The 71,103-nt window shown below is 43.5% G+C and overlaps 2 protein-coding genes and 2 long non-coding RNA genes across 5 annotated transcripts in view; 1 reads left to right on the top strand and 3 right to left on the bottom strand.

The window, feature by feature from the left end:
• The window catches only part of LOC115029265 (uncharacterized), an 11,743-nt gene extending 792 nt beyond the window's left edge, over positions 1-10,951 (bottom strand). Inside the window, exons 1-3 of the long non-coding RNA XR_003834848.2 lie at positions 10,838-10,951; positions 10,203-10,292; positions 1-718 (exon numbers count right to left, since the gene is read on the bottom strand). The exon at positions 1-718 is cut by the window's left edge and continues 792 nt beyond it. This is a non-coding gene — a long non-coding RNA (uncharacterized LOC115029265). The remainder of the gene's footprint in view (positions 719-10,202; positions 10,293-10,837) is intronic.
• A 283-nt stretch (positions 10,952-11,234) lies between these two features.
• Hnrnpa3 (heterogeneous nuclear ribonucleoprotein A3) lies at positions 11,235-19,228 on the top strand. 2 transcript variants are annotated; one of them, XM_085834781.1, is made up of 10 exons: positions 11,235-11,373; positions 13,476-13,598; positions 13,685-13,831; positions 13,910-14,120; positions 14,501-14,590; positions 14,675-14,770; positions 14,859-14,939; positions 15,451-17,066; positions 17,151-17,218; positions 17,316-19,228. In XM_085834781.1, exons 1-8 carry the CDS (start codon positions 11,302-11,304, stop codon positions 15,618-15,620), a joined length of 990 nt encoding a protein of 329 aa, XP_085690907.1. In that variant the 5' UTR covers positions 11,235-11,301; the 3' UTR covers positions 15,621-17,066; positions 17,151-17,218; positions 17,316-19,228. The 2 variants fall into 2 exon arrangements, with proteins under 2 accessions (XP_085690907.1, XP_085690908.1); XM_085834782.1 differs by having other exon boundaries at positions 11,287-11,307.
• Positions 19,229-28,219: 8,991 nt separating this feature from the next.
• Positions 28,220-57,198, bottom strand: Nfe2l2 (NFE2 like bZIP transcription factor 2). Its single transcript, XM_085834780.1, has 5 exons — positions 56,806-57,198; positions 31,756-32,022; positions 30,995-31,084; positions 30,246-30,413; positions 28,220-29,885 (listed from the first exon to the last, which is right to left on the bottom strand). Exons 1-5 carry the CDS (start codon positions 57,136-57,138, stop codon positions 28,662-28,664), a joined length of 2,082 nt encoding a protein of 693 aa, XP_085690906.1. The 5' UTR covers positions 57,139-57,198; the 3' UTR covers positions 28,220-28,661.
• Positions 35,620-58,573, bottom strand: LOC147005894 (uncharacterized). The gene is made up of 2 exons (XR_015046519.1): positions 57,508-58,573; positions 35,620-44,833 (listed from the first exon to the last, which is right to left on the bottom strand). It is a non-coding gene; the product is annotated as an uncharacterized LOC147005894 (long non-coding RNA).
• Positions 58,574-71,103: the final 12,530 nt, after the last annotated feature.

The following is a 71,103-nucleotide window of genomic DNA, read 5'->3' as shown; positions in this document are numbered from 1 at the left end:
ATAGAAATGTTAATAGAAAAGTAAAATTGGGATTATCACCTCCTCATCTCTTGTGACCTCTTGATGAAGCAGTGATGGGTGTGGTGGCCCATGTCTATAATCTCAGCATTTAGGAGGTTTAAGCAGGAGGATCAAGACTCCAAGGTCACCCTCTGTTACAAGTTCAAAACCAGGCTGCCCTATGAGGCTCTGTCAAAACGGAAACCAAAGAAACCACCCCTAGAAGAAAGTAACTCATTCCAATTTCTCTGCTCACTGACTCCTTCCCACTGCAGGCTCATCCCTTTGGGGACAGGGTCAAGAGAGAGGTGACATTAGTAGGACATGAGTCATGGGTATAAACGAAGACTACTCACAGGCTTTTCTTACCCCTATTTTCCTCCTGCTTGAGTCCTTACCAGGAGGGTCCCTTTCGAGCATTTAAGGGGTTAAGTACACAGGCGTAGCACAATTCAGGAAAGACAAACACGGAGAAGGGACATTGCAGGCTTTGTGGGGTGTTCCAGGCTATTTTGTTGAATTTAGGAGTGCCAGAAAGCCAGGAAATTATTTAGAAGAAACAGAAAAATTGTGCATCTTGCTGTAGACAGTTGAGAGCAATGGGTTTGACTCTGTTATTCTGTTCCTTTCCATGAGATTCTAGGGTGGTGTGAGGATGGATGGCTTGCTGTCTCTAGGTGACACACTGGCACGTGGAGTGATAGTGTACATATTATTTCTGAAAAAAAAATTAAAGATTTTATGTTTGCCATACAGCATTTTTGGTTTATCATCTTACGAAATTTAGCCAAGAAATTGGTATTCAACAGCTGATACTGAAGAACAATAAAAAGCCACAGAAAAACAGGAACTGTATGTGACTTAAAAAAAAAAAAAAGAGCCGGGCGTGGTGGCACATGCCTTTAATCCCAGCACTCGGGAGGCAGAGGCAGGTGGATTTCTGAGTTCGAGGCCAGCCTGGTCTACAAAGTGAGTTCCAGGACAGCGAGGGCTACATAGAGAATCCTTGATTTGAAAAACAAAAATACCTCGAAAAAACAAAAAGAAAAAAAAAAACCAAACCAAACCAACCAACCAACCAACCAACCAAACAAACAAACAAAAAACCCTGAGCTTCCAGACCCATAATGGCTGACAGATCTCTCTGAGTTTGAGGCCAATATAGGCTTAGATTTTTCAAAACCTACTTTATAAGGGTAATTAAACATTTCAACCTCCATTCTAGTCCACCTTCCAGAGGTAGAAGGAAAGAAAGGTTAATGGGAAATGGGGGGTGTGGACCTGTTTAGAAGCACTTCTTTGGGGCAGTTCCGCCCTTCGTTGTCAGGGTACCAGCAGTGCAGCTCAATAGTGTCACCAAGCAGGAATCAGCAGTATAAACCCAATCCAGCAGAAACAGCCAGGCCCCGGCAAATCAGCTCGAGGCTGGGGATACCATGAGGCCAGTTTCCCTGAAGTCAGGACAAGCAAAGGTCAGTGGAAGCCAGCAGTGTTGCAAGGTGAACCCAGGCAAGCACATGCTCTGTCTGTGGAGTCACATTTACATTCTTTCTAAATATGCGCCCTCGCAAGCATATGCTCCAGCAAAACATGCCATGCCTTTTTACAAGACAGCTTCCAGAAAACCACCACATGTCTCTCTGTTCCAGCTAAACATATTCTCACATGTCTGCGTCAGCATAACATCCTCTCACAAGCCAGCTTCCAGGAAAACATCACAGGACAACTCAGTCTCCAAAGAAAACAGAAATTTCCTCTTCAGGCCACTGACCTGCATCGTGAGTTCCAGGCCAGCCAGGGCTATATAGTGATGCCCTTTAAAAGAAATATTTTTCGGTCGGGCAATGGTGGCCCATGCCTTTAAATCCCAGCACTCGGGAGGCAGAGGCAGGCAAATTTCTAAGTTCGAGGTCTACACAGTGAGTTCCAGAACAGCATAGGGCTACACAGAGAAACCCTGTCTCGGGAAAAAACAAACAAACAAAAAAAAAGATTTTTTTTTCTTCTCAACAGAACCCTATGGAAAGAGATGACTAGGAGACAATCCCAACTTCATTTTAAACTGTACAATACCTGCTTTGTTTACACGGAGGCTGGAGTAGAGAATCTGGGAAGATTTAACTCATCTTTCAACCTCATTTCTTAGGGAGAAGCCTCAGAAAGAATTCATTCCTCCAGCACAGATGATATCATATATTGCTTTCATTACAAAAGGATGCTATTTTGCTCATCCCTGAGAAATGGTCTCTAGTGAGGAAATAGCTAGTGGCTTATTTTATACTCAACTCACACATCTAATTAGATGAGTAAAACACAATTAACATTTACATTTCACACGACTTGGGAAGAAAAACGTCTTGGTAAAATCTAGTTTGAGGTCTACAGGAGAAAAAAATAGTGCCTCCTGTCTGACTTTGAGCCTGCCATCCCCTGTTTCCTGCATCAGGATAGAATGTAGGTGCCTGAGGAACTGGCGTTCCTTTTATAATATGTAGGAGAGGTCAATTCGTTCTTTTGCTTTTATGATATTTGGTGTTAATTTCTCCCAAATAGTTGCTACAAGCTCTTTGCCAATCCTCACTGATTAACCATAATGACAAACTACTATTAGTATAAGGTACTACAATTTCTGCCAGGTCTGTTCCCGACAATTGATGTAATCTTATTCTATCTTTTTTTTTTATGATTAAGTCAGAAACTTTTTCTATGTAAGTCTGTAATTTTTTACTTTGTGTGCTAAGAAAATCCAGTCCATAAAACTATCTTCGTTTCGCATCATGAGCACAGTAGGAGAATGAGTTGAAGACAAAATAACCAAAATACAATCAAGTTTTGGGATCTATTCAATGCACATATACATCTCACAGTCTCTGTACTACCAGAGTTAACTCTCTCTGCTTCAGCTGTTGACCAACTTGGACTGTTTAAGTCCCAATCTCCTTGTAATGTTTGAAACAAATTATTTAACTCTTAAGAGGTTAATTGAATGGTAGGACATAGTCAATTAATACCTCCCATTAATCTTTGAAAATCATTAAGAGTCTGCAACTGATCTGATCTGTACCTTTTGTGGTTGAATTTTTTTCTTGACTTATTTTATAACCCAAGGAGTTAATAAAATCTCCTTTCTGTAGTTTTTCAATAGCAATATAACCCCCCAGAATGGCTAATTTCTTTGTGTTTCCTTAAACATTTTCTCTCTAAAGTATCTGCATCAGAACCAGCCAACAAAATACCACCAGTGTAACAATAGTGGATTGAGGATATTGCCTACGAATTATTTCTAGCAGTTATTGCATAAAATATTGACATGAAGTTAGACTAGTTAACATTCCCTGTGGAAGAACTTTTCACTGATATCCTTTTACAGGTCAACCATTATTTCAAGTAGATACTATGAAAGCAAACCTTTCCCTATCTTGCTCATGAACAAGAATAGTTTTTTAAAAAGCAGTTTGATGGTTTTTGTTTGTTTGTTTGGTTGGTTGGTTTTTCGAGACAGGGTTTCTCTGTGTAGCCCTGGCTGTCCTGGCACTCACTCTGTAGACCAGGCTGGCCTCGAACTCAGAAATCCGCCTGCCTCTGCCTCCTGAGTGCTGGGTGGGATTAAAGGCGTGTGCCACCACGCCCGGCTCTAAAAAGCAGTTTTTTTTACATCAATTCTTATCATAGACCATGCTTTAGGTAATAAACAAGATAAAGGAACCCCAGGCTGTAATGGACCCATTGGTCAAATTACTCTTTTTTGTTGTTATTGTTTTGTTTTTTCGAGACAGGGTTTGTTTCTCTGTATAGCCCTGGCTGTCCTGGAACTCACTTTGTAGACCAGGCTGGCCTCAGAAATCCGCCTGCCTCTGCCTCCCGAGTGCTGGGATTAAAGGCGTGCGCCACCACACCCAGATGGTCAAATTACTCTTTTCGCTGATCTTAAATCTATTAACATCCTTCATTTTCCCAATTTATTTTTTTTATAACAAATACAGGGAAATTCCATGGGCTAGTAGACTCTTTTATATGTTGAAGTTACTCAAGTGCCTGTAATTTTCTCCTTAGTCAAAGGCCACTGATGTACCTGCATAGGGTTATCAGTCAACCATTTTAAGGGTAGGGCTAGCCGGGCATGGTGGCGCACGCCTTTAATCCCAGCACTTGGGAGGCAGAGGCAGGCGGGTTTCTGAGTTCATGGCCAGCCTGGTCTACAGAGTGAGTTCCAGGACAGTCAGGGCTATACAGAGAAACACTGTCTCGAAAAACAAAAACAAAAAAAACAAAACAAAAAACAAAAAAAAAAGGGTAGGGCTGTTGATACTTTGTCAATAGCCCCCCCTTATAAATTTGGAAACTCCATCCCTGTTCTTTCCTGTGTTTGGACAATTGGCACAGGCTAGGGTTGGTTTTCATGACATACAGCAATACCTTCTCCCGGAACATCTACCATTTCACCCCTTATTTCACCATGGGCTGTGCCTGGATTACAGGGATGGTAATCTGAGAACCCACTCAGAAAGATCCCTTTCCCCTAAATTTATGGGTATGACGGCCACATAGGCTTTAACAAATATGTTTGGCCTTTCAGTCTCACATTTAAGCCATTGTACATTTTGTTTTGTCTGAGATGAATCTCTAATACCTAGAAACTGTGAATTTACTTTTGAAGTGGCCGTTTTGAATCCCAGGATTTTTGTGAAATGTGTTATGTCAGTTCCTGTACCCACCAAACCTTCTATTTCTATACCATTTACTTGCAATTTTAACTTTGGCCTCTGATGATTAACTACTGTTTGTCAAAACACACATTTTCCAGTACTTGCAAACCCTCCTGTTCTTTCTCCTGGAGTAGCTTTGCCTTTGATGTAGGGAAACAGCAGCAGCTGAGCAACGCTATCACCTGGCTTGTTTGCTTGCCTCTATAAATGCTTGTTTGAAACTGGGCTCCGGGCTTCACCCTCCCATCCTGCTGTTTCAGTGATGACAATAAGGCCCAAGCTCGAGCTTGAATAAAGACCCTAGTGCAATTGCATTAGGTGATCTTTTGGGGCTCAAGGAATGAGCACAACAAAACAAACAAAAAACCCAAGATCCCTAGGGAGTAAGTAACATGCTCAATTTCATAGACATTTATTAAAATAATCAAATGTCAAAAATGAGAAAAAATTTAATAACCACATTAGATTTTTGTCTCTGGTTTAGGTGTTTTGTTTTGGGGGAGTTGAGGGGGTTTCAAGACAGGATTTCTCTGTGTAGCTATGGCTGTCCTGGAATTCACTTTGTAGACCAGGCTGGCATCAAACTCAGAAATCTGCCTGCCTCTGCCTCCCAAGTCCTGGGATTAAAGGTATGTGCTACCACTGTCCAGCCTGGTTTAGTTTTGTAGGACAGGGGTCTCCTACATCCCAGGTTGGCCCAGAACTAGCCATATAGGGAGAATAACTTTGAACTTCTGACCCTCCTGTATCTACCTCTTCCGGTGGTATCACAAGCACCACACCTGGTTTTATATAGTCCTGGAGATGACTCAGGGCTTCGAGCCTGGGAGGCAAGTGTCCTATCAACTGAGAGCCAGGCCCTGTTTCTTCCATTCATGTGACCTATCTGCTAGAATTTTAACGGCTGTATGAATTTGGAAGCCCCATGACAAGATGCAAAGCCCACCTCCATGCCCAGGGAATGATGACTCTGAGCACACACTTCCCTTGCTAGCTTCTATTTTCTCTTCTTCAAAACTAGGAGACCCCATTCCAGTCACAAAATATTCTCATTGCTTTTTAAAAGGTTTGATTCTTCTGAAAATTTTAAATATTTCAAAAGGTTTTCATTTTATTTATTATTTGAGACAAAGTCTTAATACACAGTCTGGGCAAGCCTAGGTCCTGCTTATGTAGGCTAGGCTGGCCACAGACTCCCCAGAGATCTACCTGTCTCTGTTTTGTAAACCAGGTTCCTAGGATTTATGTACTCAGGGCTGGGGCTGTCTGTCAGGCAGCACAGCTGGATGGATAACGCTTCTGATGAGCTCAACTCCATGAAATGCTGAGTGTTTGTCAGACTACATAATGGCAGTTTCTATTCCTTTGTAGTAGCCAATGCCTTTTAACCATTTTTTATTTATTTATTTATTTATTTATTTTGGTGCTTGCAGATAGTAGACAAGCACTCTACCACTGACCTACAGTCACACTGACAGTGCCCTTCTAATGGCATTTAAATTGTTTATTGTCGATGCAAATAAATTCTGAAAGCTAGATTTTTGATACAAATTTAGGTTAAAATTTTGGGGCAGGGTCTCAGGTAGCCCAGGCTGGCCTTGATATTGACTGTGTAGCCAGGAGTGATTTCCCTATCTTTGCCTCACAAGCACTAGGATTACAGATGTGCTGATACTGTGTATAAATATTAATATAAAATTCCTACATGGTCTAAAATCCATTTGCAATATCATATGAAATGACATTACATTTGTCAATAAAAGGAAGAGTTGTTTGATTCTCTCGATAGAATTATAATTGTAAATTTGAATGGCTATGTAAAACGGTTTTAAATATTTTATTCCCCACTTATGTGATCATAGTCCCTCAATGATAATGAGTATTCAGAATATGAGGGATTCATCATTAAAAAGTCTGAATCAAAAACTGCATAAAGCCATTTCAACCATAAAACTCAATACTAAAATATAGTCACAGGATCAAGTTCAAAGTGATCATTAAAAGAAAAATGGGAATTTTTATTTGAAAGTTTTATGCAAATTCCACGGGTAATAGCTTCCCTAATAATTTGCATCTTATTTTTTAATCACAATTATATAAAGAAAATGTTATGGAAAATTTAAATCAGCCATCATTTAGATGGCTCCAAGTCTCTTGCTGCTTACTTTAGTTTGCTTTAAAAAAAAAAAGATTTTGTAACGTTCAGGGTCACCCTCAGTTACACAGTGAGTTCAAGACAGCCTGGGCTGCATACAATCCTATCTTAAACTTCTTTTGTTGTTAATTATTTTCTAGGTTAGGCTTGGTGGCACATACCCGTAATCTCAGCACTCTAGAAGCACTGGGAGATAGATCTTTCTGAGCTCTAGGCCTATTTGATCTACATAATGAATTTCAACAAGTCAGTGCTGCATAATGAGAGCCTGACTCAAAAAAAAAATTTTTTTTTCTGTACCTTGTGAAATGAAAGAAGTTGAAAGAACCTTATATAAAGTCTATAGGCCATGCATCCCACCCTGGCACCCCTATCTCCTGGCTCTACACTCTATCCTACATACCCTCATTTCAAAGTTAGGGCTACAAGGATTGACAGAAGACAAAGTTTGACAAGGCTTGAGTGTGTGTTTTATAGAATCAAGAGCTGGAGCAGGGCTATTTATGTCTAGGATATATTGGTCCCTAGAACTGAAGGTACTTTTAGGAAAAAAAGAAGAAAAGGCAGAAAAATAGCTGGGCATGGTAGCTCACCCAGAGCAGAGCTGTTTTGTTGGGCCTCAGTGGGAGAAGATGTGCCTAGTCCAGCAGAGACTTGATGTGCCAGGGTGAGTTGGTACCCAGTGAGGGAGTCCCCCTTCTCAGAGAAGGGGAGAAGTGGGGTGGAGGACTATGTGGGAGAGACTGGGAGATGAGGAGGAGCTTTGATCAGAATGTAAAGTGAATAAATAAACGGGAAAATACTGTCCTTCCTGTTAACTCAGAATGTTATTATGTCCATCAAAGTCACCTGGTAAGGAGGAACCCAAGTGTAACACACAAAAACACAAGTTCTGCCTTTTCTATCAGGCAGAAATGAGAAACAACCAGACAGTGGCACTCATAAAAAACAAACAAATGAACAAACAAGCAAAACAAAACAAAAAATGAAAAGCTCATCCCTTAACAAAAAAACACAAATCTGACCTTTGCTATCAGGCAGAAACGAGAAACAACTGGAAGGTGTTTGTCACACACAAGAAAAGAAACTTATCCTTTCCTCCTTGTCGGGAAGAGACAAAAGTAATACAATTGGTGTGGCGCCCTTGGCTCTCCGAGCCTACGCCCACCCCATGGCCCTGCTTGGCCATGACCCCCTGATAAATCTACCTTTACTGCATCTTGGCCACAGATACAAATTCAAGGCCTCTTTTCCGGAACAAATTTACAGATGTGGTACCACTCAGAATTTACGAACAAAGAACAGCATAGACCACACTGTGTGAGACCAAACCATGCAGACTATGTGGACAGATTTAACGTACAGACAGAAAAGAAACAGGAAGTTTATCGTCGTAGCACTACAAACACATTTATAGACAGACCTAGACTGGATTTGCCAACATCACTCTCTAGATCCATAGTCTTAAAAGCCACGAGGAACCTCTAGGCCTGTGCACCAAAATGTAGCACCAAGGAAGTATTCAAGAACCCCGAAAGACCAATCAGGTGCAGAGCCAATGCAATCCCACCAGAGTCTTTATTCACAAACTCAAGCTTGGGGCTTAACACACTGCAGACCCACAGGACAGTTCTGGTGAAGAAAAGCCCCCAACACTCATTAGGGGAACATTTTATAGAAAATGGCAAGCGAGCAGTGACTGTTTCTAGCCTGGCAAGCATCTAATTGGGCTGGTACTGTGGCCTTTAGCATAGCTGGCTGGTGCTAGGAGCCTAACCATAAACTTAACTTCTGTTTTCTTTTTAATTGGTGGTTATTAGGCAGGGGAGGGCTTGTAACCTGGAGGTGTAGACTTATTGGGGAATAACCTGGAGAGGCAGGTCTTGTTGGGGGGTAGCCTGGAAACTGGAACTAGGTACTGGCCTATTAGTTTACTTGAGTTTAAACTTAGGTCAGGTTTTGTTTGTGTTTGTTTGTTTGTTTGTTTGAGACAGGGTTTCTCTGTATAACCCTGGCTGTCCTGGAACTCACTCTGTAGACCAGGCTGGCCTTGAACTCAGAAATCCACCTGCCTCTGCCTCCCAAGTGCTGGGATTAAAGGCGTGCGCCACCAGTGCCCAGCTAGGTCAGGTTTTCTAAGATGAAATCTAAACCCCAAAATTTGGTCTCTCAAAAACCATCTTGAAAAACCAAGGATCAAAAAAAAGAGAGGTGCCTGAGCATGGGCCAGAGAGCAAGCCAGCCAAAGATTGGTTATCGTTTCTGCTTCACTTCCTGCCCTGATTTCCTTCAATGATGACCATGACCTGGAAGTATAACATTTTCCCCTTCTGAGTTGATTTTGGTCATGGCGTTTATTACCCAGCAACAGAAAGCAAACTAGAATCAGGGTATCATGTAGCCCGGGGAGGCCTCATACCCCACTTTGTAGCTGTGGATGTCCTTGAGCCTTTTTGAGACAGGGTCTCTGTATCCTAGAGCTAGCTGTAGGTCAGCCTGGGCTGGTACTCCCAGAGATCCTTCTGCATCTGCCTCCTAATTGCTGTGATTAAAGTCCTGAGACACCACACTTGGCTGCTCTGATTTTTTTCAATCTCCCACCTCCAATCCCTAAATGCTGTGGGTTTGAGGGATTAGGAGCTGTGTCACCTGCCCAGTTTGCAGAGATGAGGATCCAGGCCTAGGTCTCATGACTGACTGCTGGGATTAAAGGTGTGTGCCACCATCTGAATCCATTTCTCATCTTTCACTGGGAGAGACAGATAAATTGCAAAGGAGTTTGTTATGAAGAATGTTAAAATATGCAATTTGTTGCAGGAAAAGACTTGTCAATTGTGCTTTCTTCTTAACCCCAATAACTTTATTTAAAAGAGATCTGCAGATTTTTTTTTTTCTTTTGAGACAGGGTCTCACTCTATAGCACTGGCTCCCTAAAACTCCACATAGCCAGCTAGAGAGGCATGGGCCTCTGCCTTCAGAGTAGGCTAGAGGTGACACATACCACGACTAGCAAATCTGTAGACTTTTAATTTACAGTTGTTATTGTGAGAAGGCTAGGCTAAGTCCACGACAGGCTTCAAATTAGCAGCTAAGGAGACTAGGTCTAAAAACCCACGCTTCAGGCAGCTAATTAGAAACTGCCCCACCACCTGGCCTGAAACAAGGACAATGGGTCAGCAGTTCCCAGCCAGCCCCCACGCCCCAGTAATGGAATGTCCTTCGAGATAGCATAAGACACAGCTTACCACCCCCCACCCCGGATTCCTCAGCCAGTTTCCAGGCACCATACCCCAGTATGGTTCTGGAATACCTAGAGATAGAGTAAGATAAAGCCCACCTACCCCAGGATTCCACTAAGGTGCTTTAAATTGGGCCTGCGAGCTCACATCAGGCTCTATCTTGGTAATGGGAGACCCCAGCATGCTGGACTTCTGCAAAATAAAACAGTTTTTGCGTTTACATACTATTTGAATCGTCGTAATGATGGACCCTTACAGTGGGTGTCTCGAGACTACCTAATCCTATGTTCGCTTTTATTTGATTAAAAGCCCAAATCGTTACGAATCCCTTTGCTAAGCAAATAAACGATTCGACTTATTTCGTTCATATACTGCACACTAAAACTCGAAACAGATGACCACTTTAAATAAGAAACAAATCTCTAGCCAACAGGTAGAGGGCCTATATGGCCAGAAGCCTTTTGGAAACTTTGGAAATCGTTCCATTCTCTCAATTCTGTACCCAAGTGGCTTTGCTTCTTCCTCCCAGACTGTCTTAATTTGTAAATGTGCAAGCTGCCTAAGGTGAAAACCGCATTAACTCAGCCGCATTTTGCGGTCCGTGAGACGTGCCCCGACTGCGACTTGCAGTGTGGGTCTCCCAGGAAGGCGGCGCAGCCACATTTTCCCAAACCTGGGCTCTCAACATTTAGGAAGCCGCGAGAGAGGCGAAGGGTGTCAATTGGCTTTCTTACAACCTTAAGTCTCAAGTCAGAAAAGCGTGACTCTCCATTTGGCTCTGGAATGGGGGTGAACTCGGAAATGGAGACCCGCGGACGCGCGGGGGAGGGGCGAGAGGCGCCAGAAGAAAGGGAAAGGCCTTTCTCTGAGCTGACGCGCGGTCACGCGGCTTTCTCCCGACGTGGGCTCTCGCCATTGGTCGAGCTGCCGCTGACGTAAGCGTCGCTGCCGGGCGCGAACCGCGGCGAGGGCGGCGCTGCGTTGGAAGTTGGCGAGGCGCGCGCGCTCCCGCCGGCGGCCCAATCCCCGCTCTCCACCCTCGGCCCGCCAACGCGGTGGACCAGTCGCGCTCCGCTTTCGAGTGACTCCGCCCCCGGTGGGCGGGCAGCGCGCGGATAGCACATCACGTGGTGACTGGCCCCGCCTCTTCCTCTCGGTCCCATATTGAACTCGAGTTGGAAGAGGCGAGTCCGGTCTCAAAATGGAGGTAAAACCGCCGCCCGGTCGCCCCCAGCCTGACTCCGGCCGTCGCCGCCGCCGCCGGGGGGAGGAGGTATTAGGGGGAGAGCGGGGGGTTGCTGGGTAGTTGCCGGCATGGGGGGGCTTTGGCTCGATGGGAGTGGGGAGGCCAGGGGAGACCGGGACGATCGTCCCGCGCTTTGCGCTGAGGGCGGTGGGAGGGGGAGGGGAGCGGGCCGGGTGGCCTCCTCCGGGCCCTCCGTCGGCCTGGTCCTCTCGGTCGGCCGCACCAGCAGCCCTCGAAGACGCGGCGCGGCCGGGGAGTGGCTCGGCAGCCGGGCGAGGATGCCCTCGGGCTGCGCGGCCTGACTTAGCGAGGCCGCGGGCGGCATGGCGGGCCTCCGCGGGAGCGGTTGGGAGGAGGCGGTGGGGGAGGGGAGGAGCACATCCGGGCGAGCGAGCAGGCGGGCGGCGGCCACATTGACATTGATCCGCCGCCGCCGCGTTACGAAATGGCGCAGTGGCCCGCAATGGCCGCCGCCTGGCTACGCCGCCAAGAAGGAGTGCGCGGGGATTGGAGGGGACGGCAGGAGGCGGCCCGGCGTTTCTGCCGCAGATGGCCTCCAGGCTCTGGGCGCCGTGCTTTCGCTGGGGTGCTGCCGACGCGGATCTAGGCCTTGGTGGGCCTTCTGGGTGATGACAATCCGCGCAATACTCGGGCCGGATTCTCTCAGCGCTCATTTGGGGGATACATTACTGAAAAGCTTGCTGCTTTAAGGTGCTTCCTAACCCGCTGCTTGTGTTCAAGTATTTGGATTGAGAGTGTTTACAGCGTCCTGTGGTTGAAGTCTTAACCATTTCGGGGGTTTGAGTGTAGATGTGTTTACTTGGAGCTTAATATTTTTATTGATCTAATTTCTCATACTTCGGATTGGCCCGGATTTTGGTTTTAAAGAACTGCGACCACACTAGAAAATACCACGATTACGAGAATATTGTGTATATAGAGATTCTTTTTGTGTATTGTCAAGTTCATTTATGCGAGGCTTGAATGAATGGGGTTCAGTGAATTTGGGTAGTTGGGTTTCTGGTATATGGCTGTCTGCATATTGAATGTTCTAACACTAATATTTCTAGAAGATGGAAGACGTTTTAAATGTAAAAGTGAGCCCCCTTTAAGGGCTTGTGTTGAATTGTCTTAATGCATTCATTAAAAGCGGTTCACTCGAAAGTAAAATCTTAAAAGAAAACCACAGGCTAGATATTTTCTAAGTCTCTCAGTTACGGTTTTGTTCCTAATTCCTCTGGTCAGGCGGTATATCCTATACCTTGTAAATCCAAATTACACGCTTGTGAATGTAAGGATCGCATTCGAAATAACTTGAAACTATATGATGTAAGTGGGTATAACCAAGGTAAATTGATTACAGAAAGCTAAGTAGTGGAACCAGGTGTGAATGGTGCGTGCACACCTGTTACCCTAGTATTTAAAAGGCTAAGGTAGGACTGCCTCAAGTTCAAGGCTAGCTTAGTCTGCCTTTCCTTGAGAGCCAGCCTCAAAACCCTCACCCACCCTCTTGGCCCCCACAAGGTATCACGGGGTTAATTTTTGGCTGTGTTTTGTTTGTGGGATATGCCTAATTTGCTTGGGAATGTCTTTTAATAACTGAAATGTTAATAGCTGGAAATGTTAATTTCTCTTAATTTGCCGTTGTAAGCTGCTTCTCAGTTGCATTTCATAGATGATGTTTTAAAATTACAGGTTTGTTGGTGTTGCAGAGTGAGGACAGTGGAAATGGCACGGGTTTAATAATGCAGTCTTTGGGGTTTATTCTAGTGAATGATTTGTTAGAAACATCTGAAAAACTCTATAGACTTTTTAGTTGTAGCTTAAAGTTTAAAGAATCTGGGACTGTTTGGGGGTTCAGTTTAAAGTGACCACAGATACCATTTTAGTGGGATTTTTTGTTTGTTTGTTTTTAAGACAACCTACTCCCTATGTACCTCATTCTGGCCTTGAAGAACTGACATGATCCAGGCCAGCCTCTGTCTCCCAAACGCTGAGATTAACTGGTGTGCACTATCACGCCCAGCTCGGAGCAGGGTTTTATATGGGTGGAATATCGATGTTACAGATTTGGGACACAGAACTTCATTTTATCCAAAAAATAACTAGATTGATCGTTTTTTCCTCAGGGCCATGATCCAAAAGAACCAGAGCAGCTGAGGAAGCTGTTTATTGGTGGTCTGAGCTTTGAAACCACAGATGATAGCTTAAGAGAACATTTTGAGAAATGGGGCACACTTACAGACTGTGTGGTGAGTTCTTGGGGTAAAAATGGTCTAAGAAAGGGATGGGGACCTATAGCACTATTTATTCAATACTTTGAACTATTTATTTGTAGGTAATGAGAGATCCCCAAACAAAACGTTCCAGAGGCTTTGGTTTTGTGACCTACTCTTGTGTTGAAGAGGTGGATGCTGCAATGTGTGCTCGGCCACACAAGGTTGATGGGCGTGTGGTGGAACCAAAGAGAGCTGTTTCTAGAGAGGTATTTTAATAACATGTTGTATAATACTTGGGTATGTTTCAGTTTGTTTTTTTTGACTTATAATACTTTTATTTGTAGGATTCTGTAAAGCCTGGCGCCCATTTAACGGTGAAGAAAATTTTTGTTGGTGGTATTAAAGAGGATACGGAAGAATATAACCTGAGAGACTACTTTGAAAAGTATGGCAAGATTGAAACCATAGAGGTTATGGAAGACAGGCAGAGTGGCAAAAAGAGAGGATTTGCTTTTGTAACTTTTGATGATCATGACACAGTTGATAAGATTGTTGGTAAGTAACAATTTATTTGAGTTTAGTTTTCATAAATCATCTAAGTCAGTGGTTCTCAACCTTCCAAATGCTGTGACTCTTATACAGATACTCATCTTGTGAACCCCAACCATTAAATTTTCATTGCTACTTCATAACTTATTTTGCTACTGTTATAAATCCATGTATATCTGATATGCAGGATGTCTGTGACTCAACCTATAGGCTGAGAACTATTGATCTAGATCAGGAAACATTTCTAAAATATCCCCTCATTCTCTTCTCAGTCTACCATCTTAACAGTATTTTAATTAATTGCATGGTGATAAAGGGTTCGCTTTAACATGGTTTTCCAAACAAAAAATAACTTTTCTTTTGTTTTTGACTTAAAAAAACTGTAGTTCAGAAATACCACACTATTAATGGGCATAATTGTGAAGTGAAAAAGGCCCTTTCTAAACAAGAGATGCAGTCTGCTGGATCACAGAGAGGTGAGTAGGCTCAGATACACATAAACAGTGGGCATGAACAGTTGTGGAAAGATTGTGAAATTTTCACTCCAACTCTTGTTACAGGTCGTGGAGGTGGATCTGGCAACTTTATGGGTCGTGGAGGAAACTTTGGAGGTGGTGGTGGAAACTTTGGTCGTGGAGGAAACTTTGGTGGAAGAGGTAAGGAGTACTCATTATATGTGTTGATCTATCAAATTTACTAGTAAGTTGAAAGTGAAATTTTAATTCAAATCTTGCATTTCCTTAGGTGGCTATGGTGGTGGAGGTGGTGGCAGCAGAGGTAGTTATGGAGGTGGTGATGGTGGATATAATGGATTTGGAGGTGATGGTGAGTCTTAAAATGTTGAACTTGGTTCTTAATTTCTGCACTGCCGGGAATCACACACAAGGCCTCAAATGCTAGGTGGTAGGACTTACAACACATGGTAGGCGTCATATTTTGGTTTTAACAACCACATTAAAAATGTCACAACTTCTAATTCCAAAACTTTGAATAGGTGAAATACTGTTATAACTAGTACCACAGACTAGGAAGCCTCTTTCCAAGGATGGATGCCAAACATTAATTAGTCGTCCTTGGCTTAGGAGGAGTTATTATACCCAAGGTAGAACGAAAATTTGCTTTGTGTGAGGCTATATTTTCCAAAGTAAAATTGAAAACTGACTTTAAAAGAAAGAGGACGATGCCGATATTAAGATTTTTAACAGTCAAGATTACTTTGTGCTCTGTGACTAGATTCTAGAGTGTGAAACTAGGTCTATTGCCACTTACAGTATATAATAAAAAGTTAGAATTATTTGGTCCCCCTGAACAACTTTCTATGTGGCTTTCTTTGCAGGTGGCAACTATGGTGGTGGTCCTGGTTACAGCAGTAGAGGAGGTTATGGAGGTGGTGGACCAGGCTATGGAAACCAGGGTGGTGGATATGGTGGTGGAGGAGGAGGCTATGATGGTTACAATGAAGGAGGAAATTTTGGTGGAGGTAAGTTACATAGGTATCTGGATTAAATGCAAACCAGTATTTAAATTAAAAATCTTTGCAGTACTTGGAACTGCTTTAAAAGATTAACTGAAATAAAATTAACTGTTACAGCTCTACTGTAACACAGCTTATCCATGTAGAATTTACAACTTAACCCTGACTAGCCATAGCCATTATTTTTAAATAGTGGGAATATAGCACTACATAAATTTCACATTTGAAGGTGAATGTGCAGGGGGAGGGAGGGTCTTTGAATTCCAGGTTAGTCTGCATATTAGAGAAGAAAAGTGGAGGTTTCTATTGTACAACTCAATGGGGTTTGTTTGTTTGTTTTTTAAAAGATTATGAGTAAAAGATTTAAAAGGTTATTTATGACTGCAGCTGTCTTCAGACACACCAGAAGAGGGCATCAGATCCATTATACATGATTGTGAGCCACCATGTGGTTGCTGGGAATTGAAGTCAGGACCTCTGGAAGAGCAGTCAGTACCCTTAACCACTGAGCCCATCTCTCCATCTCCCAATTCAATACTTTTAAGACTATTCAGTATTTTATAATCCTCATCACTAGTCCACCCAAATATAGGACCTTATTTTATTATTTAATAAGGCACTATCTCATTAGCCCCACAAGCCTCAGGCTATATTGGCCTCTGGCTTTGTGCTTTCCTGGACCCACCTCCCAAGTGTTGGACTGAATGTTAGATTTAGCATGCTAGGCATTTGATTTTTAAAAATGGTTTTGCAGTGTCTGTAGATACTGCAAATTGGCAAGCTTTACTATTTAGCATAGTGAAATGTACATTTACTAGTTTAGTAAATTAAAAGGGAAGTTTTAAAACTTGGCTTATTGCTGAGATTTTCCCTAATTCTTGGTAAATGCAATGCCAAATTAGCATTTGGAATACATTGGATATTACTGTATTATCTATTGATAAATACTGCTTATAACTGTACCAATGGGCTGTACACAATTATTGCATGTAATTTACAGGAGAAACTTGAACCTAATTGATGTGAGTGACTGATATTAACAACATACCTTCTGTTACTGCTTTAAAAGTTGCATCAAAATCACAGCAAATACTGGTCTAAATGATGTGGAGGGAATGGAAAAGTGGGTGTTCTTTATATATGCTAAAATTTGATAAGCATCTTAGAGGTAGACAGATTCCACTTATTGGTCCCTCTTTACCTGTTTATTAGATCAGTTAGGCTTCTGATAAATGGAGTTTAGTAGCTAAAATTGAATTGATGCTTGTATACGTATAATACTTGCTGCCATAATAGTCCGAATAGTTAAAGGGGTATTATTTTGGAAACTACAAATAAAATCTTTATCATTTCAGGTAACTATGGTGGTGGTGGAAACTATAATGACTTTGGAAATTATAGTGGACAGCAACAGTCAAATTATGGACCCATGAAGGGGGGCAGTTTTGGTGGAAGAAGCTCAGGCAGTCCCTATGGTGGTAAGTCTTTTTTAATCAAAAATTTTCATAGCCATCTTGGTTAACATATTCCGTATATTCAGAACTGTTGTGTGTTATTTCCAGGTGGCTATGGATCTGGAGGTGGAAGTGGTGGATATGGTAGCAGAAGGTTTTAAAATAAAACAGAAACGGTAGGTATCTTTATATTTTTAAAAATCATGATAAAAAAAGAATATATGGAACTGTTCACTGAGTGTAATAATTTTTTTATCCTATATTATTCAACAGGCTACAGTTCTTAGCAGGAGAGAGAGCGAGGAGTTGTCAGGAAAGCTGCAGGTTACTTTGAGACAGTCGTCCCAAATGCATTAGAGGAACTGTAAAAATCTGCCACAGAAGGAACGATGATCCATAGTCAGAAAAGTTACTGCAGCTTAAACAGGAAACCCTTCTTGTTCAGGACTGTCATAGCCACAGTTTGCAAAAAGTGCAGCTATTGATTAATGCAATTGTAGTGTCAATTAGATGTACATTCCTGAGGTCTTTTATCTGTTGTAGCTTTGTCTTTTTCTTTTTCTTTTCATTACATCAGGTATATTGCCCTGTAAATTGTGGTAGTGGTACCAGGAATAAAAAATTAAGGAATTTTTAACTTTTCAATATTTGTGTAGTTCAGTTTTTCTACATTTTAGTACAGAAACTTTAACAAAATGCAGTTTCGAAGGTGTTTCCTTGTGAGTTAACACGTGAAGAAGATCATTGTTAATTACTATTTTGTATGAATTTTGCTAAAGTTAACTGTAAAGAAACACCTACTGACTTGCAATTTAAGGGGAATCTATTCTCCCCATTTCCAAAACAATGATGAATGGGCGCTGACATGTGGAGAGAATAGATATTTGTATGTTTGCAATGTGTGTTTTAGATAATTAGAATTGGGAAATAAAAAAATAGCATATTTGTGAATTTAATAGCATTAAGATTACCTTCAAATGAAAAAGATCTCAAAAGTTGCTGTTTGGTTTTTGTGCATTTTCTTTCAAAATGTAATCATGATTTTAGTGTATTAGATTTATTGAGTCCTAGCCCTGTTAAGAACATCTCCATTCCACACTTACCTTGATCCCATTGAAACTGCTGCCAATAGTTGGGATACAAAGTGTTTATACTGCTCTTTACTCACCAAGGCTGGTAGATGTATGTCATCTCCCAGTTTAACAGTCTTTACTTTCCCACACAGAACCACCAAGTCTGCTGGGTCTGAGCAAACTGGTGGGTACCTGGTTTGCTTTTGCTTTTAAAGGTCTCAAGGCCCGTTGGTCTAGTCATTTTCCTTGGTTAAGTGTCCCCCACACACACAGCTTTTCAGAGCAAAGGAATAAAAGTCACTCATTGAAACCCCTGACTGGCTGGCATGCTTTCCTGTTTATATCCTATCCATTTTGCTAGATGATGAAACAAAAGGATAGTAAGGTGTCGTCCAAACAAAGCAGCAGAAGATGTAGCACACACGGTTGCTGAGTGCAGCAAGCACCTCACTCCCCAAATATCTGAATTCAAATTCGGAACGTCTTGATTCCCCAAAGAAGAACACATGGTTATTCTTTGTATATATATATCTCATTCTAAAACTTGTTGGGTGTGACAATTTGTTTGGAGACTATGTTTGAGAGGAGTTTCAGATACTAAGGTCATACATAATATATAAAAATTGTCTACTGTTGTGCCAGCTAGTGCTGAACAATTTCATTCAAATCCTGAGTATGTGCCCTGCTGTTATTTTCTTTGGCAGTTGACCGTTGAAATCAGATTTTTACTTGGTTTTTAAAGTATAAGCTAAACAAGCAATAAAAAGGGGAATGGGGCGTGCTAGTATTTCAATTTGCTCTCTTGTTGCTCTACTTCTGTGCCTCTGTGCATTATTAATATTGGATGCATGCAGTGATAGCATGGAACTTTGGTCTTCACAATTACTGCAGTTTTTCCAGAAAACACTCACACCAATAAATGTAACAGAACATTCCATTTGTTAATGGGCATATGTGCATAAGCAGTGTAGAAAATAGGCTCATGTTAGAAACTGGCTACATCCTTCATAACTAAAAGTGTGGTTATATGAATGGACACTGTCAATGTTCATAGCTTAAACCTGGGTACCTGGTCAAAATGCTTAGGAAACATTAAAATTGAGCTAAATTGTCTCAAGTCCTTTTATTCATATAATAAAGATTGAAGGGATGGGGGAGGCTGACATTTTCTGGTTTTGTTTGTGAAATTGCTGGACACAACCTTGACAGTATCCTTTAATGTAATGGGGTCAATTTATTTATTGTTAACCATCTTTTTATGTATAATAGTGAAACATTTTTCAGTAAGTTGGTGTTTACAACCTATAATCAGGTGAAATCTGTATGTGACCTGTTTATAAGTTGTACTAAGTTAGTTTTTGTGAACTGTGGAAGAGTTAAGCTATGAGAGCGATTTAACCAGCTTTAAAGGACATAAGTTGTGCTTTTTAAGCACGGTGGATCAAAGGAAAACCCACTAAGACAGGACTTCAGCAGCCATTTGAGTATGGACAAGTCAGCATAAATAAAGAATGAGAAGGCAGCAGCAGCAGCAAGAGCTTCAACAACAGAGAAGTGGAGGCATAAGATGATACTATGGTGCTAGTGAGCAACTTCCCAAAAGCTAGTTAAAGCTGCTTATTGCAACTGAAATGTCGAAGAAAGTAGCAGGAAGGAGCTTCGCCTTTTGGAACATCAATGAGCTAGTTGCCACAGGCACTAGGTCTAGCATTTAGACCTGCAAGGAAGGGCAATAAGCATTAGGTAAGGCTTGAATTTGAATTTTTTCACTAATTAAAAGAGTACTTTTTTGTAAAGCAAGGTAAGAGTAATCTTTTTGATTTGCAGGTGAATGAGAACCCTACCTGCCTAACGAGGAATGTCTTTCCCACACCTTAAATACGAAGGTTTCTGGCTGGGTAAGGTTTGTAGCTCACAGTAAAAACCGATGACACCGTTGGTTTCCCACAAGTCAATGTCACAGTTGAGAGCTCAGTTTTGTTTTGGTTCCCATTGAACAAATTCTAAGACATAGGCAGTTACATTCTGCAGTGCCATGGGTGTTTGTCATAAGCTAGATGTGCCTCTTCATGTGTACAACTCAATGTTCTAAGGTTCAATAAGGGAAAGTCATGTTGGCTTTTCAAAAATAGTTTTTGATGTTTGACTTTAATAAGCTGTTCCCACCCTAGGAAGAACTAGGAACTTTGGCAGTTATCAGAACAGTTGTCTTCCTTAAAGCTCTATAGCGTGTACGTTTACTCTTGTGTGGACCAGTCAAGTGTTTAGTCTCCCTAACCCATCACAAACAGGCTCTCACTGTTGTCCCAGCCTGGAACGCAGTCCACCAGCCTTCTGTCTCCCAAGTGCTGGAGTTAAAGGGTGGTGCCTGTATAACTCCAGTTCCTTTTCAAAACATCCAAAGAGTTGGGTTACGATTCACATAATGTTGCTGGTTGTTCATAAGGGCTATTTCTGCTGCCCTGAAAGGGCTTATTTGAAAATTGCTTAATTCAGGTTACTTAATAGAACATTTTCAGGGGACAAATCTGCAAAATGTTTCCCACACAGGGAACATCCCTGCATCAACAAGTTAGCTTGGCATTTAAGTCAGGACTAAATTCACAGAAATCATAGTTACCAATAAGGTAGCAATTGTTCAGTGGTGGTTATTAACAGATTGGAGAAAGTACATTTGCTTAGGAGGCATTTACAGTCCATTTCCTTTCTGAAATAAAGTTATTTTACTAATATGGTTCCACTGTCATTTCTGCAAAAACACTTTACAATGGTAGAAGGGTAAGCATAAAACAAAAGAGGCTGCCTCTGGTTTTGTTGGACCTGAGGGATACTGCTCCCTGTTTACATGTCTGACAGGTGTGTTCACATTCGTGTATAAATTAGGGGACACATGGTAAGAAAGTTCATCTAGTAGGGGACTACAGAGAAATGGGCTCGGTTTTTTAAGGGTTCTGTTAATGTCACAATTTGAAATGCTCCTGACAGTAGTATCAGTAATTGGCATGGTAGCAAGCATGCGGATGTGCAAGGTGCTGTGAGGATTGGTAGCCTGAGTATTCAGTTTTAAACTTAACATGTCTTCTAATCTTTATGACAGCAGAGGTGGTCTGTAATTCAATTGTTTTCATTTGTAGCATAAAATGTTACAGAAAGATGACCTTTTCATTAAAATATTTTTAGAAATGTGTGTGTGGTTTTATCATTTTGCAATATTTGATTTGGTCCTATGAGTGGTTATAGACATTTTAATAAAGTGAAGTCTTAAATAGGAAGTAGAAACTACTGTACTGCCACATTATACGAAAACATGGGGTAATTGGCTTATGTTACAGACTATTTTCTTGGTGAGGAGAGAATTAGGCAAATGAAAAGGCTAGGGGTAAAATGAGTGACACCTATAAGGTAGTTCGAAGGTAAAAAAGGAAGGTTTTTCTTTTTTTCAAGACAGGGTTTCTCTGTGTAGCCCTGGCTGTCCTGGAACTCAGGTTGTAGACCAGGCTGGCCTCTAACTCAGAAATCTGCCTGCCTCTGCCTCCCGAGTGCTGGGACTAAAGGAGTGCACCACCACACCCGGCTGGGAGTTTTTGAATTTTGTCCTAGTCTTTACTGAGGTTTACCCAAAAGATGATGTAGTCACTTGGTAATGCTGAGATTGAGGCTGCTTTCTCATACCTGAGATTTCCTTTTTTTTTTTTTTTAAGATTTATTTACTTATTATATGTAAGTACACTGTAGCTGTCTTCAGACACTCCAGAAGAGGGCGCCGGATCTCGTTAGGGATGGTTCTGAGCCACCATGTGGTTGCTGGGAGTTGAACTCTGGACCTTCGGAAGAGCAGTCGGGTGCTCTTACCCACTGAGCCATCTCACCAGCCCTGAGATTTCCTTTCTTGGTTTAAGTGCTAAGTCTATGAAAGTGCCTGGCCACATGTGAGCCCAAGTAATTTGGTAAATTGGATCCAGGTGAGGAGTCCTGGTAGGATTTTAACGCATGCTTAACGAATATTGGTATGAAATGAGCAGTCACATTTTGCCTTTTAAATAAGTCCTAATCTGAAATGAGCATTTTTACCAAAATATCTTCAACGCTCGAGCCCTGGGCGCTGAGGGTATATCCCAGTGGCATTTGCCTAGTGTGCACAAGATTCTGGGGTCAGTCCCTCCCCTGTAAACAAAGTTGCCTAACTTGAAGTTAAAACCCTTGATGTACTTAATTTTCCTTAGCAAAATCAGTAAGTCATTGCAGGTTTAGGTTTACTAGAGTGACAGCTGTTGGCTTTCATGTTGAAAACAATGGTAGGGATATGCTGGCTGCATGTCTACGAAGCCTCAACGGACAGTTCCGCGACCTAGAAGCTAAGTGTCTTATTTAGACCTAGAGATTGTCACTAAACAGATACCAAGTTACATCTAGGGCAGTTTTGATCTTTAAAATATTAAAGGGTAGAAATGAATATAATTTATATTATGTCCATTTGGTATGACCATGATATTTTTCTAAGGGTTGTGTTTTGCCTAGGTGCACATAATGTGCTTATCTGGTGTCCTTAGAACATAGAAGAGGACTTCATTCTCTGGAGCCAGAGATTGTGAGTTACTGGGTGCTGAGAATCAAACCTTTGTCCTTTCAAAGTAGCAGGTGCTATTAACAGGCGAACCATCTCTTCTGTCCCTTTGCAACTTTAATGGCTTCAAATAGAGATGGAGAGCTTATAGGTAATTTTTTTAAAAATAGGCATTGTCTTTCGCTGCGTAATTAATGGGAACATCCTTTAAGCTTCAGATAAGTTGCCTGCTGTGAATTTCAGCTGTCTTAGGCCCTCATTTAATGTGTTAGGTTCTTTTTAGTATTTAAGCTTTGCCTATCAAGTTTAGATTCTGAACTTAAATTATGGACTTGGACAATTTGAGGGTTATTTTGTATTTCCTTAACTGTTTGATGATGCCTAGCTTAAAATAATTGGGTTGTGGGCGTAGTGGCTATGGGTGTGTTACCTTCCCAGAGTACTTAGGTTTGATTCCCAGCACCCCCACGGGGCAGGGCAGCTCAACTATATGTACTTAGAGTCCCATTGGAATCCTGCGCCCTCTTCTGGCCTTTGAAAGCCACACGTGCAGCCAAGCATGTTTACAAAACACCCTCCAGACATAAATTTTTAAAAATTTCTTTGGAGATTGTGGTACATGCCTTTTATCCCAACAGTTAGAATACAGGGGCAGATAAGGCCTTTGTCAGTTTGAGGCCAGCCAGGGTTATATGGTGACACCCTATCTTTTTAAGAGCACTGACTGCTCTTCCAAAGGCTCTGAGTTCAAATCCCAGCAACCACATGGTGGCTCACAACCATCCGTAATGAGATCTGACGCCCTCTTCTGAAGACAGCTACAGTGTACTTACAATAATAAATCTTGAGCAGGGTCTACTGGAGCAAGCAGAAGTCCTCAAGTCAATTCCCAACAACCAGATGAAAGCTAACAACTAGCTGTACAGCTACAGTGTATAGTCACACACATTAAAAAACAGTGGGTCAGAGATCACCCAATCTGACTTCCATCCTCTGGCTAACAGTTTCCCAAATTCTGGAATTCTTGAACAAAGAGTGTTTGTTCATGCTTAAATGTGGACAGTTTATATATTACATTCAAAGTCTTAGAAGCTGGAGAGCTGGTTCAGTGGTTAAGAACACTGGCTGTTCTAGAGGCTCTGAGTATCTGGCTCAGCAGTAGGTACTGTATACATTAAATCCTTATTTCATTCGATGGGATCTTTGAAGTTATTGCCCAAGGAGCTTTTGACTTTGCACCATCATCAATACTATTGTCAAGGCTATGAAAGGAAATGTTAATTTTCATTGCTACCAAAATTAACTTTCTCATTAAAATCTTGTTATGGGTTGAGAAAATGCCCAATCATAAGAGCTGTCGCTGTGCGTGCAAGCATGAGGACCTCTGTTTGAATCTTTAGCACCAATGGAAAAAGCCAGGGGTGATCACATATGCCCACTGGGGCTTACTGGTTCCAGGTTCAGCAGAGAGACCCGTATTTCAAGGGTTAGGTGGAGTGAAGGTATGCACTCAGTATCTTCTGGCTACAGGTGCAAATATACTACATAAGGAGATTCCAAGACCTAAACTTACCCATTAAGAACTATGCAAAGATGGAGATTATTGCCTGAGGTTAAGTGTGAAGATTGGCTAAAAAGGGTGCCTATTTAAGAGTGCTTTTGGTTGTGTTTTAACATATCCCGAAAGCATACTTAAAATCTAATGAGTGACTAGCTAAGTCAGGATCTTGATTTTTTTTCCCTTTTTTTTCTTTGAAGTATAGTTCTGTCAATTGAAACTGCTGTCTTTTTTTTTTTTGGGGGGGGGGGTCCGAGACAAAGTTTCTCTGTATAGCCCTGGCTGTCCTGGAACTCATTCGTAGGCCTGGCCTTGAATTTAGAAATCCACCTGACTCTGCCTCCCAATTGCAGGGATTACAGGTGTGTGCCACCACTGCCTGGCTAAACTGCTGTCTTTTAAAGTGGAAAGAATGATTACCTCCGCCCCCCCACCCCACCCCTGCGCGCGCACAAAAAAAAAAAAAAAAAAATTTGAGACAGGGTATCAGTGTAGCCCTGGCTGCTGAGTGCTAGGATTAAGCTATGTACTGTTACACAGCTTCATAATCATATCAATTAAGGGTGTGGCAGTACATTTAAATAGCATCTTCCCATTCCCTTGAAAACTAGAGATTTTTTTTTTTTTTAATATAAAGGGCTGGAGAGATGACACAGTGATTAAGAACACTTGCTGCACAAAGTTTGGAGCTGTGACGAAAGGATGGACCATCCAGAGACTGCCATATCCAGGGATCCACCCCATAATCAGCTTCCAAACACTGACACCATTGCATACACTAGCAAGATTTTGCTAAAAGGACCCAGATATAGCTGTCTCTTGTGAGACTATGCCGGGGCCTAGCAAACACAGAAGTGGATGCTCACAGCTATTGGATGGATCACAGGGCTCCCAATGGAGGAGCTAGAGAAAGTACCCAAGGAGCTAAAGGGATCTGCAACCCTATAGGTGGAACAACATTATGAACTAACCAGTACCCCGGAGCTCTTGACTCTAGCCGCATATGTATCAAAAGATGGCCTAGTCGGCCATCACTGGAAAGAGAGGCCCATTGGACACACAAACTTTATATGCCCCAGTACAGGGGAAGGCCAGGGCCAAAAAAATGGGAATGGGTGGGTAGGGAAGTGGGGGGGAGGGTATGGGGGACTTTTGAGATAGCATTGGAAATGTAATTGAGGAAAATACGTAATAAAAAAATATTAAAAATTAAAAAAAGAACACTTGTTGCTTTTGCAGATTCCCAGTCCCACATGTAGTTTACGACCATCTATAACTGGTTTCAGAGGACATACATGCAGGCAAAGCCTTCATACACATATAAGCTAAAGGGGGGGGGGCATGGAGAGATGGCTTGGTTAAGAGCAAGTATTTTTGCAGAGAACTAGAGCTCAGTTCCGGGACTCAGATTAGATGGTTCACAGCCATGTGCCATAGAATCCCAACACCCTCTTCTGGTCTCCATAGACGACCAGACTTATAGACACAGACCCACACTCAGATGTACAGTCATATACATAATTAAAAGTTAAAAAGATTTAGAAAACAATGTTGGACATATCCTCAAAGGTGTGCATTTTAGCTTATAGAATTGAATTAAAAACAGTTCAAGTAAGGCTTAAACAGGCTAGAGTTTGTATTTCAAATGCAGAACAAAGGGAATTTTGTTCTTAATGGTTAGGTAAGCTAGGATTTGTTTTACATTTTTTATTTTCTTAAAAGACTTATGTGGTGTGTATGGATGTTTTGGTTGCATGTCTTTCTGTGTAACTGGTGCCCATAGAGGCCAGGGGAGGGTGTTGTGTCCCTCTAGAACAGTTGGTTGTGAGCTGCCATGCAGGTGCTGGGATTTAAACCCAGGTCCTCTAGAAGAGCAGTCAGCTCTTAGCCAATGAACCATTACTACTCAACATAAGTTCAGGTCTGTAAGGTCCTATGGTGAGTTCCGTTTTAGGAATAGCAGAATCTTGTCAAGTTGGACTGTGATAATGCAGATGGATACAGTCTGTTCTTGTGTGCTCCAGATGGGGCTGCACCCAAGGTTCCTGTCAGTTTCATTTTCATTTGGAACAGTGTCTCCTGGAATCTTCCATCATTACCATGCCCCCAGAGGACCTGGACATCTTAGGAGACTTGGACCAAGTCTCTCATAAATCCTAGGTCCAATTTTGACTCAACCCTTCAGTCATACATCATATTCTCTTACTAGTTTTTCATGTCACCAAAAATAAGTTTTGAAGATGATGAACAAAGTGTCCACTTCTGGGTGTTTCCATCTTATGGATGAGATAAGGCTGAGAGCTAGCTCAATGAGTGGCTGGAGGCCATTCATTCTCTAAGAAATGACTGGCAACAGGTTCAGTCTAGTGCCAGGCCTGGTAAGTACATGGTTGGTCCTAGTATAGCGATAGGACTCGTGAAGGAAAATATACAAGCCTCTGCTTATTGACATACTCAATTCTTAAGTGCATCTCCAGGACCCCTTTCCTCAAATCCCGTTATGTAGCCCTGGGACTGCAGAGGCTGGCTGGGTTTGAATGTGGATAGATAATACTTCCTCCAGAGTGTAGCGCCATACCCAGCACCCACCTCTTACAATGGCAGAAAGCCCTTCAGTGATGACATGAAACTGGTGTTCTGAAGGGGTTTTGTTTTAAAGAAATGTTCAAGCTGGGCGTGGTGGCACACGCCTTTAGTCCCAGCACACGGGAGGCAGAGCAGGCAGATTTCTGAGTTCGAGGCCAGCCTGGTCTACAAAGTGAGTTCCAGGACAGCCAGGGCTATACAGAGAAACCTTGTCTCGAAAAACCAAAAAAAAAAAAAAAAAAATGTTCATTGTCCAAGTTTAGGGCCTTTGTTTTTATTCCCTCTACATGTCTAATCAGTCTCAACCTATCCACATTATGTGAGCCAGTTTTTCCACCATTACAAAATGGTGGCGCACATCTTTAATCCCAGCTCTCCGGAGGTGAAGGCAGGCAGATCTCAAGAGTTCAAAGCACGTCTTCTGGGTGACTTCTAGGACAGCCAGGGCTGCAGAGAGAAACCCTGCCTTAAAAACCAAGAGAGGGGGTTGGAAAGAGATGTATATATGGAACAACTGGTCTCTCTTGTCCCACCCCTCACCTTCTGGGCTGCTCGGGTTCAGGTTCACTAACCAGAGGACCAATCTCATAGCCCACTTCAACCTTAGCTCCCCCTTTCTAAAGACTGCCCATGCCTGTGCTTTTCATAATGCTCTTCTTCCCATCATTTCCAGCCTCTGTGCAGCCTGCTCTGTGGACCTGATTAGCTTATCAACCTATACCTTCAGATGTTGCAAGCTCTTGTAAGTTGTGATGATTTTCACTAGTGTTTATTTGGATTTGTTGACCCAGGGTCTCTTTCTGCATAGCTCTGATTGTCCTGGAACACTCTATGTAGACCAGGCTGGGCAACTCAGATTTGCCAGACTCTGCACCAGAGTTCAAAGGCAGCCTTGTCTACAGAGCTCAGCAATTGAAGATGTAAGCCATTATGACCAGCTTTTTTTAAAAACTGGTTTTCTCAATCCTTTTTTGTTTTCCCTTCCTTAGTATGCTTCCTAGCCCTCTTGGAATGCCACTTCTAAGAACACAGGGAGATTACAGGTTTTGTTCTCTGTGCCACAGTACTGTACAGCAGGCATACCATTGTGGATAAACAAATTTTTGTTGTGATATATACCATCTCCTTGACAATCCTAGTTAACCTTTAGCATAAAAAGGGTTTTTCTCTTTTTTGAGACAGGCTCTCATTATGTACCCTTGGCTGTCCTGGAGCTCAGGGAGCTGTCTTCTTCTGCCTCCCGAATGTCGGGAATAAAAATCATGGACTGCCATACATGGCTACAAAATGCCTCTGTATTTTCAAACTCATTTTGAAAATGTAAAATCACTCATTTGAAAATGAGTGATTGTCCTATGGAAAATATTGTGAATAAATTCAAACAATCCAAAGTAGCTTAAGTCATGATATTCCTTTATTAGTGCTAGCTCCTTTTAATTTTTATGAGCTAAACAATTTAATATAAAAATGTAATTTCCTGTTCATACAGTATATAAAAAAGTATAGTGGTCTGGTTAGTTTTCAATAGTTTGCTTTTAGCCAGATGTCGTAAGTCTATGACTGTAACAAGTGAGAACAGTATAAATAAGTTCTGTAGTATTTACACTTAAACAGAAACTCTCCCAAACGGTGCCTAAGAAATTAACTTGAGAGTTACAATGAAACTGATTCAACATTGAGACTTTAATGCTTTGTAAAGTTTCATATTATTGCTATACTAGCTTTGGCTATAATTCTGCATAGTTACTTATAAAGTGTTTCTGCATTTCACATCACAGTAGGAAGTTTTAGCAGTACAAAACAAACATTAGCTCAGAAAAGGCTCCATCCTCCCGAACCTAGTTTTTCTTTGTATCTGGCTTCTTGCTTTTGGGAACAAGGAACACATTGCCATCTCTGGTTTGCTGCAGAGAGTATTCACTGGGAGAGTAAGGCTTTCCATCCTCATCACGTAACATGCTGAAGACTTCAAGATACAAGGTGCTGAGCCGCCTTTTCAGTAGATGGAGGTTTCTGTCATTTTCTCCCTTTTCTCTGAGTAGTTTTTCTCTTTCGTCTTTTAAGTGGCCCAAGTCTTGCTCCAGCTCGACAATGTTCTCCAGCTTCCTTTTCCTACAGTTCTGGGCGGCGACTTTATTCTTACCTCTCCTGCGTATATCTCGGATCAATGCGAGCTGAGCTTCATTGAATTGCTCCTTGGACATCATTTCATTGAAGTCATCAACAGGGAGGTTAATGATTTTTTCGACAGGGAATGGAATATGGAGAGCTTTTGCCCTAAGCTCATCTCTTGTGAGATGAGCCTCTAAGCGGCTTGGATGTTTGTCTTTTGTGAATGGGACTTTTTGATGACCAGGACTCACAGGAACTTCTTTCTTTGTTGTATTTTCACATTGGGATTCATGCACAGGGGCACTGTGCCCTTGAGCTGGTGACAGAGGCTGTACTGTGTCTCCAGGAGAATGTGCTGGCTGTGCTTTAGGACCGTTCTGTTTGACACTTCCAGGGGCACTCTCTAGCTCCTCCATTTCCGAGTCACTGAACCCAGGTGGTGGGTCTCCGTAAATGGAAGACTCCACGGAGTGCTCTGGGGACGCTCGGCTGGGACTCGTGTTCAGTGAAATGCCGGAGTCAGAGTCATTGAACTCCGTGGCGCCTTCAGTGTGCTTTGGATTGAAAGCTTTACACAGTGACAGGTCACAGCCTTCAATAGTCCCGCCCAGAAGGTCAGAGAGTGACTGACTGATGGCAGCGGAGGAAGGCATGCTGCCACCGCCACTGGGCTCTGCTATGAAAGCAGAATAAAATTCATCGCCAAAATCTGTGTTTAAGGTGGGATTTGAGTCTAAGGAGGTCAGCTGGCTGGCATCATCAGTGGAGAGGATGCTGCTGAAAGAATCCTCAAAACCATGAAGGAAATGTGGACCACAGTTGCCCACTTCTTTTTCCAGCGAGGAGATCGATGAATAAAAATGGTAATTGCTGTCCATTTCTGTCAGTGTGGCTTCTGGGCTGGGAACAGCGGTAGTCTCAGCCAGCTGCTTGTTTTCGGTATTAAGACACTAGAAAAGAAGGTCACATTGTATGAGCAGAGGCTAAGTGCATTTTAGATCAATTCCCTACCCCCAAATCCAAGGTGTTCTTTTCAATAATTCCTACAACTCTCATTTTTCAATAGATAAATATTTTATCTTTGTCAGAACTCTAAATTAGCTTTCAGTCTTTGAATGAATTTATCCAGAAATATTCAGTCTGATTACCTAAAAACTATGTGTGTTAAGTGAAGCTGGGAAGCTCTCATGAGTAATTTAAATACACCATCAATTTCTTCCTTTGAGGAGGTAGCATGTAAATAATAAATAACTAGGATGACTAATTTAAAAGGGCCCACAGAAAACAGCACACTCCTAGAGCTCTCTTACCTGTAATTCGGGAATGGAAAATAGCTCCTGCCAAACTTGCTCCATGTCCTGCTGTATGCTGTTTAAATCAGCCATGGCTGCCTCCAGAGAGCTATCAAGGGCCTGGGCCTGATCAGGGGCAGTGAAGCCTGAACTTTCAACGTGGCTGGGAATATCCAGGGCAAGCGACTGAAATGCAAGTGAAGAAACCCAAGATTGACATGACATTTATGTGAGTGAGAGCCAAGGCATGTAGAACAGACAACAGCAGGGTCTACAGCTCTCAGATTACTAATGGCTGCTTTTATAAAATGAAACATTTCCTCCTCCCAGTGACTCCATATTAATACACTCCTAGGTTATTTCACTCCATGTATTTAAAGGTAGACTTCAAAATGGATAAAAACATTCACTAGGACTTAATCTGTACCCATAATATCTGGCAGAATGCTTCAAACAACAGATTAAGATTTTTAATCCAAATGCTGATTAATAGTTGTTCTTTACTAGTCAAAATATTTTATGTACCTATATCCAGTTTCCCCACAGGGGAAATGATTCTGACTCATGTTTCCAGCTGTACAGTGAAATGGACTTGCGGTTTACAGGTCTATTTCTAAGCATTGTATAAATCTCAGACAGTTTACTTGACAATTTCTTTGATCAATTTTTTTCCTTCTAAAATTTTCTTTTCTTCTCTTAATTGGAGACACATGAAAGGAACTAATATCAGATAAGGGAGTTTTGCTGTTAAACAAACATTTTTATACCTCATGGTCATCTACAAATGGGAATGTCTCTGCCAAAAGCTGCATACAGTCTTCAAAGTAGAGGGCATCTTGTTTGGGAATGTGGGCGACCTGGAGGAAGGGGAAAGCACAGAGGAGTGTCAGTCATGAAACGTTCTAAGCACCTGGAGGAAGGGGAAAGGCACAGAGGAGCATCGGTTATGAAACGTTCTAAGCACAGGGTCACGACGAGCAATAAGACTTGTTCATAAAATAACCTATGGTCTCATTTCAGAAATCGATTTGCATAGATTCAAACCAGATTACTTGTGTTCAAATTATTAGTCCCTCCCCTTTAATGAACAGTGCTGGGGGACTGAACCCAGGGCTCTGTGCTAGGCAATAACCTCTCCTCATTTCTGAGTGATCTGGGCGAATGCTTTAGTTGTTTAGACAACATCTAACATGGGAATCATACTTAACACAGTTAAGTCAGTTACCCATACAACCAGGGCCCTGCCTACCACAATGAGCAATGCCTACTTCTTTTACCCCAACAGTATTTCTGCCGCTGACGTCTCATTCCCACAGAGGATGTTTCTGTAACTCACAAAGTCCTCCCTGTGATCTGTGTCCTGATTATCAAAGGAATTCTCAAAGGAACTCAGACACTCACTCATCAGGAAGCTAAGTTTGAGAACCTCCTCCTCACAAAAGATACAGTAAATGGCAGACCAAGACCTCAAATCCAGAGAGTCTGCTTTCTCACTAGTTTTCCTTAGATCCCACCAGGACAAGTGTACCTGGGAGTAGCTGGCAGACCCACTGGTGTCGGTCTGGATGTGTTGGGCTGGCTGAATTGGGAGGAATTCTCCTGTTTCTTCATCCAGTTGAAACTGAGCGAAAAAGGCCTTCTCCTGTTCCTTCTGGAGTTGCTCTTGTCTTTCCTTTTCGAGTTTTTTCTGTTTTTCCAGCTCATAGTCCTTCTGTCGCTGACTAAAGTCAAACACTTCTCGACTTACTCCAAGATCTATGTCTTGCCTCCAAAGGATGTCAATCAAATCCATGTCCTATGTTTAAAACAGAAAAGGAAGGAGAAACCATGGTTAAGATGGTCCACACGGGTTAATTTACTACATGTTATCACTGATGGGGAAGAAACAAACTGAATGAGAATACAGATTGAAGAATCTAGAAGAAGACTGTCAATTCTATTTACTCAATATATATTCGCTAAGAGCAACAAGATCTAGCTACCCATTCAAATTAGTTTGGGTCACTAATGACTGCATAACAACAGAAATAGCTAAACTTATGCATATTGCCATACTTTTAAGGCTCCCACACCTCTCTCTGTCTCTCTTTCTGTCTCTTGTCTCTGTCTCTCTTTCAGATTTATTTATTATGTATACAGTGGTCTGCCTACACACAAGAAGGCATCAGATCTCACTATAGATGGTTGTAAGCCACCATGTAGTTGCTGGGAATTGAACCCAGGACCTCTGGAAGAGAAGCCAGTGCTCTTAACCTCTGAGCCATCTCTCCATTGCAACCCTGACCCCACCCCTTTATAAGAGAGTATAGCAAATGCACTGAGACACTCAAGTCTGCCATGAACCCTGTCTCAATCCGGAGTAAAAAACAATATTCAGAGGGTTAGCTTTGTTTTAGTTGAGACAGGGTTTCTCTGTGTAGCTCTGGCTGTCCTAGAACTTGCTCTGCAGTCCAGGATGCCTCCAAACTCAGAGAACCACCTGCCTCTGCCATGATTAAAGGCATGCGCCACCACTGCCCAGGCACGTTTTAGTTTTTTTTTGAAATGGGATCATATAGCGCAAGCTGGCCTTGAACTCCTAACTACCCTCTTCCTTGAACAACTAACCCTCCTGCTCTGTTAACCAAGGGCTGGGGTGTACTACACTAACACCTGGCTCCCAGTTAGAAGAACTATGTACTAATAACAAATTCTGCTGGACTGCCTGGTCATGTCTGACTTCCTCAGCCAAAGGACTGGATGACAATTTCTAATGGAACTTACCCTAAGATCAGTGTCAATCATGCCAAGAGTTGATTTTAACACAATTATTTTTTCTTGTTCCCACCAAATGATAATGCTTCAAAACTTCAGAAGCGTTAATTATTCTTTCCTGCCCCAGCATACAGATGGTTACCAAAGGAGACAAATTTCTTCACAAATATAAAATAAGCCAGAGTTAGCAAATGTTCACTGATAGGAGACCTGCTGTAAGCACCAAACTCCACACCAATGCATATGCAATAACGCAACAGTGGGCTGTAACACTGAGACTAGCTGAATATTACTCCCAAATCATGGATGGTGTCACAATGAAGATTCTAGGTCCTCCTCTGAAACATGCTAACATGTACTTTTGTTGTCTTTGTTTTTCGAGACAGGGTTTCTCTGTATAGCCCTGGCTGTTCTGACACTCACTCTGTAGACCAGGCTGGCCTCGATCTCAGAAATCCACCTGCCTCTGCCTCCCAAGTGCTGAGATTAAAGGCATGCACCACCACTGCTCTGCTTGTCTTTTTATTTTAAGGGAATTGAGACACCCATAAATTAGAACATGGAGTTTAGGTGGTAGCTGAAATGTGGTGAGCAGTGAGCACCTCCTTGTACTGTATATTAGTCACAGGCCCATTCAGTCACCAACAGTTTCCTAGGATGACCTTCCCTCAATGCACATCCTAAACCATCCCAGTATGTCTTTGTTTTTCGTTTCCTGTAACATGATGAGAAAAGAACACCTTGGGGGACCCAAGAAGGCTCAGCTCACCTGGAACAGCTCTGAGCTAAAACCGTGGCCCCCACAGCCTAGCATGCATTTCCAGCAGGAAGGTCACCAAGAGGTGTTTACACTTAATTGTTCATGGGTTGCTGGTCACAAACTCATTATGTACCAAAAAAGATAGCCTTGACTCCTATCTTGCCTGCATCTCCCCAGTGCTGGGATTACAGGCATATGCCACCCATACCTGGCTGTCATCTAATTGTTCCCAGTGGGCCAGGGACATCCAGTGTGATCCCTGTCTGGCACCCACACAGGCTTCATAGAGTCCTGGGAAGTTCTCTGCACTTTCAGAGTTGTGCTACAAAGCGTGCAAAAGAAAAAGAAAACTGCTTTTTAAAACCTAGCTGTGAAAGGCTCAGCAGTGAAGCCCATGCACTGTCCGGAGGACCTGGCACCCAAACTGCCCGGAACTCCAGCTCTAGGAAATCTGACACCTCTAGCTTCTACACACACACACACACACACACACACACACACACACACACACACACACACACAGGATTAACCTTAACATAAGTTTTAAAAAGTAAAAACAAGCTAATTTTAAGCAACTTTTATACTTTGGATTCCTAAACAGCACATATCTTCCCATCAGAGTACAAGCTAGCGCTGATCCTGCTTAGCATCAAAAACTAGCCCATGTTCAGCGTGATCTGGTCATAGGCCTGAATTCAGATTCAGACACTTTTTTTTTTTTTTTGGGGGGGGGGTGTTCGAGACAGGGTTTCTCTTTGTAGCCCTGGCTGTCCTGGAACTCACTCTGTAGACCAGGCTGGCCTCGAACTCAGAAATCCGCCTGCCTCTGCCTCCCGAGTGCTGGGATTAAAGGCGTGCACCACCACCGCCCAGCTGAATGCAGACATTCTTATCTGAATGCAGCAACGGTGAGTTTCTTCCTGTGCCTAACACATTTTGCTGTTTTAGATTTCCACACAAGTTTCAGAAGGAAAATGTCTGAAATTTGATTTTTTTCCCTTTTTTTTTTTAAGATTTATCTATTTATTTTATGTGTATGAGTACACTGTAGCTGTACAGATAGTTGTGAGCCTTCATGTGGTTGTTGGGAATTGAATTTTTAGGACCTCTGCTCGCTCCAGTCAACCCTGCCGGTTCAGTCCCTGCTTACTCTGGCCCAAAGATTTATTATATGTAAGTACACTGTAGCTGTCTTCAGATGCACCAGAAGAGGGCATCAGATCTCATTATGGCTGTGAGTCACCATGTGGTTGCTGGGATTTGAACTCAGGAACTTCAGAAGAGCAGTCAGGGCTCTTACCCACTGAGCCATCTCGCCAGCCCAAGAGCATGGCACACTTTATCTTTTCTAATTTTTTCTTCAGAGGTGATGACCAAACCCAGGGCCTTGCATTTGCTTCCCCCCCACCCCACCCCCCCTTTTTAAAAGATTTATTTATTTACTTTTGGTATATGAGTACACCATTGCTCTCTTCAGACACACCAGAAGAAGGCATCAGACCCCATTACAGATGGTTGTGAGCCACCTTGTGGTTGCTGGGAATTGAACACAGGACCTCTGGAAGAGCAGGCAGTGCTCTTAACTGCTGAGCCACCTCTCCAGCCCCCTTTTCCCCCTCTTTTTTTTTAATTTATTCACTTCATGTATGAGTACACTGTGGCTGTCTTCAGACACACCACAAGAGGGCATCAGATCCCATTGTAAATGGTTGTGAGCCACCATGAGGTTGCTGGGAATTGAATTCAGGACCTCTGGAAGAGCAGCCAGTGCTCTTAACCTCTGAGCCACCTCTCCAGCCCCCCTCCCCCCACCCCCCTTAAGACAAAGTTTCATACTGAAGCCCAAGATGGATCCGAGCTCACAGCAATCCTCCTGCCCCAGCTTTCCAAAGCTCGGATTACAAGTGTGTGTCACAATGCCCTAGCTTCAGATACTGGATGAGACTGTATGAAACAGTCAAAGCGTTACACTGGGAAGAAACACTGTACACAAGTCTGCTAACCCAAAGCACTGCCTGGGAGGCCCTCAGCACAAGTGCTATTTTCTGTAATGAACAAAGCACTGAGCATTTCCTGTAAGGAACCCTGTGACTGGCGCATGACTTACACCACAAAGACCTATCCCTGACCCACTGCTCTGTGAAACCTGAACAGCATCTCAGAGGAAATGCTAGGGTGGAGCCCCTAACAAGCAAGAAGAACAAGACAGCGGGGAAGAGAAGCATCTCATAGCCAAAGTTCTGTAAAGCAGCTAGCTGTCCGACCCCCTGACCGACCCTTTGGGTCTCCTAGGAGGAAGGCCACATAAACAGTCTGGGGAGGAAACGGAAAGCAGGCAACAGCTAGCATAGCACTCCAACAGATATCTTCTTAGACTGGAAAAAGCTGCCCAAGGGTAACCTAAGTGCCAGGGTGAGCCTTGTGGCGTTCGGGGCAAATGCTGCCTGCCACTTACGGATTCCTGAGTGTGTTCCAAGTTCTGCAACAAACTTAGCTTACGCAAGAGACAGTAAGAAGCAGAATGTTGGACAATTCATGTTCTATCACCATCTGCTCCAACAAAAAGTTAGATTCAAAATGTATAATAATTACTTGCTGTCTGGGTAATCCATCACAGGCCTCATGGAAGGGTACAGTTTGACAACAAAGTCAGGCCATTTTGAAATAAACATCTCTGCACAAGGATAAACAGAGACCTTAAACACTGAAGCCATATTATGTTTCAAGTCAGTCTTTGAACAAACATTTAGCAAAAGATTTTAAAATGATTCCCACCCTACAATAAAGCTCTTCAGTAAACCGAGACCTTGGCATATTATTGAAATTAAAATTGTATCTTAAAATACGGATTTTTATTACTTTTTATTGGGGTGGCAGCAGGAGGGGTGGGAACCAGACACATGTGCCACAGAGTATAAATAGAGGTCAGAGGGCAGCCTGCAGGAGCTGTTTCTCTCCCTCTACCATGTGGGTCTCAGGCACTAAGGCCATCATCAGGTTGGGAGCAGGCACCTTTACCCACTATGCCATCTTTTGACTGGCAACAAGCTTTTGACAGCTCAACAAGCTGCTAAAAATAATAAACTGTATTTGTCATTTAGCACAGAATAAAAACGGGTCTTTGCTTCTAGCTCTATAGTAAAGCTTGTTCCCCCCCACACCCCCTTTTATTAGGGATCTCACTATGGAGGTCAGGCTGACCTCAAACGCATCCTCCTCCTCCTCAAGCTCCCAAATGCTGGGGTTACATACAGGTGTACGCACACTCCGAAATATCCACCTTAGTTTACCCTTTGCTTCTCGGCATTCTCTTCATGCACACATTCGTTACTAGAACATCAAGAGTGAGGAACACTTGGTACAGTGCCTATCCTATATCTCACTATGATGTCCAGCTGAATATATATTATTCACCTAGAAAGTAAACCTGGCTTAGCTCCCCTGTCAACAGACAATGCCCAAATACTTTTGAATAAAACCAGATAGAAAACAAGACTCATGTTCTACAGTCTGAGAGTCATCCAGGGGAGCTGTCAGCGTCTGTAAGTGCACCGAGGGGATGCCCAAACCTTAACAATCGAATAAACAGCTGCATAATTAACCTTCATTTACAGGGTCCTACTCTGTGGTCATACTGCCTAGTAAATAAACACTTTATTTGTTAATACCTGTAGTATTACTTGTAGTAATAAATGACTCCAGGCAGATGTGTCTTTTAAATCTATCTTACTTATGACTGTTGCATTTCTAAATATTTGCCCATTTACTTCTCGAAGGTTCCTGTCCCACACTGCATTACATGATAGACAATATAATGCCAACTGCTTTTCAACAAAGACTCCAAAGGCAGAAGACAGGCCTATGGTTCACTGTAGTCAGCCCCACACCAAGTTCTTTTGGTTTTCACGGATTAATTTTCTAATTCTTTCTGTTACTACTATGAAATAGGTGATTAAAATATACGGAATAATTAAAATACAGAATAGTGTGGGGGTCACAGAGGGCCTTACAGTCATCTAAATCAGGTATACTACTGCTGTTTATGTGTGTTACCTCAGCAATATCGGAAAGACCTGGTTAAACAACTCGTATATATTTGGAGACTACTAATACTCAACACCAACCAGCCCACGTATTCCTCCTACAGAAAGAAATCCTCTCTCAATAATCAACAACTAGAGACTTCACCACATAAAAATTTCCGAATTCATACCAAATACAAATCACTCAGCAAGGTTAAAGCCTCCATCACGAAAGCAGCACTCCAGAGGTCCTGGAGACAACCTCCACTTGGTTTGGGCTAGAAAGTGTCTGCTTCCTCAGCCTGGCAGGCTACGTTACCGTGCACAGAAACGTCCATGGGCTGCTTCCTGTTCTCAAGCAAGGTTCTCAGGAATGACTCACTCAATCTAAGAAACAGGACCCGGCCAGCTTACTGGAACTCTCACCCATTACGCAGCCCATAACCTGCAACATGATGCAAGACGACGCAAAGCTGCAAAGCTGGAAAGCGAAGGCAGTCAGAAGCCCGACTTTCTCCAGAGGCATAGCTGTCTTGTGGTCAAAATGAAATCACCAAGGACATTCACTTTTCAAACCCTGGGTAACCCCACCTACCTGGTGGAGAAACCACCAAGCTCTGACTTCTCCACAACAAGTTTCACACTTGGCTTTCAAGAGTTACAATCTGGCTGTGCTGGTGCAGGGCAGGCCTAGGGTTTATAGAAGTTACAAAAGGGTGGCCCTTACTCTGTCAGGAGAACAGTAATCCTTAGGATACCGTTGTTGGACTCTGCCCATTCTGAGTGAGCAAGCCACACAAAGAAAGCACTTGATGAACACACTTCAGTTACTGTTAGAACACACACATATCATTTCCAAAAGAACCTTCAAGAACACTGCTTCCATCTTCCTCATCTACTTCACCTGAGGGGAAACAAACCAGGAGACCAGGCAGGCAACTCCGTGCGGTGCTGTCTCCACCCTTGACCTCTCTGATGGGTCAGCTGAAGGAGGGAGTCTCGAATCACAGAGACTCTTTACAGAAACTGCTGATATTTCTCAATGCTTCAAGCTCCTTTATCCATTTTCAGGGTTCCCCAAACTAAATTATTTAATACTCACAGTCATTTTTGGATCTAACCAATTAGCAACTAAGTAAACATAGCAACAATCAAGAGCATCCTAGGCCTGAGGGATAGGGAAGAACTGTGCAGTCAGACAAAGACAGTGGCTCTTGAGGCATGGCTATGTTGTTATCAGTGGTACGGAGGAATTTTATATATGAATTTAATGTACTGAATTATATTTAGACCACAGAGAACACTTTAAAAAGCCTTTTTAATGAGCCACGGGCACTTTTAGGGTACTTTCCAAAGGGTCTGCTAACTTTTTAAAACTGTGAACTTTTTAAAAGTATGATTCCCACCCCACCCAAGACAAGGCTTTTTGGTGTAACCCTGGCTGTCCTTGAATTTGCGAGATCCACCTGCCTGTGCCTCCTGAGTGCTGGGATTAAAAGTGTGTGACACCACCCAGCAAGTATGATTGAGGGAATGGGGGTCCTGTAAAATATAAGGAAAACCTCACAAATTTTCACATTGTCTCTGTACAAAGGAATGCTAACCTCTGTGTCAGTCCAATTTTCCTGCACATGCCACAAAGACAGCATGAGCAAGCAATATTTCTTAAAAGTAATATGCACTAATGGCTAAAACTCTTGCCAAAAAGTGGTAGTAACAAAAGTGGTAGTCAAGAACAGCAAGATTAGTGTACAGACTAAGTGGATCATTAGTTTATCTACCACTGAACAATACATTCACACAGGTAACAGAACCTCTAGCAGCACAGAGAAAAGCCACTAAGTCTGCAGAGACACAACAGAAGTGGTAACTGCCACTACGCACAACAGTCACGACCATGAACGTAAACAAGGGTTAAGTCTGGACTCCCAAGGCCTGACTCAGTGAGTATTTGAAAGCAACAGGTGCCAGGCACACACCGGTAATCACAGGACTCAGGTGGCTGGAGCAAGAACAGTTCTGAGTTCAAGGTCAACACGAACCAGAGAAGAATGTCTCAAAACAGAAAACAAGGCAGTAAGAGCATATAAAGTCAACCCAGCTCCAACCTTGTGTTCTTGGTCTTTCTGTGTGACAGTGGCAATATTTTCTCTCATTCTCAACTGCGCACATCCCCCTTCCCTGCAAAGTTCCAGTTCTCTAGCTCAAGGAAAACTCTCATCCCCAGAGCCTTCCTTCCTCCTTACGTCTGGACCTTTTGGTACATGTGACTCAGGTCACATGGGAACCACTGTTTATGCCACACAGTCATGGAATACCACCACAGAGAGGGCTGTCAGAATCACCTAGACAGCCCTCTGCTTGTGCAAAGGTGAGATAGCTGCCCAGCAGCAGAGGGCGAAGAACTGTAAAACCACCTCTAGTCTACTTCTCTATTGGTGCTTTTACCATGCTGGCAGAGGAAAAAGGACGTACCTCTGCTTCACTATCCCTTTTCAATCAGCTCCCCACCCTCAGCCCCCCAGACAGGGCTTCTTTAACTGTCCTGGAACTCAGTCAGTACACTAGATTGGCCTTTAGTAGACTAGATCCACCTTTCTCTGCCTCTCGAGTACTGGGAGGCCCCACACCTAATGTGCTTTTATGCTTTTTAAAAACTTCATGTTTTTGTGTGTGGGTGCATATGCCAACACATGGGAGTAGAGGGCAGAGGAAGGTGTCTTCATCACCAGGTCTTATGGTTTTAAGTCAGGGTCCCTTCTTGAATCTGGAGTTCATGGTTTTTGGTCAGGCTAGCAGCCAGTGAGCTCCAATAATCCTCCCCCAGACTCTGGGGCTACAGGCATGCCTGAGACCGTGCTAGTTTGTTATGAGAATGCTGGATTCCAAACGCATCTCCTCATAATTGTGTAGCAATCACTCCTAATCACTGAGCCATCTCTCCGGCCCCCAGGTTCACGGTTTATAGGAGAATGGAGAGATGGCTCAGCAGTTAAGAGTACTCACTGTTTTTCCAGAAGATCCAGGTTTGTTTTAAATTTAGTTTATTTATGTATGAGTGTTCTGTGTGCATATATGGTGTATGCCAGGAGAGGGCCTCAGATTCCACTACAGATGGTTGTGAACCACCATGTGGTTGCTGGGAACTGGGCTCAGAACCTCTGAAAGCACTCTTAACTTTTTTTTTTTTTTTTGTGTGTGTGTGTTTTTGAGACAGGGTTTCTCTGTGTAGTCCTGGCTGTCCTGGAACTCACTCTGTAGACCAGGCTGGCCTCGAACTCAGAAATCCTCCTGCCTCTGCCTCCCGAGTGCTGGGATTAAAGGCGTGCGCCACCACGCCCGGCGCACTCTTAACTTCTAAGCCATCTCTCCAGTGTGAATAGTCTCTGGAGTCTATGCCCACCAATGCTCTAGCCGAGCTCCTGTTCAGCTGCCTGCACATCCACAGGGATAAAATCCAGAGGATGTAGTGTACAAAGGGAAGAGTAGGTGAATGAAGTCTTAACAGCAGCAACACTCCAGCACAGAAAGCACAACCAGCAAGCACAAGCAAGCCTCAGACTGCTGAAGACAAGCCACAGAAGAAAGGAGACGAGTCTAGCCAGGCTGACCCGTCCATTGGCTCTTTAAAGTCTAGAAAGGATTCTAGAAAGATATCCTTTCTAAGACTGTCAGTTGGTCATTGACTGACACTTAGAACAGGTTGTCACTGACTGTAAAGAAAGCTAACAGTGATTTGTGAGATCACAGCCAACTCTGGGGCTATACATTAGTAATCCAAGGTTCAAAATGCTAAGTAGACAACTGGTGACAGGCTTTTTGTGACTGAGCAGAACACAGGAAAATACACCTGGTCAACCAAACACAAACATCAGATAGACTTTCTCCTTACAATTTCTTGAAACCTTTTAAAATTTACTTTACACATGTTTTGTTTACATGATTCACCATGTCCATGCTGGATATGCCTGCTGAGGACAGCAGTGGGTGTCATATCCTCTGGCACTGGACTTGTGGATGGTTGTGAGCCACTGTGTGGGTGCTATGACGCACACACGGGTCCTCTCCAAGAGTAGCTACTTAGCCTTGTCTCCAGCCCCTCCATTAGTTTCTTCTACTAAGAAAAATCAGCAGCGTCTATGGATTCCTGAACACCGACACTGACAATACTGTTGCCAGGTTACTAGCACACACCTCACCATCCTGCACTCAGAATGTAGGGGCAGAAAGAAGTATTGCTGCTAAATTGGAAGTCAGCCTGAGCTACAGAGCAAGACTCAGTCCAATCAAAGTAGGGGAAAAGCAAAAGCAAAAACAAACAAAAAACCAAGTAACAAACCCTGCTACGTGGACTTACCTGTGAAGCTAAAATAACAGCCTGTAAAATCCTGTTATCAAAAACCCAGCTGACATCTGACTAGGCAGGGCCTCCAGGGACCCTGCACCCTCCCATAGAGGCATGCATGCTTTCACCACCAGCAGTTTTGAATAGCATGCTTAATACAGGAGAGCCTCCCAGCCCTCAGCCCCTGCCACAGCCTATCTAGGGCCTGGCCTCTAGGGTAACCTGACCACAAACAGACAGCCTGAAACTAGTGTGTATTCAAAAAAGCCCGAATTGGACAACACAGGCCACATGCCCACTAAGAGCAACACAAAGCTGACTGTTCATCCCCCAACTTCCCAAGACTGGGGAATTGGGCAATACCCCTTGTCGTCCTTGAGAAAGACAGTTCTTGGGCATTGGCTCTAACATTCAAGTGCCTAGAGGTCACAAACATTCACTTGCATCTTTATGTCATGTAATTCCTATGCCTCTATGTGACGGTTAATGAAAGAAAGAAGACACGAGACACACACGGACTGTGTCTACAGCTCGAGCTACCTACCTCCACGCCTGAGCGGGTTCTGGTCACAGATCTCAGGTCAGGCCTGGGAAATCAGAACAACACAAAAAGGCCTAAACTTTTAAGTGATCTCAGAACTCTATTTAAACACACTCAGTCAAATTCTTTTTTTCCTTAAGGACACAAGCTATGGGTCTGCTTTTAAAGTGTGTTGCTGTTTTCTGTTCGTTTGTTTGTTTGTTTGTTTTTAAATCTATGGCTTTGGGTTGGGTTATAGTAGCATCCCCTGCTCAAAAACTTTAATTCTAGAGTGCAGTAGGCAGACAGGTGGATCTGAGTTTGAAGCCAGCCTGGTCTACAGAGCAAGTTCCAGGACAGCCAAGTCTACTTAAGAGAAACCCTGCTCAAAAACAAAACAAAACATCTCATCTCTGGCTTTGGGAGGAAAAGACTTAAGTTAAAGTAGGAAAACTAGTATGGAGTCTTCCAACATGGATGGCCACACACAGTATGGGAATATGAGCATTACTGTTTGTGAAAGTGTTATCACACTGCCCAGGAATGACACACACAGTGAACACCTACTGAACACACTCTTTCCACTGGTCAGGGACAGCAGCCACATTCCTTTCCACTTGCAGTGCTGTCTTTTCTAAGGACTAATTTTCTGTTTGTAACAGGAAAAAGATGAAGCGCTGGTCTACTGTGTTGCCGAGTCATTGTAAAGATGACCAGGTTCCAGGCCCTACCTGGAACTGGGCACCATCAATTGATAGAAACCTTCTGCCTTGCTTTCTGCACCGGAAAGAGGGTGGGACTGGACTAGAAGATGTCTAAACCTCTAAGTGTTTCAGATTTTATCATGTCCAAACTACAATTGAAAATTCATTTTAATGTAAAGATACACACTAATTTTAATTACAGAATGCTCTAAAGGAACTTCATAAGAAATATAATGTGAATGACATATGCAATGATATTGTTTGCAGCTCAGACACAATAACAAAAACAACACAGTGAATTTAATTTGAACAATGTATTTAATCCAATTTGGTCCAATAGCATTTTAACATGTTAACAGGATTGTTGTGATATTAAAGGTGACAGAGCACAATAATCTTATCCAACAAGACAGCACGCAATGCTGCCCTATAAAGGCATGACCAGGAGCCCCGAGCCCCAGCTCCTGAGCTAGAGGACTGCCTAAGGCTTATTAAACAGAAAAGTCGTTTCTGCTGTTTATAAATGTCAAGCTCATTAAAACTAAAGCTCCAGCCTCTTGCTTGGTTTCTGTCACTCATCACATTTCAAGACTGCAAGGTGACTAGTGGCTGCGGTGGTGGACAGCGCAACCCTGCAGCGGTCCCCACTATGGGCCCATGCCCTCCTCGGGTGTCCTCTAAGCAAATGTTTCTGTGTGGCTAACAACTTCCCGAGGCTACAACTGTGGACATTAGCCTTTCCAACTACTCTAGGTATCATTAGCAATTACTCCAAAGAGCTGGTGTGAATCTGAATCACAAAGAGGGCTCTTAATGACTAAACTCAATAGTTTTTCATATTATTCCATAATAGCATAATTTACAAATGAGATGATTACCATGGCTACTAAACACATCATGTAAAGAAGGACAGAAATAAGGGGCTCTGTGTTCCCAATAAAGACATAAATTAACCCTGAGCTTGGAAATTATATTTCAACTACTTTCATATGTATATATCTGAAAAATGCATCATGGTTACTCACTATTGTTGCTGACTGCTACAAAGCAATTTGGGTCTATAAAAAGGATTATTAGGGACCGGAGAGATGGCTAAAGCAGTGGTTAAGAGCACTCACTGCTCTTACACATAAGCTGGATCTGTTCGTGGAACCTATAATAATATGGCAGCTCACAACTGTCTGTATCTGATGCTCTCTTCTGGACTCTGAAGGCATCGAGTACACGTGTGGTATACAGAAATACATACAGGCAAAACACCCATATACATAAAAAGTAGATGAAATCTACTATAGAGTTGTGTGAGACACTGGTCACACTGGGTTTTGAGAACGGAAGGTTACAATGTGGGGATAGTTTAAGTCCGGATAAAGTAGACACTGCACTGCAACGAGAACAGCCACCACTGATCACACACTTTCTACGTGCTCAAAAACCTTGTTCCAAAACTTGTACCGCCTCGTCTGGATGCACAGCAATCCACCAGTGGGCAATCATCACTCTGGAGTAAGGAAATGGAAGCACAAGGAGCTTTAGTACTTTTGCCAGCAAACACCCAACACATTGTGACAGTGAGAGCCACAGCAGGCACAGTGACATTGTAGGACACAGGCATCTACTCCTCAGCCCCTTCTTTGGGGACGCTGTTTGAACAACGGACAGCACACTACAGCTTAGAAGCCTTGGGCAACTCTGTTGTGTCTGTGTAGGTGACGATGCCCACTCGCCCACCCTACCCTCACAGTGGATTCCAATTCAACAGAAAGCCCAGACAACACCGGTCCTCCCTCAAAATGATCTTTCATATGAAGAAAGTGTAAGTGCCTCTTTAAAGTATAAAGGAGCAGGCTGGGGTGTGGCAGCAACACTATTAATAAATCTATCTCCTGGAGCAAATGTCAGTGACTATGAAAGCAGTGCCTTTTTCTGGGTTTAGCCACTGCATGAAAAATAGAAGGTGAGGCCATAACTTGTTTGTCACCAGCACCTACATGGCAACAAACAGTGACAAACGCAAAAGCCTCTCAGCTGTGCCATCACGCTTCCAGGGTCCCCAGAGGTTTTCCTTTTCTTCACTGCTCAGCTAACTTTAAAAGCCAAAGTTATTTTGGAAGAGGGAGTATGAAACAATACTTTAAAACCTTGAGGGAGGGGTGGGGGTGAGGAGAGGCCAAGGAGATGGGCTGCTTTGGTTTGCATTTGGATTTAGCCTTCCTCCAAAGTCAGACACTCGCCAAACTTCTCTATCCAGTTGTACTGACAGGACCCTAGGTTCCTAGGCCGGAATCCCTGAGTAAGAAATTCTTGTGCAAGTGAAGAGACAGGTCTGGAAGTCGTTCTATTCAATGGCTTATCAACCCACTTAATGACAAAGGGTCCAGCAACAGGTTGGAGGGCCCCCAGGGGAACCTAGGCAGTGTACGTGGCCTTTGTTGGGTTGAGATTCACAAAAGGCCCGGCCAGGAGACTTCAGTTTCCAGGCAGGTGGCATATAATAAGGGCAGGAGTGTGAGAGAAAGGCCCCACAAAAACAGGACTTATGGCAAAGAACACAACAGAGCAGGAAGTCTGAGCTCTGATGAGGCTACAAATGGACAAGGAATTTTGTTTTCAAGTGGCCAATGGAAACCTCACATTGCTACACATCCAAATTCCCCCCAGCATGACAACTGGGGGTGCCACTTGTTGAATATCTGTGTGCTATTTTAATGATACATTACAGGCCAAATCTACAATAAAACCCAGGAAAACCCACTGTAACAGTCTGTCTATAAGGCCTCTCGCTAGGCCTCAGTTCTTCACTGAAAGGAGCTCCTTCCATCACCGGTGCAATAGAATTGTGCCCAACAAAAGTATTTTGTTAAAGCACATAGCACCATGCCCTGTGCTGGGGAGAACACAAGACACGACAGCTGAGGTTAGGATATTGTCTGTTTCTCATTTTCCCTTTGGTGAGTACTAATAATTAGTATGACTGGAAGCCAAGGAAGGGATTGCTACAGACTACACATTGACCTCAGGGCCAAAAGAGGCACTCCCTCCATGCCATTTCAGAGAAGAAAAGTACGCATTCTGAAAGCAAAGGACCAAGTCTGACTGGGTTCCCCTGACTTTCATCAATGGAACTGAGCATGCTGGCAGATGAGTTCCTAACAGAACATGCAAACACAGGCCCTGAGGCCAAGCACAGCTGATTCTGTGCTGTAACCTACGAAGGAAATCCACTCCCTTTAAAAACGTTGGGTTTTTTTGGGGGGTGGGGGTGGGGGGTTGGAGGGACAGGAATTGAGACAGGGCCTCATATAGCTTAAGCTAGAGTCAAACATGCTGTGTAGCTCAGGCTAGGCTTGACTTCTTGGTCTTCCTGACTCCATTGCCCATGTGCTGAGAAAGTACAACTTAGCTACAGTTAGAGATTAGGACATGGGCTGGTGGCAAATGAACCAAGCCATGAGAAGAATGTTCATATGTACTGTACAGCAGGGCCTCTCACTATCCTCCACAGCCTTTAAGCTGCCTATCTTCTGACTCGCCACAGAATTTGTCCACGGCCAATCCAGGTACTCTGCCCTATCTAAAACCTTCCAAGCATCCAGGTCCTCTGGGATGTAGGTGCAGTATAACTAAGAGTACAGGAGAACTGGAGCCCTCTACCTCACCCCACACTTAACCTGAAGGGGCCTCTGAGCTGAAAGCAAATGAAATCTTTAGGCTAGAAAGTTCAAAAGCCTAGAGAAAATGCTACCTCCTTCTAGACATCCTAAGTCCCCAAGCAGAATAGACAATGCTATAATGGCCAGTCACACAAGCTACTAAGGGTAGGTAAGAGACTCCCTTTTCAAGCGTACGCCTTTAATCCCAGCACTCGGGAGGCAGAGGCAGGCGGATTTCTGAGTTCAAGGCCAGCCTGGTCTACAAAGTGAGTTCCAGGACAGCCAGGGCTACACAGAGAAACCCTGTCTCGAAAAACCAAAAAAAAAAAAAAGAGAGACTCCCTTTTCCTGAGCAACTATTAAACAAAAGCAAAGCACCGTAAGAATCTACATCCACGAAGGACAGACGGCATTAATGAAATTACACTAATCACCATATAAAACACACCCTGTAATTCAGGAGTGCCAAGAGCCAAAGGGTTAGAGTAATTAGAAAGGGCAATTTCAGAAACTCACTTCCGTGAAGAACTGCTCTACTATCTCCAAGATTAAAGCAATCTTCATGCCATGCAAGTCCGGATGTAGACCTCATAAATATTTGTGAAATGAGTATGTACACATTATTTAGCCACAGAATCCAATATTTTCATTGTTTTTTTTTGGGGGGGGGGTTGTTTGTTTGTTTGTTTTCAGAGGCCGAGGTAAAAGAAATACGAACTTTAATGAAGACTATTTCCCTTTGGTATAAGACATCCAAACCAAAAATGTGACGACCATTCCTGTCCAGAAAGCCTACATACAGAGTGAGCTTGCAAGGTTTCTGTGCTGGCCGCAGCTGCCCGAGAGCAGACGGTAGGATCTAAAACTATCACATCCTAATCCCACAACACTGTTCAGCCAAATTTCTGCTCAGTTGTCTTGGCGAAAAGAAAAAGGGGTGTGTGGGGGGGAGTGGGGTACAATCCTGTCCAGGGAGTAAAATTCCAACAGTTGTTTAAAAAAAATAAAAGTTTGGAAAAGTCGATGAGGTGATTTATAAATGTAATTGATTATCATAATTCTGTGCTCAAAAGTCAGCAATGAAAAATAAAACCAGGAAAATAAATCTACAGCCCTAAAATGTATACATGTTTTCTAAAAAGAGAGTGCAGCTCCAGACCTGCAAATGGTATTGGGGATTTTCTACTGCTTCAGTCTTATTGCCTCCACAAAACCCACACTGACTGTACACATACTGGAGGCCCAAGTCAGTCGCACACACCCATCCCAAAGGAGGGAGGCGGGATGGGGCTACAGTGAGAGCTATACTTTGGCTGTAGACTATAACACACATGCAAACATGGGAGGAGCAGGCTTGAGAAATGTATACAGACCCCTTGGAGGAAAGGCATTGAGGCCAGGAGGCACCGAGCAAGACGGGTCCAGTCCTGCCCCTCCCCGCTACCATCAGGAAGAAGGCTCTGGGGTAATCGATCTTTTTCGTTTTTTGGAGACAGGTTCTCTCTCCATAGCCCTGGCTGTCCTGGAACTCATTCTGTAGATCAGGCTGGCCTCAAACTCAGAAATCCGCCTGCCTCTGCCTCCCGAGTGCTGGGATTAAAGGCGTACGCCACCACGCCCGGCCAATATTTTCATTGTTAATCATAGGTATCGAAGTACTGAAACAACAAAGGCACATTTCTTTCATATGATTTATGACCAAAGACCGATCACAGAAAAATTATTTAGCTCCATTCCTATATCAATACTTAGACATTATTGAATATAAAAAGTAAGTATTGCATCCTAAGGAATATTAGCACACACTCTTCTCAAGATAAAAACATCTTTTAGGAAGAGTAGGGGATGTTAGCAGACATTGCCTGGTGCACACTAGGCAAGCTATTCCCAAGCTAGACTTTCAGCCTTAATTCTGGTTTTTAAAGGAGAATAGGGCCATATCTTGAAATGTTCACAAAGAACTCTGTGATCTGGATGCTGGCTGCTTGGTGCAGACCTGGAACCCCAGTGTTCAGGAGGAGGCCATATGACTCTGTGAGCTTGAGGTCGTCCTGGGCTTCACAGAGCGTTCAAGGCTAACTCTGCTACCACAGCGAGTCTGTTTAAAAAGGAAAAGTCAGACGTTTGCAATCAGGGAGGCAGTAAAAGCTAATGAATCCATCAATCTAATTGCTGACTGGGTGTATTTTCTTCACGACACTGGGTGTATTTTCTTCACGACTCGAGCTGTTTCCCTCACAATGGTCAGAAAAAATGAATTTGCACCCACAGGCTGCTTTTCTGTAAAGCACTAAACTAGTCCCTAGGCACCACAACCCAGCCAGCCACGCCCAGCTTTCCGAACTCTAACCCCATTATTCAGACTTCCTCAGGTGCAAAGAACAAGAGGAGAAACAAATATCGCACAGTTTTAAACTTGCCTTCAAACACACTAGACAAGAACAATATTAAATCATCTTTTTAGGGCCAACTCCTTGCAGCTATTGATTCCTGTATCAGTTTTCCAACAAACCAGGCCACACTGTCCTTGGTGGGAAAGGATCTGGGCAAGTTATGTCAAGAAAATGTGCCGGGTCTCTAGAACTGTCTATGCGCTCTCTCCCTTTGCCTCCATCCCTTGAGAATAAAGGTACAAGCCGTTCACTAAGGAGATGGTGGGTTTCCCTACAAACCAGACAGTAATCATCTCTCAACGTTCTGCAGTTCTGCAGCCAGGAGACTGGTATGGGAAGCAAGGGGTGGGGCCTTCTGGTACCACAGGCCTGCTCTCCATGGAGAAGCTGGGTGCAGAAACACTCAGTGCCTCTTTGGCAGGAACTCTCTAGCAACGCTGTGAAGAGTCCTTCGTTCCGTCTCCAACAGCTAACAAAAGAAGACCCTTCCACTTTTAGAGACAGACAGAAAGGTGAGGTAGGAAGCCGGACCAGGGAAATTTGTGTTCCCTGTTCTGTCACATGCCAAGTGCTTTAGGACCTGAGCCATCTTGTCAGTCCTTTTGTTAAGAGTGGCAGAACATCAACAACTTCAGTTTCATCTCCTGCCCTAGAAATTGCCAGTGCAGCAGTGTCGTCGGCCCTCCAAATCCAATAGTTTCACATTGTCAGTTCAAGCAACCCTCTACTGAAAGAATTCGTTCAATTATCTGTAACTATGTAGGCTTTATTACCCTCTAACAATATAACTCTTTATGAAGCCTGCATTAGGTAGTATTTATTGGGGAGTTAAGGATGACTTACAGAGTAAAAGCTATGTGTATTTTACAAGGAGGATTTGAACACCTGAGGGTTTAGTACCCATAGGTTCTAAAACTACAGTCCCTGACACACTGAGGGACACCAGAGATTGGCTACCTTCATAGGTGGAGGGTGAGTTGGTACCAGAAATCCAAGATTGTTTCTTCTCTCTGTTACTGTCTTTTGCAGTGCAGACCCAACACTTTACAGCCACAGCCTTATCAAGGGAACTTTGGACACCCGAAGCACAAGACACAGACACCTTGAACTTTGGAATTTCTGCAGAGCCAGGACAGGAGAAAACCAGGTTTGTTCCTAAGGAGCCATTTTGACCCACATCCCTGGAGACAGAGGACGGTACTTGTCAAGGTCAATGAGACACAGTTAAAGTGCCGGGCCACACCTGCCCCACTGCACAGCAGGGACCAGACCCTGGGTTAGTCAGAAGCAACTGCTTCAGGCCAGCTAGAGATTTTCAAGGGACTGTCCCTAGAGCAGACCCACTCTCAGCCTGGGAACCAGTAGGAACAATTATGAGTTGGTGGTACAGGTTTCCCTCCAAGCAGCAACATGAAGTAAAACAGACTATTGAGAGTGGCTTTCAATGTGTATTTCACTGTAATTCATTTGTAATTCAATGTGTAATTCATTGGGAATTGCCACCAGCAAAAATAAAACCTTCTAAACTTGGCAGTTTTTCCTACTGCAGATAAAAATGTCCTGATTTTCATCACCAAGATTTGAATGGTTTAACAGCAACAAAAGTTCATGACTCTTCAACACTCTCTATTCAAAGACTCTCTGCCTTGCCAGGCGTAGCGAGCGTACACTGTAAACCCAGCACTAGGGAGCTGAAGCAGGACCTGGATCTTAGTGAGTTTAAGGACAACTTGGGCTACTGTAAGACATCCTGTCTCAAGAAAACAAAACACCAACAACAAAAAAAACAAAAACAACCAAACAAACAAAATACCCAACCCCTGGGTCCAGTTCCGCTAAACAAACCTGGTCACTCCTAAGAACCACAACAAGAGTGATTCCACCAGGGAGTCAGCTCTGCAAGCCTCTGCTCACAGCAGGCACCAACCACTTCCCCTTCAACCTCCTGCCAGGGGCTGGACAGAGGTTAGCTTCTGCTTCCACGCGCAATGCTACAAATTCCTGCTACACCAGAGCAGAAAGACTGTCAGATCTGACACACAGGAAAATTCCAACTCCCCCTTTCAGAGTGCCAGTCACTTAGTCACAATTACACAGCCCTAACACTCGTGGCCTTCCTCAAAATGAATTCAGCAGGTACTAACCCACTCCAAATCTCAGGTCTTTTCTTTTTTTCTTTTTTTTTTTTTGGTTTTTTGAGACAGGGTTTCTCTGTGTAGCCCTGGCTGTCCTGGAACTCACTCTGTAGACCAGGCTGGCCTCGAACTCAGAAATCCGCCTGCCTCTGCCTCCCAAGTGCTAGGCGTGCACCACCACGCCCGGCTCAGGTCTTTTAAGGATAAAAATAAGATACTATTCTTCAAAATCTTAAGAGCAACAGGAGACAAACCTTTACTAACTTCCTGACAGGTGATCAAATTATACCCCATTAAGGAGCTATGGGAATGGCTAGGGTAGTGCCAACCAGCTCTGCCTGGCAGCCCTGAGCAGGGGAGGCAGAAGTGTGCCAGGCGATGGCAGAGGCCAGCTGCAGAGGTCACACTCAGTTGTCCCCGCACACGCAGTGTACCCACCAACAAGTCAGCCTCTCCTTCCAACTGTGTAAATCAGAAAATCCTTCTGGGCAACTTCAGTACTGATTCCTGTGGTCTGGACTACAAAGTTGCCTCTAACAGGCACTACCAAAAAGCAGAGTTGGCTTGCCCGTGCCAGGGTTTTCTTTGCAGAAAAGAAACAAAAAGCACAGGAATGAAGTGTGTACAGGAATCCACATCCAACACCCACCCCAGCAGGAACATTCCAGTCTCCTCCTGTTTGTTTGGAGACAGGGTTCTATGATGCAGGCCAGGCTGTCTTACCACTGACTGCAATCCTCCCTAGGAGCTGGAACTGCTGGAGGGATCCACCACACTCCTGGCTCTCACTGCCTCTTAAAATTTTGCATGGGTGTATAGCTAGTGCATGAAGGTGCCAGGGGAAGTCAGAGACTTCAGGTCCTCTGGAGCTGGGGCTATAGGCAGTTGTAAGCCACCTGATATAGGTGCGATGAACTGAACTTGGATCTTCAAGAGCAGTAAGTACTCTTAAAAATTTAGCCATCTTTCTAGCCCCCACCTCACAGTCTTTTTAACTGTCATTTCTAAATAATCTTATTGTAAGTTATCCACACCCCTGAAAAAGTCATGGAAAAGTCCTACTGGTTCTTTTGGGGAAAGCCTGTTGATAACACGGTCATCACCCAAATCTTCATCAGGTATTAAACATTCACCGTAGACAGGATGCCTCCAAAGTTCACCAGTCACTGAGTTAGGGCCTGAGGTACTAGTTCTCAATCCTCTCTGGAATCCAGTGAGATGCCTTAACACAGAGCACTAATGCCTAAAGCCATCCTTAGAGATTTTGACTGAATATAGAATACAGCCTGGGCATCGATATTTGACATACTGGAGGCAAGTCTAATAAATAACAAAGTTTGGGAATATAAAAAGTAGAAATAACTCAAATGTTCCTCTATTTGAAATATGATATGCCTATATAGTGGAGTAATATTCAGCAGTTAAAAGGAATAATGATACGGGATACCTGTTATAACAAGGTCAATCTTCAAAGCATCCTACCAAGCCAATCACAGAATGGCTCTATTTCTATGAAACGCCTAGGGTGGACAAATTCAGAAGGAAAAAAACAGGTAACTGAATGGTTACTACTGTGCCCAGGGTTTCCTTTGAGAGTGATAAAAACTGACTCTAGGGGTGATTACATGAATTTAAACACGTTTAAATGGATGAACTGTGTGGCGGGTGGGTTAGCGTCCACTTACGCAGATTCTTCAGAAGGCAGCTGTTGCTGGACTCTAATGATATGAGCATGAGTCAGGCATCAAAGGGGCCTGGGTAAGACAGGCTGGGCTCTCAGAATCCAGCCTAGGCCCTGGGATTTGTCTTCCCACGACAATGGCCTGGACTAAATATGCTTACATTCTAGAACAGAGGGCCTTTCCTAGTGAGGAGGTAAACTCAGTGGAAGAGCTCATCCATGCAGAGGCCTGGGTCTTTCCCTAGCACCCCAACCATCCATCCACCCCCAGAAAAAAGAATCTAACACAGGGCTTTGTGGCATCAGTATTATTGTTCACATGTTTAAAAAAAAAAAAAAAAGATAAACTAACATTGTGCTGCTTCCTGATGAGAGAATCATTCAAATTCTTAACATTATTATAGCAAGGCATAGACAGAGAAGCCCAATATAGGAGTCTGTTTTGTTTTTTTCTGAGGGACAAACTCTCATAAGAATGCACTTGTATTTTCCATAAACTTAAACACATTTTTGCTTTTCTGTGTCTAAAACATACCACTGTCAACTGTCCAAGTCTTGGCTGCTTACCTTCAAGCCCCCCTTCCACAATGCTGCTTGCACTCAGGGCAATGAAACTTCAGCTCCTTCTGGGCATCACATCAGCAAAATAAACTCTCCCGCACGTCTCCGTCACACAGGGGAACCTTTATCAAACTGTCAAACTCACCTCCACCCAAGTGCTCAGCACATTCTGAAATGGGTGGCCCAGGCAAGCACCTGGACTTACACACAGAAGATTCGGGTACGTATTCTGATGAGCCCTAAAGGTCCTTGGATGTATATTTCATTCAGAAAAATCAGACAATATTTCCTAACAAAATTTAACAGCAAAGACCAGGAAATAAAATAATTAATCTTCAAATGTACTAGTCTCAAAGGTAAACCCAAGAGCCTCGAGTCCTTATAATGCTGGGCTCAACCAATGCAGGGGCTTAGTGTTTAGTTTGAACGAACAGCTTTCAACTCACTGGCTCCCAACCCAAATCTACCTTCCTTCCAACTTCTTACCCTGTTGTTCACTGTACAACATACCCTCACTTACTAAACATAATTTTGATCATCAACCCAAAATAAACACAGGAGACCATATGAAAAACAAGGCAAAGATACCCAGCTGAAAGATTTAACTTCGGAAAAGGGTAAATGGTCACTGGAAAATGTGAAACAGACTCTCAGACACTGCTTTAAAAATGATTATTACAGGAAGAAACCGTCCTGACTTTCCAAATGAAAGCCGCCTGGACCTGCCTCCCTCTTCCTGGACAGGACCACAGGCTCCAGCCCACTGCCGGTTTACTCATTCTTGCTGTAATTGAAAGGATCCACTCCCTCTCACATGGTTATTAACAACCTAGGTAAGTGCAAAGGGTGTAGAGCCTAGCCTTTATCATCCCAGTCTCGCCTCCTGGGTTCCCTCCTGCCCTCTCCAATCTACCGAAGCTTTGTGGTTCTGCTTTAAATGTCCTTTGGTCCAGTTTGGAAGTAAACACTCAAAGCCCTTGGAGTTAGGCTAAATTTGAATTCTATCTATAATACAAAACAGTTGGGTCACCTGGAGGAGTACTGGCTTCTCTGCGTGCTTCTCTCCTAACCTGGAAAGGGAGGATGAAGAGTCTTCGGGTGGTGGTGGGGTTACTGAGAAAGTATGCATCCGAGGCAATTATACTATTGTTTGACTTGCAAGGGAGTGTCCACTAACCTTAACAAGTCTCTAGCACGCACATTCTTAGTTTTCCCTGCATCTTCAAGCTAACCCTGGTTCAAAACAAAATTAAGAATGATGTATTTATGAAAATCTTTTAAATGTGCTGGATCATGACCGAGGAAAGGTCTAGAAAGAAGGGTAACTACCCAAGTGTTCCCTTTTCCTGTAGCTTTGCTGAGCATGACGCATCCTAAGCAAAAATAAATGTATATCTGGCTTTCAACTCTTCCTGTCAATTCTAAAAGAGGGTTGTTCCTCAGCATTGTTTTCAAGGACCGCTGTTAGTACAAATGGAATTCCAAAGTGGTCCTAGTTATTTTTAAGGCAGAGAGACTGATGTAGCTGTGTTTATCCACCTACACACGGCTTTTCTGTAATGTCTCAGAGATTCAGAGATGTCTCACCTATCTAGAAAGTCAAGTTTTTCTTAAGTTGTTCTCTTTCCCTTCATTCTGAAGAGGCCAATCTCGAATGTGTCTTTAAAAATAATCTCATATGTCTTATTCAAGATCAACTTCATCTCTTGTCTTCAACAAAGTATTTTATCTTTCCTGGACACCAGTGGGAAAGTAATGGATGCCCCGCCCCACACACACAACCCTGAGATGAAGAACCATGGAGTCTACTAACCGTGAACACAGTTAAAACAACGCATCCCACCTCAGCTACACAACTGAATCACTCTAACCATGTCTTTAAATCTGTAACTCAATTCAAATCCTTCTGGACTATCAAGCAATGCTTTTTAGATGAGTTATGATCTTAAATGATTTCTTCAAAGTCTTCAAATATTTAAATCAATGTCTGGAAAGAACTAGAAATGTCCGGCTAACAAAGCTTTCACACGGCAGAGAAAGAAAGCAGTACAGCTGCCATTTCTGTAAATGAAATGTTATTCTACACAGGAAAGAGAAAAGAAAAAAAAACTCTACAGTCAAAGTTCATTTGCAGCGTGTATCCTGTGGCCAGGAAGCATTCCTTCTGATTACTCATGAAGAGCAGAAATCAGAAAATACAATTTACTTATTCATCCTAATGAAAACCAGGCTACAACCCCAATCATTTCTGGGGCCAAGTTCAAGGGAGGGGTAGAATTAATGCACTGTCAGTAACTTAAAAACTGACACCAGGACCTACCAGGTCAGCCGAAAGTTTTACATTTAAACTAACTTACTCTTTACCGAGTTATACATTCCCTGGAGTTAAATCGTTTCTTTTTCTAAAAATCCAATTCCGACTCTTTTGTGTGTGTGTGTGTGTGTGTGTGTGTGTGATAACATAAGCATTTACTTCTTTAAAAGTGCCTGAAGTATAACCAGAAACTGGTTTTCACTTACATAACAATCTTCAAAACTTAGCAAGAAAGTGTTATGAAACGCAAGCGTCCCATTCGCTGTCTTCATAAAAGTGCGCAACATGGTAAGAAAACTGAGGCCGAATCTCAAACAGCAAAGAAAAATGTAGTAAGGACACAAGCGAGGGATAATAAATAAATGTCTAAAAGCAAAACTTCTGCAACAGTATAAAAAGCAACAAATTCTAATCTATTACTCTTACCCTTGACGGCAAGGACCAGAATATCCTGCCTTATACATTTCGGTATTACAACTCTGTAAAGCTAAATCCAAAGACAAAGCCGCCCAGGGGAAAATAACAATTGCGCAACTGATCAACAGCTCCAACTTGTCCCTTGGCCCCAGAGCAGCGAGGTTTGCACGCTATAGAGCAGGAAAGGGCCAACCGAGGGCCTCTGCGACTGCCAACTGGCCGATGTAAGCCAGCCAGAAGCCACAGCCACGCACACTACGTGGGGCCCCACGAGTCACGATACTCAGAACACACAGCCCAGCATGGAGCCCACTCGGACCTCGGAGCCCGCCGCCCAGGTCTGCACGTCTTTGCGCCCGGCGCGAGGCCATTCCCGGGTTCCCAGGCCGAAGGAGTGCGCGGAGCCCTGCCGGCAGGCCGCCCGTCGGGGCGCCAGAGCACGAGGGCCACCCGGTGACTTTCTCCTCCGCCCCCGGAGGGCTGGGCTTTTCTGGATCAAGACGGACAGGCGTGATCTTACAGACCCGCTCTCGGGCTGAGGCCACAGACGGCCGAGCTCACCGCGTCGTAGGACGGGGGTTGGGGAGGGTTTCGGGCGGACGCCGAGGAGAGACCTCAGCTCCCCCGAGCGCGGCCCCGTGACTAGGCACATTTTTACCGGCACCGAATCAGGGAAACTACGCTGCCCCGGAAAAGGCCGGGCGGCGCCGGTTTAGACCGCCAGCATCCACCACCCCCCCTCCGCCTCCCACCCAGCGAGGTGGTGGTGTCTCTGCCTGGCCCAGCGAAGTCAGAGCTTCCTCCACACCCCAACCCTGCCGCCCCTGGGGACCTCAGGCTCGGACCCCACTCTCATCGCGGCCCCAACATCCTCCGTTGCCCTCCCAGCTCGGCGGGGCAGTTCCCAGGCCCTGCCGTCGTAGTCCTGGCTCAGACTGTCCCTCCCTCCCGGAGCCACTATCCCCTCGAGCTCCTGCCCGCTTCTTGGCACAGCCCAGGGGCCAGAAGGTTGGGGCAGCACCTGCTGGGACTGTAGTCCTGGCGGTGGCAACTCCAAGTCCATCATGCTGAGGGCGGACGCTGCGGTAGGGCTCCCCGACGGCGAGACTACTTGCAGCAGAGGTGAGGCGGCGGTAATGGCTAGTCCGATCAGCCGGGAACTAGCAGATAGCCTGCTCGCTGGAGTGGCAGGTCAGCCTTAGTCCGCCCCGCCCCCGCCCCCTGGGGGCGGAACAAGGACCTAGGGACCGGACGAGAACTTAGAGGCGGAGAAAGGGCTAGGGCAAGAGGCAAGGGCCAGAGGCGGGACAAGGGCATGGAGGCGGGGCAAGGGGCGGGGCAAGAGCTTGGAATCGCGTACAGGGGCAGGGCAAGGACCCGAGGGCCCCCCGCAAAGGCCTAGGGCGGGGCAAGGGTAGCGGGGGACAAGACGGGGGTCAGTGGGAGGAGCAAGAGCCCGAGGGCGGGGCAGGGACCTGAGGGCTTCCGGCCGGAGTTCCCGCGTTCCCCTCGGCCTTCCCTGTTGACCCTCCTCTCTCTGTCCCGGGCATGGCGGAGTCAGGTGGGCTGAAGTCGCACGGGGGCGGGGCGCGAGCAGGAGGCCTTCGGCCCCCGAGTCCTCTGTAGGACTGCACCCCCTTGCTAGAGATTAGCAGCTGTTTGCCGAAGGTCGCTCCGGCCCTGGCTCTTTGAAGCAGTTTAAACAGTTGGTGCAAACACACCGGGAGCCCCGGCCCGTGCGCTGCTATCGGAGCTGCGCCTCCCTGATTTGGACCTGCAGAACCTTGCCCGCTTTATCTCGCTCCACCGGCTGACTGTGGCGCCAGTCCGGGAGTTAGGGCTCTGAGCTGGGACCCGGACTTTGCAAGAGGCCAACTGCCCTCTGGCCCCAGGTCCCATTCAGTTGCTGGTGCCCAAACACCTCTGCCCCAGGGAGATGGATGAGTCCACGCTGCAAACTCGTGCTCGCTTACTCGAAGGCCCTCCACTTCTCCCACGTGCCCTGGGCTCTGGGCCCATGCGGTCACTCAGTGTCACTTCATCCACCCAGAGCCCAGCAAGTGGGCACAGCTCAAATAGAATCACCGAAGTGGATTCTAAGGCTCACAGGGTTCCTTTACACGTACTTACTCTATTTGGGAATTTTGAGATAGGATCTCATAACTCCATCTCTCAAGAGCTGGTTTTTAGAGCAGTGTTTCTCAACCGTCGTAATGCTGCAACCCTTTAATATAGTTCGTGTTGTGGTGATCTCCAACTATAAAATTATTTTTGCTGCTACTTCATAACTAATTTTGTTGCTATAAATTGTAATGTAAGTATCTGATATGCAAAATATCTGAGATGCTTGGGGTGGCTCTCCACAGGCTGAGAACTGTACCATAGAATCTGCCACTAGGGTTTGGTGGTGGTGGTGGTAGTGACTGTTTTCACAACGTTCATTCCCAAACATACTTCCTTAACTGCCCCCGAAAAAAAATCCAATTTCTAAAATAGTTATATGGGCTTAGAAAAAAAATCGAGGGATGTTTTAATGTGTTAATAGTTGAAAACCCAGAGTATTTTTATCTTTCTCTTTGTTGTTTTAAGTATGCTTGAACACAAATATCTTCTTTAGAATATATATATATATATATATATATATATATATATATTTTTTTTTGGAGACAGGGTTTTAATGTGTAGCCCTGGCTATCCTGACGCTCACTCTGTAGACCAGGCTGGCCTCGAACTCAGAAATCTGCCTGCCTCTGCCTCCCAAGTGCTGGGGCTAAAGGCTTGCTCCACCACTGCCGGCTTGGAATGTATTTTAAAAACCATTACCTTATTATGGGCCTGGGGTCAGTTAGAGATTCACCAATCTGACCATTAATACATTTTACAAAGAAAAGTCTCTTACTCAGATTCTAGCGCTAGGTCTCCAGCTGGGACTCAGGACTTCTGAATGCAATGCTCAGCCATTTGTTCTCTTGCAAACAGAATCTCCTTCTCCAGCACAACAAACAGAAACAGCAGTAAAAAAAATTTAACCCTTAACGGCCCTTAACATTTGGAGGTCTAATTTTGCTTTATAGTTCTCTGAAGCACCGAAAATTTAAACTTTTAAACATAAAGTTAGCCAACAACATAATGTTACATGGTATTAATGCTGCAGGGGCCAACCTCAGTCGGCAGGAGCCGGAGAACTAAGGGCCTTGTGACAACTGAAAGCAGAGTCACTAGCCAGGAAGAACCTGAGAAAGAAAATGGAAGGCTTTTCCTTCCTCCTTGTAGGGCCTTTTCCCTCTCTCTGCAATGCCAATCTAAACTGACTAGTTTGCTTAGTAGTTTGCAAGGAAGCAGCACGTTTCCCCAAGGTCATACAGTAATCTCCATGTTGTACATAAAGCAGACCAAGTGCCCTACCGTGCTGTTGGACTACCTCGGTTAATGAATCGACCTGTTCTTCTAATTTTACAGTAGACTTTTCTAATGCAAATAAATCCTGGGTTATCTGACATCTTACATTCTTGTAAATGACACCAAGCTGCTGCCGGAAGAATGGCTGCCAACTGTTAGAATGGCGGCTGCCAATCCTAAGTTTTCTATGAGGGGTAGAAGGGGAGGAACTGCATGCTTCTGCTCCAGGGGGCTGGAGTGATTTGCAAAAACAAGTACTCTCTCCATGCCACACTGTGGCATACAAACATCTGAGGAATACTAGAGACTAAAGTTGGGGCTTTGATACACATACGCCAAAGAGCTAAAAGTAGGGATGTAATCACATGCAAACCAAAGAGTTTCAACCCAGAGGTGAAGAAAGGAATGCCCACCTGACAAGTGGTGCCCAGGAGTTGTGAGACATCTATGGCAAGGGGGTCTAGACAGATACTCCATAAAAGAGGGAGGGAACATAGACAAAACATTATTACTCTATAACTAATACATGATGTGACAGCTACTCGGGAGTCTTATCTTCAGTGGATCTTCTCGGGGTTTGATGACAGTCCATTTTTCTGCAGCAGGGTCATCATCCCCTGTGACGCACCTGATCTGAAAGTGATGCATCCAGGTGTGGCTACGGTCTTCCTTGACAGCAGCAGGGTGTAGTAAGGATGATGAGGTATGGGTCTTCCAGTGGGGTCCCCATTTCCTTTCAACCTAACATTCTAGCCTTTTGTTGAGGATAAGGGGAGATGTACTCTCCTCTGGAACTGCTTCTCTGGAACTGCTGGAATTCGTGTGTTGTCAGGGCCCTGGAAGGCTGTAATGCCGGTCAAAGGCCAAGGGGTGGGGCTCTAGTCAGGAGCTGAAAAGATAGGGAGCAATCACACACATTAGCTGTACTGGTTTAGATCAGTTTCCAGCAAGCTCACAGGTGTTTGGAGCAGTTTGTAGTCTGCTGCTGATCCTGGGTGGGGTCAGCCAAGTGGACAGAGGTTAAACTTTAAGAACTTAAAGGAAAACTCTTACATTTAGAACCTCCCTGCTCTGGAAGAAGCAGTAACCTTAGGCTGTTGATTGACAGGATTACCTATCTGGAGTTATTTGACCTGTGACAGGTGAATTCAAGTTTTATTATTATTTTCTCAAACCCTTACAACTTCCGTAAATCTCGAACCTTTTCCATTTAACCATTTATCATAAGACACAGTGGTTGATTACTGCGAGTAGTCATTACAATGCAAGTTCTTTAAATAGAGGAATTGTAAAGGCTACGGGGAAACCTGTTTTGTGAGCATGTCTTTTTCAAACCAGGAGACCCGGTAGCTCTAGAAAAGGCAAGGCCTGATTTCCAGATATGGAATTCATGGACCAGGCAGCTGCTGCTAAACGGATAAAGCTACAGTTAGCCATCAACACCATCAGAGATTGGAGAAGAATACCTTTGAGCAGGCTGTATAAAGCAAATGGCCTCTGTGTTAGTAAAATGGCAGGTACTTACCCACTACTTGGATGGACGCTTGCTATAGGCGCCTTCTCAGCAATCTCAGCAATCTCAGCAATCTACATGGATGCAGAATGGTTTTCGCCTCTAGCCGTCACATGAGACACCATTAACTCTCACTGCTACACAGGGCAACATCAACCTTCAGCTGCCAGGCACAAAAGAGCCTTTCCTGTGGGTTAGAAAATTGAGAGGCTGGCCTACCTTGATTAGGACAATGAGGGACAGTCAATTCTCCAGTGTCCTGGAGATGAGTGAAGTGTGGGGCAGTTTAACCCATTGGTTAGTGTTACCACAATTCAGATGGAGTCATCTTTGGAAGAGATCATAGGGTTGCCTCTAAAAGCTGGATTTTTCCCCCCTAATACAGGAAGCCTTTAAATGCCATATTCAGCATATCTTTGAAGACCTTTCGAAGGGTTTCTATTAAGTACATCTGACTTTATGTGGGGCGGTGAGATGTGTATAGGCAGCCTGGTCCCTGGTTGAGCTCAGGCTTAAAACCCTGGAGACCCAGCAGATGACTGTCACCTGCAAGGGATGGCAGATGTTTGGCCACGCCTCTTGGGCCCCTGTCGCAACTACACCCCTCCCACAACCTCCCCTCCCCCCTCCACACTCCTCCCTGGCTAGTCTGCCTCTCATCAGCCCAGCCAACTCAGCACAGGACTGCGTGGAGCCACTGAGGCAGCACTGACAAAGACAAAGTTGGAGCCAACTGCAGCAGCACAAGAGGCAGACTCCCCCTTTCTGCTCACACTCTCTCCCCTTTGCCAGAACCCTCGTATCCGGCCGAGCCAGAGATCTCCATGGAAAGCATCCAGCACACAGGCCTACAACTTTAAATAAACTACTTGTTTTTATGGTTATTTGTTTTAGGCTTATCCTTAAAAGCATATAAAGACGTTTAAACAAAGCTTATCCATGATGATGAATTATATTCTTAGCACTACTACAACCATAGTTCTGGCCATATTGAAGAATTTGATCATTTATAAAGTAATTGACTATTAACCTGCATGTCCTATGTCATCTTATATTTTTCAAAACCTACTTTAATAAGTGTTCTTAAATGCTTTAACCTCCCTTCTAGCCCACCACCCACTGGAGATAGTGGAAAGGAAAGGTTAACAGGACAAAGGAGGATGTGGACCTGTTTAGAAATAAGTCTTTGAAGCAAATCCATTCTGCGTTGTCAGGATATCAGCAGTTCGCATGAATCAGCAGCAGTAACTTGATCCACTGGCAAACGCCATTCGCGGACCCAGCAATGGCATTTTGATCCAGAAGAAACTGTGAGGCTCTACTAATCAGCTTGAGTCAGGGAAAGCACCAAGAAGCCTCCAGAACACCACCAGAAGTTCTTTGGTGCATTTCTTTCTACAAAGTCATGACAAACAATGAACAGCAAAGAGTAGCAAGGCGAACCAATGCCACAGAGTGTCATTGTCCACTGTCTGTTGGGTTATATTTACACTCTTTCTAGACATCACTCAAGTGTCCACTCTAGGAAAATATCACATGCCCTTTTCCCCGGCAGCTTCCAGAAAAACACCACATGTATGTTCTCAGCAAAACGTCCTCCCGTGTGTCTGCTTCAGCAAAAGCATTCTCTCATAAGACAGTTTCCAGAAAAACATCACATGATATAACGGAGTCTCCAAAGAAACCAGAAATTTCCACTTCAATCCTACTTATAACCTTAAAATTTTATAATTTTTGAGTTGACGCTCCTTTAGTACCAAAATAAAACTTCAAATCCTAAATCTATCCCATAGAAAAACTGTGAATCTTAATTTTTGATCCTTTTATAGTGCATCATTATAGAATATTACAGTGTCCTGTATGAATCAGTTTATCCAAACAGCTAAAGCTTAACAAAGTCAGCAGAGACTAGAGGTTAGATATACATTTTTCAAGTCAGTTTCTGTTAGCCTGAATTGATTTAGGTAAGGAGAGATATCCCATAGGCTCTTCCAAACTGCTTAGGGCAGCGTCTTGCTACACCGTAAGATAGGAATATCTCAGTTTCTGTTGCTCAGAAGCTGTGGCCCTAAATTCTTAGCTTTACATCTCCCTCCCCATGCTTTTTTCTTTTATCCCTTTTCATCCAGGCCACCCTGTTTCCTGAGCCTCTGTTATTCTTTATCTAGAATAATACAGATCTCTCTACAACCTGGTCTGTCTAAAACCCTGGTCAGATCCTATTTCATGACTTTAAACCTCTGCTGGTCTTTTTAAGTCTTATTTTTTAACCAGAAGATCCAACTGTGGATTCTGGGTAGTAACTGTCAGGTTGGCATTATAATCTAGCCAGAGGCAAGTAGCCCCTAAGCCAGGAGGCCTGGGCTGAGTTGTTTGGTTTGTTTGTTTGTTTGTTTGTTGTTTTGTTTTGTTTTTTGAGACGGCTTTCTTTCTGACGCTTTCCTACTGATTTTTGTTTCTGGTAACAATTTCTGTCTTGACCCTTTTAAATGGATTTTCAGGCCTAGTCCTCTGGGTCCTGAACTGGTGTATCCTAGTAGCTCAGGGACATATCTGGCTACAGCCCTTTATTTAAAATAAAAACCAGAATTGGCAAAATTACTAGAATCATCTTTGTATATATCAAACCACTGATGCTTGTAGACTCAAAGAATTTTGAGAACATACAAAGACAAACATTTTGGTTTAACCCATGACATTATTCTGAGGTAAAACCGACCTGTTATTTAGCTACATTTTTCAAAAGAGCAAAGAGTTACTGAATACAGTAAACAAAACCTCATTCGTGTTACTTTGACTGAGGAATAAAAAGTATTATATTTTTAACCATTATAACTTTTTCAGTGTTGTTTCCCAATTTTTAAAATAAACCTTGTTTTCCTGATTTTCTTCCTCATCTGTTATTTTTGTTCTCAGGACAAGAATCACCACACAAAAGTTCATCCCAATCTAAAATATCTTAAGAGACCCACCATTATCTAAAACACCCATTTCTTTAAAACAAGAGACGAATCCAAGGTACACATACAGTAGGCAGTAATAAATTAAGGTTACTTATGTATAAATTTCAACCTCCAACCCCGATACTATAAGTTTTAACCTTTTGTTAAATATTTTACAGGTCTTTAACCATACCCAGTAAACTTACAAATATTGAGTTATAGAAAGTTTACATATTAGTCTTAAAAATCTCCAGGTAAGATTCATATGTTAGCAAACATGTGGTTAAACCAAAACCAAAGTGAGGATGGGATGAGGAATAACAATCCCACTGGGAGTAGTCTCTCCCTTTGTCCTGTTCTGCTCCCTTTTCTCTGTCACATAGTTAGGTGGCTCACCCGACATGGGACAGAGGTTTTGGAGGGAACCTTTAAACAAACATATTTGAGTCTAGAGGAGTGAGAGCCATAACCTAACTCCAGAGGCAGCTTTTCACTGAAGTAGAACAGCATAAAACTACAATTTAATATTATCCATACCTAAAAGACACCTCAGTCTCTAGAAAATTGAATCCAGTGACCAGGGGGAGGAAACAGAGTAAGCTGAGAGCAAAGAAGGCTTAGCGTTAAGAATTTTTTTTTTTTTTTTTTTTTTTGGTTTTTTCGAGACAGGGTTTCTCTGATAGCCCTGGCTGTCCTGGAACTCACTTTGTAGACCAGGCTGGCCTCGAACTCAGAAATCCGCCTGCCTCTGCCTCCCGAGTGCTGGGATTAAAGGCGTGCGCCACCATGCCCGGCAAGAATTTTTTTTTTTTTTTTTTAAAGGAAGATGCGACATCACAAACACAATCTAGGCAACACAAAACGGACTGACAAGACTCTACAGTTTGGTGGTTATCCAGACAAACCAAAATTAAACAAGGGCCAGTGTGAGGCATTCCAGCAGTCCCTCGGACTTGGGAACCAGTACTGTGTTTAGCTCGTCTACAAGTCTCACAAATGCACACTACAAACAGGATCTTTACCTAGACCACTGGAAGATTTCTGATGCCTCTTTTCTCACAGTCTAGTGTTGAGAGCCTGCTGATGGTTCCCTCCAAACGCTAGGTCTATCTGATTTCTTGGCTCTCAGAAGGCCAGGAGCCTCCAGGTTTCCAAGGTCAGCCAAAAAAAGAAAAAGAAAAAAAAAAAAAAGAAAAGAAGGTAGATCCAGCTGAATGTCCGAATCTTAAACAAGCCCCCAAATGTTATAGGTCTGGGGTTGCTCAGAGATTCACCAGTCTGACCATTAATACGTTTTAACAAAGAAGAGGCTTTTATTCAGACACCAGCACCAAGTCTATACCTGGACTAGGAATTCCCAAATGTAATACCCAGCCAGCTCAGTCAAATGTTTATAAAGGCAAAGAATACAAAATAACAATTTGCTCTCTTGCAGGCAGAAGGTTCTCTCATGTAAAACAAATTGTTTATGTAGCAGAAATAGTAGTAAAAATTTTAACCCCTAATAGCCCTTAATATTAACATTAACAAGGTCTAATTTTGATTTATAGTCTCCTTTGATTTATAGTTCTTCTCTAAAGCACAAAGATTTAAAAAAAAATTTTTTTTCAAGACAGGGTTCTCTGTATAGCCCTGGCTATCCTGGAACTCACTCTGTAGACCAGGCTGGCCTTGAACTCAGAAATTGGCCTGCCTCTGCCTCCCGAGTGCTGGGATTAAAGGCGTGTGCCACCACGCCTGGCAGATTTAAAAATTTTAAACATTAAGTTAGCCATTAATATGTTAGCCATCACAACCCTAAGTCAGGCATGGTAGCACATGCCATTAAGGCCAGCATTTGGGAGGCAAAAGCAAGTAGATCTCTGAGTTCAAGACTAGACTGGTCTAGAGAGTGAATTCAAGGATAGCCAGGGCTACACAGAGAAACCCTTTTTTAGAAAAACAAAACAAACATCATCAACAACAAAAATAAAGACATTACTCACACTGTATGGGTATGATGGTGCCAGACTTTAGTTCCAGTATTGTGTGACATGGGTAACCCCAGATAGGGAGTCCACAGTAAACCAAAGTCGAATTTGTTGAACCAATACATTTTATTGGGATTAGCCTCTGAAATATGGCTAAGGGTTACTTACCATTAGACTGGTATCCATATTCCTGCTACAGCCCCTACTGTATTGTAAATCACCCCCTTACCCAGACATCACCAAAACCAAGTTCTGTGTAGCTTTCCTGAATGACCACCAGGCGCCAGGCACAGGATCTTTTTTTTTTTTTTTTTTAAGATTTATTCATTTTGTTTGTATGAGTAGTACATTGTAGCTGTCTTCAAACACTAGAAGAGGGCATTGGATCCCATTACAGATGGTTGTGAGCCACCATGTGGTTGCTGGGAATTGAACTCAGGACCTCTGGGAGAGCAGTCAGCACTCTTAACCACTCTCCAACCCTCGAAACAGGATCTTACATGGAAAAAAATTCCAGCTCTTGTCTGACATTTCACCCTTCCCTTTGCCTGGGGCTGTAAGAACCGTCTACCTTGGGTCCTGGGTATGATCTCTCTGGCCCCTTCCCTGGGACTAGTGAACCCTGCCAGAGTTGCACCAATAAACCTGAGTTTGCTTGCTGCCAATTTGGTCTGATCTGGTGAGTTCACGTTGCTCCGGAGCCTCTCACTTATGTAGGTGGAATGACTCAAAAGCATTTCCATCACCAAAGCCCACTCCAGCATAGGAGACAGCTCACAATGCTGGGAACCCGGAGCACACAGGACAGCCTGCAGACAATGCAAAGTGCCAGGTGCCTCAGTTGGTCTAAACCTCTTTAGAGAAGCTTCCAGGCTTCCAGGCTGCTAGTTTAGTCTCCTAATCTTCTTTGTTTTTTTTGTTTTTTGGGTTTTTTTTTGTCCAATTGTTTGTTTTGGTTTTGTTTTTTTTCCGAGACAGGGTTTCTCTGTGTAGCCCTGGCTGTCCTGGAACTCACTCTGTAGACCAGGCTGGCCTCCCGAGTTTTTTTTTACAGCTTGGCTTTTCCTGAGGGAAATTCTCACCTTTACTGCTTACTCTGGGAGGGAGGGGCCTAGTGAATCTGGTTAGTTTCAGGGACTTCCTGAAACTATTTTGAGTTGTTTACCTTCCTGCCTAAGGAGTTTTCCTGTAGAATGGAATGTTTTAGTCTGGAGGAAACCTAGCACTTGGAAGACAGATGTAGGTGCTTCTGTGAGTTGAAATAAGCCTGATCTACACAAAATGACTTGGCCAAGGGATACATTGTGAGACCTTGTCTCAAAGAGGGGAAAAATCATTGCCTATAGAAAACATCAAGAATTTCAAGACATAATTTGAGCTCATAAATTCTTTTTAAAGAATGGGTTTTAGCCGGGCGTTGGTGGCACACGCCTTTAATCCCAGCACTTGGGAGGCAGAGGCAGGCAGATTTCTGAGTTCGAGGCCAGCCTGGTCTACAAAGTGAGTTCCAGGACAGCCAGGGCTATACAGAGAAACCCTGTCTCGAAAAAGAGCAAAAAAAAAAAAAAAAAAAAAGAATGGGTTTTGTGTTTTCTTTTATGCTTTAATAATCTAAGTCTTTAATGTGATTTACAGTTTTTAACTCCTTGGAATTATTCAAAAACAATTAAAGCTGACAATTATATAGTTTCATTTAAAAAAAAAAACCTCACAGAGAGTGCACACTGACTAAAGCAGATAGACTCTCAAAAAAAAAAAAATGCAGACTAACTTTCTCTTAGTTGCATAATTTGACACTCCCAGGATTTCTATGCAAACTTTATGTTCAAATATTCCTTGAGATAAGTGGAGCCTAAATTCATCCCTTGTAATTGAAGCAAGATTCTCCAACTTGAATTAAACCTTTCATCTCTCAGATGAAAAGCCTGCAAATACTCTGCACAGTGAAAACAAGCTTAGAAGAAGTTATTTACAAAGGCCTTGACACAAAAGAGGCAGCGATGTAATAATGGTGAAATGACGTTTCTGCATCAAAGAGAGAGGGAAGTGTATAATGCTAACAATTCAGGTTACATATTAAAACTGCTGCATCTGAAAAGGTAAACAAAGAGCCCGGGAGATAGATCATACCAAAGTCCTGGGTGACACAGCTACTGCCCTGAGGGAGTTTATAAAGTATTTTCATTTCCTTGTTAAGCAGTATTGCTGTGGAGTTTAGGCCGAATGAAATAACCATTACCTTCACAAAATGAATGTATTGGGTATATATTATTTTAGGCAGCTGCAACGTACATTCTTTCAAAGGGAGGAGAGCTGTATGATAAGAGCCTGAACACACTAAAGAAAGAAAGACATCTAAATACAGGAGAAACTCGTTGGTGGTTCAGCTTAAGAAATTGGAAGCTCAGTTTCAGACCACCCAAGTCAAGGAGGTTCTCAGCCCTTGCAGATGGAGAACTAAATGATGTGGGGGTGTAGTACTAGGCTCCATCCCAGGGCCTTGGGCATGCCCGGTAAGTGCCCTATCACGACTACACTCCTACTGCTGCTGTTTATCCTCACCCCGGATTGGCTCCAGCCAGTTCAAAATTCTGCGATCCTTGTCCATTTCCACAGATGTCTGAATTTCTTGTTGTGTTTGAAATGCCTAATCCCCATGCATGCTTCAGATGTGTCTGCACTATTGCAGCTCAATCCAGAGTTTTCCAGGAAGTGTCATCAAAGAAGGCTTCCAAGGGCAACAGGATTGGATACTGGTGACGCTTTGGCCCCTTCATCTACCCAGCTGATCCACCAAGTGTCAAGGCCTGAGGGATGAATCGGCTGATTCACCCTCTTCCCAGGCTTCAAGGCTTCTTCCTCTTACTGTTGGAGCTGGAGAGATCCTCGGGCCCCTTTGGAATTACAATTGAAATGTTCTATGGTCCAGTAGGCTGAGTATTAAGTCTGCAAACAGCCTGGTCTCTGCAAGTTTCTGGCCTTCCAGGCCTTCACAGAGAGACTTTGCATAAAAAAAAGGGAAAGAAAAAAAGGGGGAAAAAACAAAGAGGAAAGAAAGGAAGAAATGAGGCAGACAAGATGGCTCAGAGAAGTCCTGCAAATTGTCTTCTGACCTCTGACCTCTACATTTTTTCTGTAAGACTTATGCTGCACATGCGCGCTCGCGCGCGCACACACACACAATACATTTTTTATATTAAAAAAAAAAGGAACAAATTGCCCTGGCCCTTGGACCTTCCATGCCTGCCATCTCAAGCCCTAGAGGATTCTAGCCCTAGGCACAAGGAGACTGCTGCCAGGTAACAGAAGACTGCCTGTTTGGACCTGTCAACTCCACAGACCTGTCACAGATTACATAAATCACTGCCAACTACTGAGTATTAGTTGGTTTGTTTCATAACAGTAGGGTGATCTGATGAGCATATGTTGAGCCTCAGAGGCAGTGTGCCTCCTGGGTGCCTTGTTTATTAACTGCCACTGAGAACACGCACAGGGACCGCTCTTAGTGATTACTTTAAATAAAACCTTCAGACCCTCAGAAAAGAACTTACTTTTCTAAGAATGAGGAAAGTATTTTTCCCATAATATATATATCTGTTGCTACCAACAGAGCAAATGACCTCATCATACCAGGCCTTACTTTCTGTCCAAGAGATGCTGGAAAGATACTCTCTCTCATTAAACACACAGAGCACAGACACCATCAGCTTAGTACTAGACGGTGATGCAAATGTGTACCCAGATACTGACCCTGCCTGACCTCATTTACACAGGTTATGTAAGATGCTTTGTGAAAGGCTACTAAGGAAATTTGAACTTGAGGAGCCGCCTGCCCAGTAGATAAACTGAACTCCAGCACATCAGAGTTTAGGATAATTGGTGTGTTAACTTCCAAACACGCCCATAACCTTGAGTCTTGGACTTAAGACACCTCACTGTGCAAACTATAGGCACAAAGCACTGGAGTCTACAAAGCCAATTCCAACCAGTGTAGTTTCCTGTTCCTCGCTGAAACAGAGCCCTTCAGTGGGAGTGGTGCTGTGAGGAAACAAAGAGAGCAGAAGTGTGAAAGCCTTCTTAGAACTTCACCTGGGGACCTCCACAAAAATAGACGCGGACTGAACGCAGACAGATGGTTATCTTCCAAAATGACCACTGATTTGGCCTGTCTGCTGGAGACTGATGTTTATTCTTCTTGGTTTTGTCTGTCTGTAGTTTCCTGAGTAAATTACTTTCATAAGAAAAAAAAATATATATATATGGGGCTGGAGAGATGGCTCAGCAGTTAAGAGCACTGACTACTCTTCCAGAGTTCAATTCTCAGCAACCACATGATGGCTCACAATCATCTGTAACGGGATCCAATGCCCTCTTCTGATGTGTCTGAAGACAGCTACAGTGTACTCGTCATATATATAAAATAAATAAATAAAATCTTAAAAAGAAAGAAAGAAAGAAAAAAACAAAGTATGTATGTGGGGGTGGGTAGGATGCAGAGGCGAGGAGGGTAGTGCTTCCTTTTGTCCTAAGCCACTGGGCCTATTTTATTTTCAAACTGGATTTTATTAATGTATATTTTATTACATTTATTTTATTTTATTTTTGCAAGTCAGGGTTTCTCTGTGTATCTCTAGCTGTCTTGGAACTCATTCTTTAGACCAAGCTGTCCTAGAACTCAGAGATCTGCTTGCCTCTGCCTCCAGAGCTCTGGGATTAAAGGTGTACACCACTACTGCCTGGCTTCTTTTCTTTCCTTTTCCTTTCTTTTCAAACTGGATTTTTAATCACAGACT

Source organism: Mus caroli, unplaced genomic scaffold (genome assembly GCF_978045245.1).
Source record: "Mus caroli unplaced genomic scaffold, Mus_caroli_1 scaffold_2, whole genome shotgun sequence".
Taxonomy (NCBI): domain Eukaryota; kingdom Metazoa; phylum Chordata; class Mammalia; order Rodentia; family Muridae; genus Mus; species Mus caroli.
The sequence above is the reverse complement of the archived record's forward strand: the minus strand, read 5'-3'. Positions and strand labels throughout refer to the sequence as shown.

Excerpts from the sequence above, each read along its gene's own strand:
- Nfe2l2 (XM_085834780.1), bottom strand. The coding sequence starts at position 57,138 with ATGTGCCTAGTCACGGGGCCGCGCTCGGGGGAGCTGAGGTCTCTCCTC. Across the intron at positions 31,085-31,755 it reads GGTCTGCCAGCTACTCCCAG|GTCGCCCACATTCCCAAACA; the intron begins GTACACTTGTCC and ends CCCTTCCTCCAG. Across the intron at positions 30,414-30,994 it reads CATTTGTAGATGACCATGAG|TCGCTTGCCCTGGATATTCC; the intron begins GTATAAAAATGT and ends CTTGCATTTCAG.
- Hnrnpa3 (XM_085834781.1), top strand. The coding sequence starts at position 11,302 with ATGGAGGTAAAACCGCCGCCCGGTCGCCCCCAGCCTGACTCCGGCCGT. Across the intron at positions 11,374-13,475 it reads GCCGCCGCCGGGGGGAGGAG|GGCCATGATCCAAAAGAACC; the intron begins GTATTAGGGGGA and ends TTTTTTCCTCAG. Across the intron at positions 14,771-14,858 it reads AGGAAACTTTGGTGGAAGAG|GTGGCTATGGTGGTGGAGGT; the intron begins GTAAGGAGTACT and ends GCATTTCCTTAG.